The sequence below is a fragment of the Mercenaria mercenaria genome, chromosome 19 (genome assembly GCF_021730395.1).
Source record: "Mercenaria mercenaria strain notata chromosome 19, MADL_Memer_1, whole genome shotgun sequence".
NCBI classification, from domain to species: domain Eukaryota; kingdom Metazoa; phylum Mollusca; class Bivalvia; order Venerida; family Veneridae; genus Mercenaria; species Mercenaria mercenaria.
In genome coordinates this window covers 23,521,385-23,577,216 of record NC_069379.1, presented here as the reverse complement: position 1 = coordinate 23,577,216, position 55,832 = coordinate 23,521,385, and the positions used below count along the sequence as shown (strand labels likewise).

Here is a 55,832-nt window from a genome sequence, read left to right as displayed (position 1 = left end):
TAGAATGTGCTAGCTTTTCATATTTTTACGTAACGACTGAGAATTACCACAGAGAAGTAGCAGAAAGTTTAGTATACTTGCAGGACTAAATCCACATGATGGCATTTTAATTATTCATATTGAGCTAAAAGAAGGATCAAGAAAATACGACCACTTACTGCTTTTTTCACAATTTTTGGTTTATCTACAGTGGTACTGAGAGTCTTTCTTTCAGGTTTTATGATAGTACCGCTGATGCGACGACAGACGTACTCCCAGTATTGAATTTTCTATGTCCGCAGTCCCATTAGACGAGGGCGATATTGCATTATATCATCATATGAAGAGCGATATCAATATCGTGACTTCGTTGTTTCGCCATCTCGACTTGTGGATTGGCAAATGAAAACTTACAATTTGAAAATGGGAGGACATGATGCAATGACACGAGACATGAGAATATGATGTGAACGTGCGATCTTTCCCACCTTATACTCGCGTTCTCGCATCTTCGCAGTTTTTGTATCATTACGTCGGAGTGAACATACCATTTAGTTGGTGAAATAATGTTTATCTGAGAAGATGTAAGGGACGTCGCTTTAAAAAGAAATTACTTCATTTTATGTTGGGATGTCGCTTAAAAAAGAAATTACTTCATTTTATGTCGCTTAAAAAAGAATATACTTCATTTGATGTTGGGGATGTCGCTTAATAAAGAATATACTTCATTTGATGTTGGGGATGTCGCTTAAAGCTTAAAAAAGAAATAACTTCATTTGATGTTGGGGATGTCGCTTAACAAAGAAAACACTTCATTTGATGTTGGGGATGTCGCTTAACAAAGAAAATATTTCATTTGATGTTGGGGATGTCGCTTAAAAAAGAAATTACTTCATTTGATGTTGGGGATGTCGCTTAAAAAAGAAATTAATTCATTTTATGTTGGGGATGTCGCTTAAAAAAGAAAATACTTCATCTGATGTTAGGGATGTCGCTTAAAAAAGAATATACTTCTTTGATGTTGGGGATGTCGCTTAATAAAGGAAACACTTCATTTGATGTTGGGAATGTCGCTTAACAAAGAAAATATTTCATTTGATGTTGGGGATGTCGCTTAAAAAAGAAAATACTTCATTTGATGTTGGGGTGTCGCTTAAAAAAGAAAATACTTCATTTAATTTTCATTTTTTATTAAACACTTCGGAATCCATGAACATAAACACTGTAGACGAAACTAGCAACACTCAGCTTACCAACACTCAGCTTTCCTTCATCAATTGCACCGATATGTTTTATTTCAAATATTTATGAAATATACATGTGTGTGTAGTTACAGTGATATATACATGTCAATGAACAGGATGATTGATATGAAAGAATAGCTTGTTACAATCAAAACATATCATTAAATGTATTTGCTATGTGGTAGTAAACAGTGCTTATAAGACTAAGCAATTGTTGATCCAAGTTGGCGTTAATTTCCGTGTAGCAACTAACTGACCGTCGAAAGTTTCGCTCTACTTTAGGACCGCAGTTAGCCATAGCAACGATTAATAAAAAAGTATAAAACATGTTTCTATCTTTGCTTGATTCAATTTTTTTTCAGTTACCTTATGTCATTCAATAGTAGCTAGACAACCAATTATGTTCCGAAAATTTGAAAATATCGTAAGTTTCTTAGAACCATTAATGCTAAAGGAAATACGAATTTTTATTTCCTGGTTTGAACTAAAAAAAGTATTTACCTTGTCGTCAAATTAATACAAAGACGCATACCCATTAAAAGGTATTGGATTTGGGTAGCGTATGGTCAATAACCCTGAATATGGTATATTTTTCTTTTTCGTATCCCAGTCTTGAGCGAAACTTTTGAACGAAACATGAAATTCAATTTTTTGACGAAAAGTAAAAAGTAGGGACACTGTTTTGTTTTGAAATTTTAAAGATAAAAACGGGATAATCGACTAGCCCAAAAATCTAATCTCAACTCATGGTGGATGATGATCATCAGAGTTACTAAAAATAATCATTTCCGTTCTCTTCATGAAATATCATATTTATTGTAAGATGCTGAGATGACGAATAAAGTATATTTTAAAATGCAAATCCTGACAATTAATGATACAAACAAATAAATGAAAATCTGCTAGACGTGTTGACAGAAAACACCAGCCGTCAAGTCACTTTCTCAAACTTCCACCACTGATCCAAACGATAAAATCTAACTATTACACCTCACTTTGAAACCTCGCAATGTCTCTTGATTAAGACTGAAAATATGTTAATGTGGTAAACAACACACTTAAGCCGTCACTTTTGCAAGACTGATATTGGTAATTGGACAGGTAAAGTATTTTGTATTAATGAACAGACTCTATATGCTCGTATTATGTACCATAACTGAACCACTGCCCATACTTATATAACTATGCTATTAACAAAACATATTCAAAATGAGTATTGTTCCAGCATTATGCTTAATGTCGAAAATTGAAATTCTGATGTGTGACAACAGAAATATCCGAAATCGCCGAACAATTTCAGTTGAAATAAAGAAGTTACGAATTAAAATGAAGAAAACACCTACAACAAAACAAACGAGTTGCATGTTTGAATGAGAAACACAAAGCGTTTTATGTGATAATGTGTCGATTCATTCATTTTATGTTCCAAAATAAATTGCTTGGATTCTACAGGAAAATATAGCTGAATACTAAATATTCAGTAAAAGTTAGTACATAAAGTGTGATACATTTGAAAAGTTTTAGCATTTATGTTTTTATATCGCACTTTACTGGAGCTAGAAACAAAGACCGTTCTAGATTCTTTCAAAAAGAAATCTGTTAACGTAAATCATGCTTATTATATTTCTGTCTTATTACTTAACCTGTGTGTTGCAAATAAGTATTTAAGTGAAATATAAACTAAAATAATCGTTAAACAAAACGTTTACGAAGAATACATGCTTGATTTTAAAATGTAGAAATTTATCCTTTACAATCCAAGCATTTCCATTTGAGCATTTAATGCGCTTTGTTGACCTCCTGCCGCTCCACCCATTCCGCCACCGGCACCACCCATCGGTCCGCCACCAAATCCGCCTCCACCCCCAAATCCGGCACCTCCGCCCATTCCGGGTCCATGTGCAGGTCCTCTTCCTTGAGCCATTTGCCGCTCAATTGCAATTTGCTGAGCGTCTGTCATTTCCAGAGGGCGGCCTCTACCAGCCATTCCTCCGCCCATCGGTCCACCCGCAGCACCTCTACCACTTCTAGCACCTGGTCCGCGGTATCCTGGATCCCCTGGTTCTAATGGTTCAGGACCCAGACCTAACAGTCCCATCATTTCGTTCATCATTCGCTGTTGAAGCATGAACTCTCGCCTTGCAGATCCAGGCGTGTCAGGACCTCCCCTTCCTCTAATATTAAGTGGTTGAAAACCACTTGGTGGGGTTGCTGCTGCCGCTGCCCTGCCTCCTGGGCCTGGACGAACTGGTATTGGTTTTAACGAAATTCCAAGCGCCCTTTCTACAGCAGGAACAATTCTTGCGAGATCTCCACTATTAGCGATAAGAGGATTGACTCCAGATTTCATCAACATTTCTGGAGTCAGACCAATAAGAATAGATAAAGGGTCTACGCCTGGGGCCATATTATCAATAAACATGTTTCTTACAAACTCTCTAGTCTTTGGGTCAGGTCGGATAGGAATTTTTCTTCTTGGTTTCTGGGTAGTGGTAGGAGGGGCTTTTGTAGTGGGAGCAGTTGTTGGTTTATTCTGTTGTTGCTGAAGGTTTAATAGTTGCATGAGTGCTGCGGCATCAAGGCCAAGGCCTGCAAGTCCAGTTTGCGGTGTTGGAGGAGCTGGGGTCACCACTGGAATCTGCTGTGGTATCATCCCAGGGAACATACTCATCCAATTTGGATTCAAAATTTGCTGCTGTTGTTGTTGTTGTTGTTGCAACTGTTGTTGTGATATAAGTGAACTTGCATCAGCCGAACCACCACCAGCATTTATTTGGGCAGCTTTCACGACTGCTTGCCATGCTGCTATTGTAGCCGCATCTGCATCGGGTCCAGCACCACCAACAGAGCCGATAGGTGTGAAAGATGTTCCGTTTGCAGACTCTGAAGTATTAGTTTCCATGGAAACAACACTAGTTACCTGTGTTACTGAGCTATAATTGCTGCTGCTGCTGCTGCTGCAGCTGCTTCTGCTGCCGCTGCAGCTTCTGCTTTTGCTTTAGCTTCTGCTTCAGCTTTAGCTTTTGCTTCGATGAGAGCCTTTGCCCTTGCTTCTGCCTTTGCTCTCGCTTCTGCTTCTGCTCTTGCCCTAGCTTCCGCTTTTGCTTTTGCTTCAGATAGTGCTCTTGCTCTGGCTTCTGCTTCAGCTCTGACTTTTGCTATTCTTATTCTTTCGTGCTCAGCTGCTAAAGCACGTCTTCTTTTCTCAGCAGCAATTCGTATTCTTTCTCTTTCTGCGGCTTCAGCGGCTTCCTTCCTCCTGACTGCTTCAAGTCGTAACCTTTCCTTTTCTGCAGCTTGTTTTCTAGCCAGTTCAATTTCTTTTTGTTTTTGCTGTTCTAGGAGTATTCTCTTCCTTTCGGCTTCGGCAGCTTGCTGTTTTATTAGCTCAATTTCTTTTAATCTTTGACTCTCAATTCTTAATCTTTCTGCTTCTAGTTGCTTCTTTTGTTGCTGAATAAACTGTCTCTGCACTGTCTGTTCTTGGCGTAAAGCCTCTAATTCCATCTGCTGTCTTCTCAAAGCAAGTTGTTGTTTTTCATATTCAATTCGCTGCTTTTCTAAAGCCATTTTTTCTTGTTGTTTTCTGCGAAGTTCTTCCATTCGCCTAAGTTCACTCCTCTGTTGTTCCAATAAAAGTTGCAGTTCTTGTTGTTTCTTTCTTTCCTGCATAAACAAGTACTGCTCTCTTGCACTCGGTATACCAGTCGGCGGTGGCGGAGATTCTACTACTGGTGACAACGTTGTCGGATAGTCGATTTTCACTTTGTCTGATCCGGCTGTAGATACTGTTGGTGACCGGTCAACATTGAGAGTTGACGGATATGCTTTCTCCGTCATTAGTGCCGATGTATGTTCGCCAATTGGAATTAGGTCGGAAAGACTTGCCTTACCAATATCAGTCTGAATAACGCTCAAATTGCTTTTTGATGAAGATACAGATTTGTCCGCAGCCCCAGTTACCGTTGATGTAATATCAGTCTGTCCAGAAGATGATGTTACAGAAGAATCAGTCATGGTAACATCATTTGATGTCTTTCCGCTATATGAGGTACCAGTCTGTCCAGATGCTGTTGCAGAGGAATCAGTCATGATAATATCTTTTGAAGTCTGTCCGCTATATGAGGTACCAATCTGTCCAGATGCTGTTGCAGAGGGATCAGTCATGGTAACATCTTTTGATGTCTGTCCACTATATGAGGTACCAGTCTGTCCAGATGATGTTGCAGAGGAATCAGTCATGATAATATCCTTTGATGTCTGTCCGCTATATGGGGTACCAGTCTGTCCAGATGATGTTGCAGAGGAATCAGTCATGATAATATCTTTTGACGTCTGTCCGTTATATGAGGCATCGACTGTTCCAAGGGATCCATATACTGACACATCGTTTAGAGCCTGACTAGATGATGTGGTGTCCTTCTTGTTCGTTAATGAAGAAGTTCCTGAGGGCGACATGTTCTTAGTGCTTTGCCCTGTGGACCTTGTATCCGTGCTGCCAAATAAAGAAGACGATTCGAACATAGTTATATCACTTCCAGATGCAGACGCTGATGTGGTATCAATATTCCCTAAAATCGGTGACCCAAATGATGATGTGTCGGTTTTGCCTGAAACGTAGTTTGCCGAAGGGCCGGTTTGTGATGAAAGTGATAGACCGTGCATAGACATGTCTGTCGCTGATATATCAGTACCAGATTTAGAGATGTTTTGTTGAACAGTCTGACTCTGAGATAGTTGTTGGGATTGTTGGTACTGCTGACTTCCTGTTGATGTTTGGGACAATGCTGAGGTTGACCGAGTTCCTTCGGAGGCTTGTGAAGATGCTGGTGCTGTCCCTGTGGCTGAAACAGATGGCTGTACCCACTTCATCTGGACAGGGTCCCATATGAAATTAGGCTGTTCAGCTGGCTGTGAAGATACTTGGTCTGACGAAGCCCAGCTTAACTCTGAGCCTGCGCCGATCTGTCCAAGAGGTGTAAAACTTGCACCACTTTTCGATACTTCTGTTTTTGAATCTTGCACAGTGTTGATAGATAACTGGGCAACATCTGAGTTTTGTGATGGTTGTGTGTCGTATGCCGTAGGAGGAGGTTGGTTACTAGCAGCTGCAACGGAAGATGGTGTGAACCTGCCAGCGAGCAGATCAGCGAGACTTATTGTGTCGTTTGGATCTAAGGGTGCACCATTTGGATTTATTGCATTCATTATTGCATTAAGATCCGCCTCTGCTTGCTGATTTGTAGCGCTTGATGTAATCGTTTGGGCAGATGATGCTCCCTGATTTGCAGAGGAAGTGTCAAAAAGTGCAGGATTCAAAAATTGTTTTATTGTAGACATATCAGAATTAACTGTTTCGGCAGTGGCTGTGCTAGTACTGGTGGTACCTGATGTTTCTATAACTGACGTCTGTGACGTACTAGCTGTTGCGGTTTTATCGGCTGAAGATGAAGCTGTGTCTGATACTATAGATGTTATTGGTGCACCTGTGTTGGCGGGAACAGGTTCGTTAAGATATGGTTCTAGTGCTTGCATACCGCCATACATTTGAATCATTTGTTCCATTTCTGCCTGTGTCATAGTGGAAAAGTCAAAGGGTTCTGCTGGTGGCATATCTGCAAATTGCGCATTGATTTGTGTGCCTGCTGTCTGCTGGGAGAATGTTGCATCTACTGCTGATCCTGTTTGACTGCCAGTTGTATCAACAGATGTTAAAGCAGAAGAACCCGTAGATGTTGAGGTCAAATCTAAGCTCGTTGTATCTACTAACGATGTTGATACCCCACCTTTCGTCGTCTGGTTAATTTTTTGTACCGTTGGACCACCCGCATTAGTCGTTTCTAGCAACATAGTATCAAATGCACCTAGATTCATATCTGCGAGCATTTGATCTACACCAGCTACTGGCTTTTCATTAACAGAATTTGTTCCAATGGAATCATATGTCAGTAAGTCGGCGGAACTAGCTGTCTGCTGTCCCCCAGAGGCCAAAGAGGCTTCCAACATTTGCATATCCGGCATATTTCTAGGGTTAACAGTTCTGATTGAATTAGCATTGTTCTGTAATGTATTGTATATCTGTGTGTCGGTAATCTGGGTTTGTGAAGATCTAGAGCCAGTGTTTGTACTTGACAAACTGGAAGCATCATACTGTGATGATGAAGCATCTATGTTGGTACTTGACAAACTTGGAGCATCGTAGTTAGATGATGTTGCGCCAGTGTTTGTACTTGCCAAACTGGAAGCATCGTACTGAGATGATGTAGCGTCAGTGTTGGTAGCTGATAAACTGGAAGCATCATACTGTGATGATGTCTGTAAACTGGAAGCATCATACTGTGATGATGTCTGTAAAGAAGGTGAGGCATAATTTGTTTCAGCTACTGTAGATTGTTGACTTTGAGTTCCGGATGACGTGCCTGCTATATCAAGCATGGCTGCAGAGTCGAAGCCTGTACTTGCTACATTCAAATTTGTTCCTGTACCTGCCTGGATTCCAGTGGTTGACCGAGAATTTGGCTGATTATTCTGTGACGTACTTATCTGTTGTTCCATATTTAGAATTGCCATCATTTCTTCTATTGTCATACCGTTCATTCCCATGTCAATTAAATCTAGAGGACTCTGTGGTTGGCGTGCCCCAGAACCAACGTCTGTTTGTTGTGAGCCTACATATGTGGCATCAGAAGTTGATCCTGACTTACTTAAAGTTGAGGCAGTGTCAGTTACTGTCTGTTGTGTTTTCAGTGATGCTCCAGCAGATGATTCCAACATACTTTGTTTTGTGCCTGTTTGTTGAGTATGCATTGATGCTCGGGAAGGTTTTTCCATCATTCTCTGTTTTGAGTCAATTTGTTGTATCTGCAGTGATGCTTTAGAAGGTATTTCCAACATATTCTGTTGTAAGCCAGTGTGTTGTGCTTGCAGTGACTGTCCAGCGGATATATCCATTGCAGAATTATCAAACATACTGTTTTGTGAGCCTGATGTAGTTATAGTTTGCTGTGAAACACTGCCTGGAGCTTGGTTGGTCGGTGGGGCATACATATCTTGTAGGCCGGAGTCAACAGCTGCTTGCGATAAACTGGCAGTGTCAAATGATGTTCCATACATACTGTTTTCTAACTGAGAACCAGTATCAACAACTGTTTGCTTGCTTACACTTCCTCCTTGAGAAACAACGCCTGTTACTGTCTGCTTTGAAGCCTGACTAGTGGCGTCAATTAAAGTAGCAAAAAGATCTTTTTCCGAACCTTTATCGACAACAGTTTGTTTGGCGACTTTGCTTGTGGAATCCACAACTGGTCCAAACATACCTTGCATATCAATTCCTTTTGAACCAACAACCTGCTGATTTACAGTGGTCATACTTCCTGTTGTTCCAGCACCAAGAAACATTCCAGCGTCTATTACACCTCCTGACTGATTCATCTCGGGATCTACTAAGGCCTGATTTGTCTGTGTTTTAGCTATTGATTTCTGAGCGTTACTTCCAGTAGTGGAACTTCCGCTTACACTTAATTCACTCGTTACTGATACAGAGTGGCTGTTTGATTGTTTAGAGATACTTTTACCAGAACCAATCACTCCCATTGCTTCGCCAAGTTGTCGAATGAGGTCTTCTCTTGTCTTCTGTACAGCAGGGTCCAGTGAAGCGTCTGTTACCTTAGTCTGACCACCACCTGTAAAACATTATAGGAATCAATATTATCATTATTATGTTTCTGGTGAATAGTGAATTTTGTGTTATCTTTTTATATGTAACTGAACCCTGGGATTTTGTTTATATTAATCAGATATGTATGTACACTTTGAATGGAAATATTTTATATCATCGCGAAGCTATGGTAGAAGATGACAATAAAGCCACTATCAAAATACGTTTTTTATGGGATTTTTTTTACAAAACTTTTTCATATATTGACATTCGAATAACACTAGCTTTTCAATTGAAATAGTTTCATGTAATGAAATTTCAGCATTATAAATGCAATACTTACCAAGTATAGAACTGAGAATGCCTGGTACCGCGCTTGATGTGTCAGTAGGAGAAGGTCCCACAGGTTCCAGGTTTGTAGTATCTAAATTTTCTGTTGGATGGTGGATTCCAATGTTTCCAGATAGTACTTGTTCTGCTGTAGGCTGGTACCCAAATCGTGCAAGACTCATTGTAGCACTGCGTATCTCTGCCTGGGTATCAGCAGCTGTCTCTCCAATAGATGTACCTTCACAAAGAAAAATGCCAATAGATTTGTGTTGAGTTTTAACATATTTTTTTCTAGATTTCTAACGTTCAAAACGTTTATAAAAGTAACAAGGACGAGCTGTATTAACAATTACTATTAAATATATTACGCATATCATATCTCCATTCAAACTGGCCACATGAATATAAAAAAGTAGTAATTATATTTTTCTAAAACATTTATCTTAGACTTACTGTCTGGAAGTAATGCGAATCATATAAATTGAACACGTTTGTGACACAAAAGTTGTAAAAAGACTGATGTTCCTAAAAGAAACTTATCTTATCCGAACTGAGAAAGATATCTCCATCTTTGCAAGTGGTGGGCCCTGAGGTGTTGGTTAAAGGTATGACATTTACCTTCTAGCGTTCGGTCGAAGATTATCTTGTGTAAAAATTAACCACTGTATTGGCGATCAACTCATGTACTAATAACAAAGAATCACCTCTAGATCCTGCCAAGTATTCAACTTGTGTTCCTCCTCTTTTAGGTCCTGCCTCAACTGGAATAATCATCGTACCATGACGAGCAGCAGTGGAGGTCTCTGCTTGGTTGGACTGTCCCTCACTTAATTCTGAAAATAACCCATAATTATATACATTCTTCTAAATGGTGAAAAATGTTTTGGGATGTTTATCTTTTACAGTATCAGAATGTTAGAATCTTACTATTAATTAAAACAGTTTAATGTGCATGTCTGAAGAGGTCAGTATTTTAAACATTACTCAATGCTGAAACCTGCACGTTGTTACTCTGTCATATTTAGGATGTATTTTGAAAAGAAGGTTTATTAAGTGACATACCTGGAATATAACTGGCTCCTACAAGATCAGCAGGGTTCAAACTGAGGCTTGTGTCGGATACAGCAGATGTGAGGACAGGTGCACCTAACACACAGATAAATATTCTCAGTAGGTAATAAGTTTGGATAATGATGATTTATGATTTCAAAAATAATAGAATATCGAACTTTTAAATTAACTCGCAAAACTTGTTTTCTTAAAACAGATATAAATATGTATAGAATCTTATGACAGTTTCTTTACTTTTGTGAAGATTATCTGATACATAAACACCATTTACTCTTTTATGAAAAATCCATACATGTTTACGTTAAAATACGGAAACTGACGTCATGTCGACATATTATCTGGGGCCATACAGACGTCGAAAAATAATGCTACTACATTTGATCATTTCAGAATCAAAATATCACAGAATGATAACACTTAATTCACACAAACTGTATTCGTTGTTAGGCGTGCGAAATTACTCTTTTGACGTCTACGCACGTGTTACCTCCCATATACTACACGCTTACGCGTTGACGTCACGTCGACTTACTACTGTTCTTTAAGCAGATAGGAAAACTAGTCCCTCAAACCTGAAGCCATAATTGGAGAGACAAATAGGGAAACCGCTCCCTCGCTAACTTGATAATTGAAGAGACAAATAGGGAAACCGCTCCTTCGCTAACTTGTTGTTCTCTGATTCCTTTCAATATCCATATAAACCAAACATTCTTTGACAAACAAATGCCATTGTGTGGGCACGTACAGACAGACAGACCACTGGGCTCAAATATGTTTTCCCAAGATTGAAAACGCTTGTCTCCAGAATATATTACTTGCATTAAAGAATATTCGAATGAATTCTATTTGGTTCTTAAATATATAAAGCGCACTCACCGACAATAGCCATTTTAAGTTCAGCATTTGACTGTTTAGGTGGTCTTGGGATGCCAGGTTCAATGAAAGTAGAAGGACTAGCGTCTACAGGAGTATCCAGCGGTTGTACAGAGCCCCCTACCGCTACAGAGGCTGGGTCGGCGTACATAGACTCCATTAGGGTACCTATAAAATGAACCAGACATACAAAAATTGCTGTCTTGAGATATTAAAAACATAAATTAACAATGTTGTCGACTTAAGTATTTCCGTAATTATAAAAACCTATGTCAATTGAGTCAATAGATAAATAGGTACATATATAATTCCAGGAAATGTCGTGACATGGCTCAAGTCATAACTCGACGATGCGACATAAACAGTTTACAAGAAAGGACACATGTTTTCTGGACCAAGGTGATTGAGGCTAGTGAACATGTAAGACGCTAATTGTGTTATAACGTAATATGTTAACTTGCTTGATACTGGCCTACCTGTTTCTCGAGACCAATTCAATTCAATTCAATATTTATTTACTGTTATAATGTTTACTGACTAAATTATTAAAAAATAAAATTCAATTCAATTCAATACTCACCAAATCTTATTTATGTGTAAATATCTAAATATCGTAAAAGTTACTGTTTACCTTGGTTCATAGTTAGAGCTCCTATATTTGGCTCCATTGGACCAGGAGCCGTCTGCATAGGACCTGGAGCCAACATCATATCCGGCGGATAACCTTGCATATCTACGGCAACGGAGTTACTCTGGGAACCAGTGACGGAAGTGGCGGTCATTGCAGTCTCGCCTAATGCTTCAGTTGCCATTGGGTCGGCTGGTCCACCCACAGCACCTTGAATAAAGTAAGGTATAGAATAAACATTCTATGATAATAAAAAAAGAAAGAGTTACGTAACGCCTTACAGTATATCGATAATTAGTTTGTATTGGTAATAGTAACTGATATAAAAACTTTCTGTAAACATAAAATCTTTGACTCTGGGGTATCAGCGTCATCCCGTCAGCAAAACGTATTTGCTACAGTTTCTTACCTAGATAGGTTAGGAACACGCATGCCATTGTCTTGAAATGAAATTTCCACCGATTAAAGTTTACCAACACTTCTAAATATTAACACGAAATATTAATGAAAGGCAAAAAATGCCGAACCATAGCTATAAATATCTACTTGGAAATAGAAATAGGTGTGTAAAGATGTTACAAAAAAGAACAGTGTTCATTAGTGTTAATATGCATACCAAGACTTTGCTGGAAGTCTTGCTGAGTCATAAATGTATGTTGCGTTTTAGTCGAACCACGACTAAATGAATCACCGATCAAACCTCCGAAAGTGAAAGTAGTTGGCTGTGATGGAGCGACTGGTTTTGGTTTGCTTGGTGCTGGTGGATCAGATCCTGCAGGTGGAGGTGGGGGTGGGGGAACATTTGCTTGCCGGCGGCGACGGCGAAGTCTGCCAATTGGGCGATCAACTTCAAGACTTGTCTCCTTTCTGGAAAAGAGGCGATTTTGAACATGTTCTTTAACAAGTTTTGATAGGTTTCAGTCAATGAAATATCCTCGCTTTCATCTCATTAACAACAAACTCAGTTGTTCTCTACAGAAGACAGGTACACTCAGTTGTCCGTTATAGAACACTGATACACTCAATGGTTCGTTATAGAACACTGATACACACAGTTTTTCGCTGTAGAACACAAAACACTCAGTTTTCGTTATAGAACACTGATACACGCAGTTGTTTGTTTTAGAACACTGATACACACAGTTGTTCGTTATAGAACACTAATACACACAGTTGTTTGCTATAGAACACTGATACACTCAGTTGTTCGTTACAAAACACTGATACACACATTTGTTCGCTATATAATACACACAGTTGGTCGTTATAGAACACTGATACATACAGTTGTTCGTTATAGAACACTGATACACATAGTTGTTCGTTATAGAACACTGATACACACAGATGTTCGTTATAGGACACTCATACACACAGTTGGTCGTTATAGAACACTGATACACACAGTTGTTCGTTATAAAACACTGATACACACAGTTGGTCGTTATAGAACACTGATACACACAGTTGTTCGCTATAGAACACTGATACACTCAGTTGTTCGCCATAGAACACTGATGATACACACAGTTGTTCGTTATAGAACACTGATACACACAGTTGTTCGTTATAGAACACTGATACACACAGTTGTTCGTTATAGAACACTGATACACACAGTTGGTCGTTATAGAACACTGATACACACAGTTGTTCGTTATAGGACACTCATACACACTGTTGGTCGTTGTAGAACACTGATACACACAGTTGTTCGTTACAGAACACTGATACACACAGTTGGTCGTTATAGAACACTCATACACACAGTTGTTCGTTACAGAACACTGATACACACAGTTGGTCGTTACAGAACACTGATACACACAGTTGGTCGCTACAGAACACTGATACACACAGTTGGTCGTTACAGAACACTGATACACACAGTTGGTCGTTATAGAACACTCATACACACAGTTGTTCGTTACAGAACACTGATACACACAGTTGGTCGTTACAGAACACTGATACACACAGTTGGTCGCTACAGAACACTGATACACACAGTTGGTCGTTACAGAACACTGATACACACAGTTGGTCGCTATAGAACACTGATACACACAGGTGGTCGTTACAGAACACTGATACACACAGTTGGCCGTTACAGAACACTGATACACACAGCTGGTCGCTAGAACACTGATACGCAAAGTTTTTCGTTATACAACACCGATACACACAGTTGGTTGCTATAGAACACTGATACACACAGTTCGTCGTTACAGAACACTGAGACACACAGTTGGTCGCTATAGAACACTTATACACAGTTGGTCGTTATACAACACTTATAAACACAGTTGGTCGTTATAGAACACTGATACACACAGTTGGTCGTTGATACACACAATTGTTCGTTATAGAACACAGATACACACATAATCGTTATAGGACACTGATACACACAGTTGTTCGTTATAGCACACTGATACACATAGTTGTTCGTTATAGGACACTGATACTTTCAGTTGGTCGTTATAGAACACTGATACACACAGTTGTTCGCTACAGAACATACATAACAAAGAACATTAATTCACTCACTTGTTCGCGACAGAACATTGATTCACCCAGTTCTTCGCTACAGAACACTGGTATACACTGCTCTTCGCTACTGAACACTTATACACTCAGTTGTTCACTACAATCAGTTGTGCGCTACAGAATTTTCGAACATTGATTCACTCAGTTGTTCGCTACAGAACATTGATTCACTCAATTGTTCGCTACAGAACATTGATTCACTCAGTTGTTCGCTACAGAACAATGATATACACAGCTCTTCGCTATAAAACACTGATACATTCAGCTGTTTACTACTGAACATTGATACAATAAGTTGTTCGATACAGAACATTGATTTACCCAGTTATTCTCTACAGAACATACATAACAAAAAACACTAATTCACTCAGTCGTTCGCTACAGAACATTGATTCACCCAGTTATTCGCTACAGAACATAAATAACAAAGAACATTGATTCACCCAGTTGTTTGCTACAGAACATTGATATACACAGCTGTTCGCTACGAAACGCTGATACACTCAGTTGTTCACTACCGAACACTAATACAATCAGTTGTTCGGTACAGAACATTGATTCACCCAGTTTTTCGCTACAGAACATTGATTTACCCAGGTGTTTGCTACAGAACATTGATACACATAGCTGTTCGCTACAAAACAATGATACACTCAGCTGGTCACTACTGAACACTGATACAATCAGATGTGCGCTAAAGAACATTGATTCACCCAGTTGTTCGATACAGAACATTGATACACTCAGTTGTTCGCTACAGAACATTGATACTCTCAGCTGTTCGCTACAGAACATTGATACACTCAGCTGTTCGCTACAGAACATTGATTCACCCAGTTTTTCTCTACAGAACATTGATTCACCCAGTTGTTCACTACAGAACATTGATTAGTACATTGATACACTCAGTTGTTCGCTACAGAACATTGACACACTCAGTTGTTTGCCACAGAACATTGATTCACCCAGTTGTTCGCTACAGAACATTGTTACACTCAGTTGTTCGCTACACAACATTGATACACTCAGTTGTTCGCTATAGAAAACTAATACACTGGCTATATAATTTAAACTATTTTAAGAGAAACCGAATGTGTACCTCGTTGCTCTTAAGAGAGATGGAACTGGCGCTGGACGTTCAGTTGTTGTTGTTGTTTGACTGTTAATAGTTGTCTGGTCAACCTTTGCTGACGTTTGCTCAGAACTGGAGGATGTTTGTTTTGTATTTGTCACAGCTTCTTCAGCTACGGTCGATAATGTCGGCGCGGATGATCCTATATGCAAAAAAAAAAATTCTTTGTTGCAAATAGCATGATCTTTTTCGTTCATTTTAGAATACTGGACTGCTGAAAATTTGTCTGAGAAGACTGACAGCTTAAACCAGTTTTAAGAATCGATCAAGTGTAAAAGTTTTATTCAAATTTTCTGTTAAATATTATTTTTGATAAACTAAACAGTTCCTACGTCATATATATGCTTAAACTTAAAGACTATGATTTCTCAAATGAATGAATTCTTCTTCAGTGTTGTTATATTTTGTGGTCCTTTGGAATCATAGAGTCCATTCAAAATTCCGCTTAAGTCTGTGCTAGGCGGCGTTTTCTTTCAGATTATTTACTATGATTTAATGCCGCTTAAGCCGGTCCTGGTGGGGGGGGGGGGGGGGGGAAGAGGGGCTGTTGCACTGGCGTAGGAAGTAGCTTTTGAGGGGTACGAGATGCGGATGAGAGACGGGATTTTGGAGGGAATGTGAGAGATAGGATTGTAAGGAGTAATGGAATGTAAGATGGGGACGTGAGCAAGGAATTCAGAGGGGATGCGAGAAAGAGATGTGAGAAGTGGTATTAAAAGGGATGTGAGTCACTGATGTGCGGAGGGCTGTGAGAAGAGATTTTGGATGGGATGTGAGATGGTGATGTGAGAAGAGGTGTTAAAGGAGATCTGAGTTGAGGAACTGAGAAGGGTTTTTGGATGGGATGCGAGATTGCGAGATTGGTGTAGGTGTGTAGGGATGGGATGTAAGAAAGAGCTGTAAAAAAAGGAATGTAGGAAGGAGATGTGAGATGGGGAACTTATGGAAACGGAATATGTGACTGGGCAGTAAGGAGGAAGAATGCAAGATGAGAATGTGAGGACAGGTGAGAAGGGAATGAGAGGAAACATATAAGAAGGGAATGTGAGGACAGGTGAGAATGGAATGTGAGAAGGGAATGTGAGGAGACATGTAGAAAGGGAATGTGAGAATGACAGATGAGAAGGGAATATGAGAAGGACAGGTGAGAATATGAGAAGGACAGGTGAGAAGGGAATGTGAGGAGACATGTAGAAGACAATATGAGAAGGACAGGTGAGAAGGGAATGTGAGGAGACATATAGGAAGGGAATATGAGAAGGACAGGGGAGAAGGGAATGTGAGGAGACATAAAGGAAGGGAGTGTGAGAAGGACATATGAGAAGGGAATGAGAAGAGACATGTAGAAGGGAATGTGAGAAGGACAGGTGAGAAGGGAATGAGAGGAGACATGTAGAAGGGAATGTGAGGACAGATGAGAAGGGAATGAGAGAAGACATGTAGAAGGGAATGTGAGGACAGGTGAGAAGGTAATGAGAAGAGACATGTAGGAAGGGAATGTGAGAAGGACAGGTAGAATGGAATGAGGGGAGATATGTAGGAAGGTAATGTGAGAAGCCGGATTGGTGAGAAGGAAATGAGAGGTGATATGTAGGAAAGGAATGTGAGGACAGGTAGAAGGGAATGAGAGGAAACACGTAGGAAGGGAATGTGAGAAGGACAGGTGAGAAGGGAATGAGAGGAGACATGTAGGACAGGAATGTGAGAAGGACAGGTGAGAAGGGAATGAGAGGAGACATTTAGAAGGGAATGTGAGGACAGGTGAGAAGGGAATGAATGTCTCATGTAGGAAGGGAATGTGAGAAGAGCAGGTGCGGAACTTGTAGACAATTTGAGCAAGGCAAAATTATCAGATTTACCAGACTGTGTTTGTTCTGTGCTGACGGAAACGGGCGATTCCTTTGTTGGTAATACTGAAGTTGCTCCCATACCGACCTTGACAAGCATTCCGCCGGTAGAAAGGTCACTGATAGCTGCCAGTAAATAAGGACAACAGTTAAATCAGAACAAAGGCAAATACACAAGTACAATGTAACATACATCTAATGTTATGTTAAAGGTGTTCAGTCACATCTGAGCAACATCATATGACATTTTTTAGTTTTCACATATTTTGTCAGGATAAAAAAACATTCACCTATAGTGAGATCCCTATTACAAATACATGTACTAAGAATATATATTTTGCTACATTTTATGAAATTTTGCAATTACCTCCCTTTATTATAAGAGCATTATAAAGCGGACTAGTTCTTTTGACTTCTATATAATTTCTAGTTTTACATTTGCATTTGACAGATATTGGGATAATTCAACTATCTAAAACAAACAAAAAGAGAACAAGTTTTAAAACAGCGTATATCTTAGATATTCATATATTTTCAATCTATCTTGGTTGCGCAACCGAAATAGGCAAAGAAAGTTAATAATAATTTTAAAAACGTTCATTTCTAATAAATTTGGGCAAAATATGTATTTCTGAGTATAAATCTTTGACATGTTAAATAGAATAGTCCCTTTATTCATATCATTCTTAGGGCAAAATACTTATTTATGCTAAAATAACGCAATCTCGGTTTGGAAATCAGGACAGGAAAATCCAATTTTAAAATGATCAGATGTTAAAGTTTGGAACAAATTCAATTAGCTGACCAAAATCTGATTAACCACCTTTAATAGATGCCATCGTCTGAGGCTAGGAAGTCTCAGAGGCCGTAATACTTATCTCGTCGTCTATATATACTATCAAATATATGAACTTAAAAATAGTAAAGCGATAATTTAAAGTAAAATTCAAAATTCAGCCTTTAAAAAAATCTTGATCCAGCCTCGCATAACGGCACTATTTTCTACGCTTCGCGATTGCGAGTGATCATGTTTTATATCACCGAAACTCTAAATACTAGCGTACTAATTAGGCCATACGCATTTGATAAGGTCGGAAACGATCAATGGACGTGCATTGTCAACTTTGGAAAATTGAGTTTATAAATTTAAATTACAAAACGAAACCAGCTGAAACACTCCATAAAGTATTTACGACTATCGACTACACAGAAATGTTAACTGTACACCTTTTTCGTCAACTAAACCAATTCAATAAACTTACCAAAAGTTGGAATTGCAATTCCTCCTCTGTTGATTGCCTTTAGATCTTTGACGGAACTAGTTGTAGAGGCAGCCTCTGATACAAGCGTCGACTGGTCACCGGAAGTCACTATCCCCGCTTGACCTGTCTGTGTGCTTACCTTTTCTTTAATTGTGTTTTGCTGCGTTGATTCTGACGGTTGTTGTGTTGGCGTTGATTCTGATGGTTGTTGTGTGGGCGTTGATTCTGACGGTTGTTGTGTTGGTGTTGATACTGAAGGTTGCATTTCCGTTGTTAAAAGATTTGAGATAGTTATATCAGCGTTATTAACAGTGCCTGTATTGCCTACGTTTTCATATGTCAAAGCGTTATTTGTATCCACTGCTTGTGGCAATGTTGTGGTGTCTGACTTGTCTTTATTCCCATTAAACTTTAGTTCAACTACATTTTTACTATTTTTAACTTCAGCAGTTAGTGGGACAGTAGTTTCCTTTGGACTGTTTTCAACCGTTGTTGTTTGCTCAGGCGCGCTGGTCACAGACGGGTCGTAAAAATCAAATTTTGGCAAAACTGGTCCGAAATTTCCGGCTTTTAGCGCTTCTTGGGGTAAAAATGAAACTGGTACACCAGAAATAATGTTTCTGGTATCAAAAGGCGGATAACCGATTTCAAAATTAACCGGATAATTAGCTTCAATATTAGGCATCTCTGAACGAGCAGTGTTATCTCGTAATGTGTTAGTATTGTCAGTTCCATGTTCAATAGTGATGTCTGCACAGTTGTAATATTCTTCTTGGGGTCCACAACCAAGTCTAGATGTTCCGTCAGCACATCGGCCCCAGTCGTTTGCTGAAATAAACATAATAACCATTCATGAAACGACTATAACATAGAATCAAAGGAGATATTTCTCCATTACGGAATATTTGAGGTATCTTTTAATTTACCAGATTCATTGAGACGTCTATTTGAAGACTGTTCCAAGTACATATTCTCTGAGACTAGATACACTATGTCACACCTAACACATTCATCTTTTTAAACATCATTTGATATTTTGCACCGTACCCCCGTCAATAAATAACTACTTAAAGTAAATTTTAGAAGTGACAAATTTTCGATTTTTTTTTATCTAAACCAAGTTAAAGAAGTACTATTCACCAGAATGTAAGATTTCACTAATTAATGCATCATTTTCAGTAATTTGACAAATATTTGCAAATACCAACTGGTGCGTAAAAAGATTTTTAAGGGTATATTTTCGTCTTATTTAATATTTTTTGTCACAATATCGAAAAAAAGGGCCAAGATGGCCCTAGATCGCTCACCTGAGAAACACACCATAACAGTGTAAACCTGTTTGAGATAGTGATTTCATGGAAGCAAATATTCTGGCCATTTTTCATTAAGATTGGACCAAAAATGTGGTCTCTTGAGTTTAAACAAGTATTTTCTTAGATATGACCTAGTGACCTAGTTTTTGACCCCAGATGACCCATATCCAAGCTTGACCTAGATTCAATCAAGGCAATCATTCTGACAAAATTTCATAAGATCAATTGAAAATTACAGTCTCTATCGCATACACAAGGTTTTTCTTTGATTTGACCAAGTGACCTACTTTTTGACCCCAGATGACCCATATTCAAACTCGACCTAGATTTTATTAAGGCAATCATTCTGACCATATTTCATGAAGATCAATTGAAAAATACAGCCTCTATCGCATACACAATGTTTATCTTTGATTTGAACTAGTGACCTAGTTGTTTTAACCCAGATGGCCTATATTTGAACTTTACCTAGATTGTATCGAGGCAATCATTCTGACCCAAGTTCATGAAGATCAGTCAAAAAATGCAGCTTCTATACACAAGCGTTTTCTTTGATTTGACCTAGTGACCTAGTTTTTGATTCAAGCTGACCCATATTCAAGCTTGACCTAGATTCAATCAAGGCAATCATTCTGACTAAATTTCATGAAGATCAATTGAAAACTACAGCCTCTATCGAATACACTAGGTGTTTCTTTGATATGACCTAGTTACCTACTTTTTAGACCCCAGATGACCCATATTCAAACTCGACCTAGATTTTATTAAGGCAATCATTCTGACCAAATTTCATGAAAATCAATTGAAAAATACAGTCTCTATCGCATACACAAGATTTTTCTATAATTTGACCTGGTGACGTAGTTTTTTACCTCATAACCCATATTCTAACTCGACCTAGATTTTATCAAGGCAATCATTTTCACCGTATTTCATGAAGATCAAGTGAAAACTACAGCCTCTATCGCATACACAAGGTTTTTATTTTATTTGAACTAGTGGCCTAGTTTTTGACCCAAGATGACCCATTTTTGAATTTTGCCTAGATTTTATCAAGGTAATTATTCTGACAAAGTTTCATGAAGATCAGTTTAAAAATACAGCCTCTATCATATACACAAGGTTTTTCTTTTATTTGAACTAGTGGCCTAGTTTTTGAACCAAGATGACCCATTTTTGAATTTTGCCTAGATTTTATCAAGATAATTATTCTGACAAAGTTTCATGAAGATCAGTTTAAAAATACAGTCTCAATCATCTACACAAGGTTTTTCTTTGACTTGACCTAGTGACCTAGTTTTTGACCCAAGATGACCCATTTTCTAACTTGGCCTAGAATTTATCAAGGTTATTATTCTGACCAAAATTCATGAAGATCAATTGAAAAATACAGATTCTATCGCACACACAAGGTTTTTCTTTGATTTGACCTAGTGACCTAGTTTTTGACCAAAGATGACCCATTTTCGAACATGGTTTAGACTTTATCAAGATAACCATTCTGACAATATTTCATGAAGATCAGTTGAAAAATACAGCCTCTGTCGCATACACAAGCTAAATGTTGACAGACGACAGATAGACGACAGCCGGACAACGGACAGACAACAGACGCCGGACATCGAGCGATCACAAAAAACTCACTTGAGCGTTGCTCGGGTGAGCTAAAATGTTTACTGATAATATATTTTTCAATTATTTCACTGCGAAACTAGGATATACTGTTGAGTTTTTGCTATTTTATTCGTTTTCGACATCATAGGTGCCGAGATGATTGTTAAATACTGAACTAAACGTGTTGTTATCTAAATATTTATTTTTAATGTCAAAATTTGAATTGTTGCGATTAGCAGTTTAACCTCTATATCCTTGCCAGATAAGGAAGAACACACTAACTATTTAAAAGAACAATACTCTGACCGTACCAAGTAACAATACTCTGATTGTACCAATTTACCAAGTAACAATACTCTGATTGTACCAGTGTATCTAGGAACAATACTCTGATTGTACCAATTTACCAAGGAAAAATACTCTGATTGTACCAATTTACCAAGGAAAAATACTCCGAGTGTACCAATGTATCTAGGAACAACATTTTAACCGTAGCAAAGGTACAAAATTTTAAACGTAAAAAGGAAACAAAACTTAAACCTATAAAGGAGCAACATTTAACCGTAATTAGGACAATATTTTAACCGTATTTTTAAACGTTAAAATGAAACAGTACTTTTAACGTATGAAGGAACAAAACTCTAACCGTACCATGCAACAATACTTTAAACGTTAAAAGGAACAATACTTTAAACGTATGAATGAACAATACTCTGACCGTACCAAGGAATAATATTTAAACCATATGAAGGAACAATACCCTGATCGTACCGAGGAGCAATATTTAAACCATATCAAGGAACAATACCCTGATCGTACCGAGGAGCAATATTTAAACCATATCAAGGAACAATGCCCTGACCGTACCGAGGAACAATATTTTAACCGTATCAAGGAACAATACCCTGATCGTACCGAATAACAATATTTAAACCATATCAAGGAACAATACCCTGATCGTACCGAGGAATAATATTTTAACCGTATCAAGGAACAATACACTGGTCGTACCGAAGAACAATATTTAAACCGTATCAAGGAACAATACCCTGATCGTACCGAGGAACAATATTTTAACCGTATCAAGGAACAATACCCTGATGGTACCGAGGAACAATATTTAAACCATATCAAGGAACAATACCCTGACCGTACCGAGGAATAATATTTTAACCATAAAGGAAAATTACCCTGATCGTACCGACGAACAAAATTTTAACTATATCAAGGAACAATACCCTGATCGTACCAAGGAACAATATTTTAACCGTATAAAGGAACAATATTTTAGCCGTATAAAGGAACAATAAATTAACCGTATATAAGAACAATACTCTGACCGTACCAAGGAACAATAAATTTATCGGACCTAGGGATAAATATGTTAACCGTACCAAGGAACAACATTTTAACCATCTGAAGGAATAATATTTTATTAAAACCGTATCAAGGAACAATATTTTAAACGTATAAGGAACAATACTTTAACTGTATCAAGGAACAATATTTTAACCGTATAAAGGAAAAATATTTTAACCGTATAATCAAGGACCAATAAGCTTACCGCGTCTTTCTGTAACAATATTCTTATCGTATCTGGCAGGCCCAACAGAATCATTTGAACAAACTTGAGAGAGGACTTAACAAAAATACTACAGATTAAGTTTGGTGAGGATCTATATAGCGGTTCATGAGAAGAAGACATTAAAATGTTTTTCTTTCTATTTTGTAGCTGTGGCTGCATCTAAAACCAGTCAAGCGGAAGGTTTGAACAAATACAAGGATACTCAGACCAAATTTGGTGTTGATCTATCAAGCAGTTCAGGAGACGAAGTCGTTTAAATGTTTTTTTCTTCTTCTATTTTTAGCTCTGTCGGCCCCTAACATCAGTCTAGCAGAATAATTTGAAAAAAAGAGAGATGACCTTACGAGAATGTTACAGATTAAGTTTGGTGATGATCGATAAAGCGATTCATGAGTTCAGCTCTGGCGGCCCCTAAAATTAGTCAAACAGAACCTTTTGAACAAACTTCAGAGCACCTTGTTTTACAATGATGCTACAAACCAGTTTTGACGTTAATCTATCAAACGGTTCATAAGAAGAAGTTGTTAAAAACAAAAAGCTTACGCCAGACGGGCTCATCAAAATGGTTCACTCTGAACCTCTGGTTGAGTTGAGCTAAAAACCTATGGGCTTCATTTCAATCAGATGTGCATTTTATGCCATGTTAGAATTGTATATTTCGTATTATGTGTGGCCGCGCATGGAGGAAAGTATTCCCAAACGACTTATCGTTCAGTGTGTTTGTCCAAATAAAGACGGTACATATTATATAAATATTGCATTCCTGAGAGGGTGATATGAAAAATGTTCACCGCGAGATATATGAATATCGACCGAGGCGCCAGCCGAGGTCTATATTCATATTTCGAGGGGTGAACATTTTTCATATCACCCTCTCAGGAATGCAATATTTATTTTATTATACCGAAAGATTATAAGGGTCAAAACATTTACTGGAAAATCAACATAATTTATTTAACATTAAAAAGTAATTACTAACCAAATAATGAAGACAGAATTAAAGAGTATTTACTTGTTATGGCGACTTTGCTGTGTAATAAGACTTTTTTGATAGATTAAGTTGAGACGTTTACATATCGCTGACCCCTACAGTATACTTATTCTAATATTTCAACATTGCGTCAATCAGTAACATTCGAAAAACGGCGATAACTTTCTGTTTTTCTAAACAAAACATATTAGTGTGAGCACTCATTTTCTTAGTTAGATCATTTCCAATCTCATGGTGGTAGTTTCGATTCAATATTAGATGAAAAGTTGTTTTCCAAATATTTTGCACGTAGCATAAAAACGAAAATTCGGCCGGATTCGTGCATGCAAGAGCACCAGAAAAGGGTAGTTTAATCCTAAAGTATAACTATATAAGCGCCTCGTCTGAAAATTGATCGACTCAGTCTTTTAATCAATGCGTAAGTATCAATCTCTCAACGGGTGATATGAAAAAATAATATCACATGCGCAGAAAAACAAAATAACGCTGTTGCGCATGTGATATGAAATTATGGATCATATCACCTCCGCAGAAATTGAAAATAACGATTTTGCGCATGTGATATAAAATCACTGGGGAATATGATATATTATTCAAGTTAAACTAATGGGAAATTTGCATTGGACATTTATGTAAGGTATAATGATATGTATTCTACCTAAAGGAACTACTGTTTAGATATGAAAATAATGACTGATGTTATATGTCGTGTAAATATTGACTTCGTGCCTTTGTGATTTATGGTACATTTATTGCAGTGCACCTTGGCCAGATAATTACGTTTTATCGTGAAATATATACATATATATCAATATATACTCCGGTCATTAACCCTTGCATGTATATATATAAAATTGCAACAGGTATGACTGTGAAAATACTTTTAAATGTGTCTAAAGCAAAGCTATTACGATAACTAAAAGTTACAATAACTCAAGTGATCATTTTCTAGAGGCAATTACACTAACCCGAAACTTGCATTATCTAGAAGACATGATAATAAATCTAGATCTAAATATAAATCATACATCATTCTAAAAGTATGATATCTTTCACTTTTAAGATATTTTACTGGATGCCATAAGCTGCCAACCACTCAATCCACATGCCACTGTCACACCTCTTCCTATGGTGAAAAAATGCCGACGCTACAGTCACATCCTTTCTAACGGTGAACAAGATACCGACCACTAAGTTAACATGCCACAGTCACGCCTCTTCCAATAGTGAACAAGATGCCTACCACTAAGTTCGCATACCACAATCACACCCCTTCTAATTGTGAACAAGATGCCGACCATTAAGTTCGCATGCCACAGTCACGCCTCTTCCAATAGTGAACAAGATGCCGACCATTAAGTTCGCATGCCACTGTCACGCCTCTTCCAATAGTGAACAAGATGCCGACCATTAAGTTCGCATGCCACAGTCACGCCTCTTCCAATAGTGAACAAGATGCCGACCATTAAGTTCGCATGCCACAGTCACGCCTCTTCCAATAGTGAACAAGATGCCGACCATTAAGTTCGCATGCCACAGTCACGCCTCTTCGAATAGTGAACAAGATGCCGACCATTAAATTCGCATGCCACAGTCACGCCTCTTCAACAAGATGCCGGCCACTGAATCCGCACGCCACAGTTGCATCCTTCCTATGCTAATCAAGATGCCGCCGTTTAAGTTTTCATGCCGCATTCACGCCTCTTCCAATAGTGCAAAAGATGCCGACCATTAAGTTCGAATGCCACAGTCACGCCTCTTCAACAAGATGCCGGCCACTAAATCAGCACGCCACAGTCGCATTATTCCTATGCTAATCAAGATGCCGCCGTTTAAGTTTTCATGCCGCATTCACGCCTCTTCCAATAGTGCAAAAGATGCCGACTATTAAGTTCGAATGCCACAGTCAGGCCTCTTCCTATGGTGAACAAGATGCCGACCATTAAGTTCGCATGCCACAGTCACGCCTCTTCCTATGGGGAACAAGATGCCGACCATTAAGTTCGAATGCCACAGTCACGCCTCTTCCTATGGTGAACAAGATGCCGACCATTAAGTTCGCATGCCACAGTCACGCCTCTTCCAATAGTGAACAAGATGCCGACCATTAAGTTCGCATGCCACAGTCACGCCTCTTCGAATAGTGAACAAGATGCCGACCATTAAGTTCGCATGCCACAGTCACGCCTCTTCCAATAGTGAACAAGATGCCGACCATTAAGTTCGAATGCCACAGTCACGCCTCTTCCTATGGTGAAGAAGATGCCGACCATTAAGTTCGCGTGCCACAGTCACGCCTCTTCCGATAGTGAACAAGATGCCGACCATTAAGTTCGCATGCCACAGTCACGCCTCTTCCTATGGTGAACAAGATGCCGACCATTAAGTTCGCATGCCACAGTCACGCCTCTTCCAATAGTGCAAAAGATGCCGACTATTAAGTTCGAATGCCACAGTCACACATCTTCCTATGGTGAAAAAGATGCCGACCATTAAGTTCGCATGCCACAGTCACGCCTCTTCCAATAGTGAACAAGATGCCGACCATTAAGTTCGTATGCCACAGTCACGCCTCTTCCGATATTGAACAAGATGCCGACCATTAAGTTCGCATGCCACAGTCACGCCTCTTCCAATAGTGAACAAGATGCCGACCATTAAATTCCATGCCACAGTCACGCCTCTTCCTATGGTGAACAAGATGCCGACCATTAAGTTCGCATGCCACAGTCACGCCTCTTCCAATAGTGAACAAGATGCCGACCATTAAGTTCGCGTGCCACAGTCACGACTCTTCCAATAGTGAACAAGATGCCGACCATCAGGTTTGCATGCCACAGTCACGCCTCTTCAAATAGTGAACAAGATGCCGACCATTAAGTTCGCATGCCACAGTCACGCCTCTTCAAATAGTGAACAAGATGCCGACCATTAAGTTCGCATGCCACAGTCACGCCTCTTCCTATGGTGAACAAGATGCCGACCATTAAGTTCGCATGCCACAGTCACGACTCTTCCTATGGTGACCAAGATGCGGACCATTAAGTTCGAATGCCACAGTCACGCCTCTTTCTATGGTGAACAAGATGCCGAGCATTAAGTTCGCATGCCACAGTCACGCCTCTTCCAATAGTGAACAAGATGCCGAGCATTAAGTTCGCATGCCACTGTCACGCCTCTTCCAATAGTGAACAAGATTCCGACCATTAAGTTCGCATGCCACAGTCACGCCTCTTCCTATGGTGAACACGATGCCGACCATTAAGTTCGCATGCCACAATCACGCCTCTTCCAATAGTGAACAAGATGCCGACCATTAAGTTCGAATGCCACAGTCACGCCTCTTCCTATGGTGAACAAGATGCCGACCATTAAGTTCGCATGCCACAGTCACGCCTCTTCCAATAGTGAACAAGATGCCGACCATTAAGTTCGCATGCCACAGTCACGCCTCTTCGAATAGTGAACAAGATGCCGACCATTAAGTTCGCATGCCACAGTCACGCCTCTTCCAATAGTGAACAAGATGCCGACCATTAAGTTCGAATGCCACAGTCACGCCTCTTCCTATGGTGAAGAAGATGCCGACCATTAAGTTCGCGTGCCACAGTCACGCCTCTTCCAATAGTGAACAAGATGCCGACCATTAAGTTCGCATGCCACAGTCACGCCTCTTCCTATGGTGAACAAGATGCCGACCATTAAGTTCGCATGCCACAGTCACGCCTCTTCCAATAGTGCAAAAGATGCCGACTATTAAGTTCGAATGCCACAGTCACGCCTCTTCCTATGGTGAAAAAGATGCCGACCATTAAGTTCGCATGCCACAGTCACGCCTCTTCCAATAGTGAACAAGATGCCGACCATTAAGTTCGTATGCCACAGTCACGCCTCTTCCGATAGTGAACAAGATGCCGACCATTAAGTTCGCATGCCACAGTCACGCCTCTTCCAATAGTGAACAAGATGCCGACCATTAAATTCCATGCCACAGTCACGCCTCTTCCTATGGTGAACAAGATGCCGACCATTAAGTTCGCATGCCACAGTGGCGCCTCTTCAAATAGTGAACAAGATGCCGACCATTAAGTTCGCATGCCACAGTCACGCCTCTTCCAATAGTGAACAAGATGCCGACCATTAAGTTCGCGTGCCACAGTCACGCCTCTTCCAATAGTGAACAAGATGCCGACCATCAGGTTTGCATGCCACAGTCACGCCTCTTCAAATAGTGAACAAGATGCCGACCATTAAGTTCGCATGCCACAGTCACGCCTCTTCCAGCAGTGAACAAGATGCCAACCATTAAGTTCGCATGCCACAGTCACGACTCTTCCTATGGTGACCAAGATGCCGACCATTAAGTTCGAATGCCACAGTCACGCCTCTTCCAATAGTGAACAAGATGCCGAGCATTAAGTTCGCATGCCACAGTCACGCCTCTTCCAATAGTGAACAAGATGCCGAGCATTAAGTTCGCATGCCACTGTCACGCCTCTTCCAATAGTGAACAAGATTCCGACCATTTAGTTCGCATGCCACAGTCACGCCTCTTCCAATAGTGAACACGATGCCGACCATTAAGTTCGCATGCCACAGTCACGCCTCTTCCTATGGTGAACAAGATGCCGACCATTAAGTTCGCATGCCACAGTCACGCCTCTTCCAATAGTGAACAAGATGCCGACCATTAAGTTCGCATGCCACAGTCACGCCTCTTCCAATAGTGAACAAGATGCCGACCATTAAGTTCGCATGCCACTGTCACGCCTCTTCCAATAGTGAACAAGATGCCGACCATTAAGTTCGAATGCCACAGTCACGTCTCTTCCAATAGTGAACAAGATGCCGACCATTAAGTTCCATGCCACAGTCACGCCTCTTCCTATGGTGAACTAGATGCCGAGCATTAAGTTCGCGTGCCACAGTCACGCCTCTTCGAATAGTGAACAAGATGCCGAGCATTAAGTTCGCGTGCCACAGTCACGCCTCTTCCAACAGTGAACAAGATGCCGAGCATTAAGTTCGCGTGCCACAGTCACGCCTCTTCCAATAGTGAACAAGATGCCGACCATTAAGTTCGCATGCCACAGTCACGCCTCTTCCAATAGTGAACAAGATGCCGACCATTAAGTTCGCATGCCACAGTCACGCCTCTTCCAATGGTGAACAAGATGCCGACCATTAAGTTTGCATGCAACAGTCACGCCTCTTCCAGTAGTGAACAAGATGCCGACCACTAAGTTCGCATGCCACAGTCACGCCTCTTCCAGTAGTGAACAAGATGCCGACCACTAAGTTCGCATGCCACAGTCACGCCTCTTCCGATAGTGAACAAGATGCCGACTATTAAGTTCGCATGCAACAGTCACGCCTCTTCCAATAGTGAACAAGATGCCGACCACTAAGTTCGCATGCCACAGTCACGCCTCTTCCAATAGTGAACAAGATGCCGACCATTAAGTTCGCATGCCACAGTCACGCCTCTTCCAGTAGTGAACAAGATGCCGACCATTAAGTTCGCATGCCACAGTCACGCCTCTTCAACAAGATGCCGGCCGCTAAATTCGCACACCACAATCGCGTCCTTCCTATGCTAATCAAGATACCGTCGTTTAAGTTCTCATGCCGCATTCACGCCTCTTCCAATAGTGCAAAAGATGCCGACTATTAAGTTCGAATGCCACAGTCACGCCTCTTCCTAAGTGAAGAAGATGCCGACCATTAAGTTTGAATGCCACAGTCACGCCTCTTCCTATGGTAAACAAGATGCCGACCATTAAGTTCGCATGCCACAGTCACGCCTCTTCCAATAGTGAACAAGATGCCGACCATTAAGTTCGCATGCCACAGTCACGCCTCTTCCGATAGTGAACAAGATGCCGACCATTAAGTTTGAATGCCACAGTCACGCCTCTTCCTATGGCGAACAAGATGACGACCATCAACTTCGCATGCCACAGTCACGCCTCTTCCAACAATGAACAAGATGCCGACCATTAAATTCGCATGCTATATCAGTCACGCCTCTTCCAATAGTGAACAAGATGTCGACCATTAAGTTCGCATGCAACAGTCAGGCCTCTTCAACAAGATGCCGACCACTCGATCCGCACGCCACAGTCGCACCTCTTCCCGTGGTAGATAAGATGCCGGCCATTCAATACACATGCCACAATCGCACATTTTCCCACGGCAGATAAGATGCCGACCACTAAATACGCAAGCCACAATCACAATCGCAGCTTTTCCATGGTAGATAAAATGCTAACCATTCAATATGCACGCCACAATCGCACCTCTTCCCACGGTAGATAAGATGCTGACCATTCGGTACGCATGCCACAATCGCATCTTTTTCCACGGTAAATAAGATGCCGACCACTCAATACACACGCCATAACCGCATCTCTTCCTAGGGTAGACAAGATGCCGACCAGTCAATATGCACGCCTCCTACGGTAGACAAGATGCAAGCCACAATTATACCCCTTCATACGGTAGACAAGATGCCGAACAATCAATCGCACCTCTTCGTCTTGTGGAAAATATGCCGGCCACTTAATACACACGTTAACATCGCAGCTCTTGATATTGAGGAAAAGATACCGGTTACTCTATATGCACGTCACGATTACACTTCTTCCTTTGGAGGATAAGATGCCGTTGGCTATTTCCGCATGTCATGACCGTACCATTTAATTTCCGCAGATTTTCTTATAAAGACCGCGTATCCTCTAAGAGGAGGCCAGACATTCAAAACGTAGGCGAAAATGGCACATCTTAGTATTGTATATAATATGTTGGCCAGTTTATCTTTAGGTAACTGTCACATCTCTTGTCTTTTGAGGATATATGTTGTCGGCCACTCTATTTGCTTGTCACGGCCAAAATGGTAAATACAAACCACTTAGGTCAGTGTTGCGCCTCTCTATGATCGCGCAACTTTCAAGTTTTAAAGATACCAGTCACTTTATCCGCAGGTCATGATCGCAACTCTACAATCGCTCATTTTTCTTTGGTGGATAGACTGCCGGTTACTGTATCCAATGATCAATGTTTGATAAGGCACCGGCCACTAAAGCCACGCAATCCATGGCATTGATCACATTTCTTCGTGATCGCTCATCTTTCTATAGCGGATAAGGTGCCACGCAATCTGCATGTCTTCATCTTACTTCTTTCTGCAGTGGATATGGTTCCAGCCACAAAATCACGATCGTGTCTATTTCTATGACTTTTTTTGGTTTCCAAGGATGTGGAAACAAACAAGCATAAACCATAGCTTATACATAAATGATACGACTTTTTTGTTATTACTACAATAAGTAAATGTTTTGAGCTTGTTTACCAACATTTAAAAATTCATAAAGGTTTAACAAAGTTTCGCGATGACCTTATACCATATACATTAAATAGTCATGAACGTCAAATAAGCCTACAAGAAACAATTGCTATTACGACATCGGCTGTTTTTATAAAGTTTAAACACGCTCATGTCTTTCACATAATGTTATCACTGTTCCTAATATTTAGAGCGGATATTTAAATATTTGCATTTTTTGCGTATTTATTACAATAAACGAAAGGTGACGAAGAGTGTCGCCTAGCCTCACACCGCAATAAAACCCTTATGTCAATGGTGTTATTGTCAGATGCAAAATTCATATGAAATTAAACAGTAACATTAAACCTTCATTTAACATCTGTCAATTTTATTATCCATGTACATTGTACATATTTTTTGCATATTTTCTACTGTCTTGTGGTTTTAAGCGGTTGTCTGTTTAATTCTTAGGTTTTATTCAGCTACAATTTATATAAAAGTCGTAAATTTTCTTGGTTCGGTACCGTTTATTACTGCTAATGCGGAATGTTCTTGGCTCGGTACCGTTTATTACTGTGAAGGCGTAATGTTAAAGCGTAAAAATGTAACGCAAGTCAGTTTCATGTGTTAATCATGCCGGTAAGCGTCACACTTGCTCACTGACCTAACCATCGCAACAATAAAATCTGTATAAGTATACTCAAGCATAAACGTATACAATAAATAAATAAACAATACAATGATCAATACCACTCCGGATCACGTTATTAGCCTAATGTATACAATCAAACAGAACATGTAAAATGCACAGGTACATGTACAATAACTAATACGATATTTCACTTTGCCAATGGCACACTTTTCATGTTTAACTTTTTCTTGGATCCACAAAAAGTGCACATGTGTATAAAATCGCACACTAAAAATTATCACTGTAAACATTGTGGAAGCACAACCTGACGCACAGAGTACCTGCAGGAAGCAAACTTTGCCTGCATATAGCACAATGTACCTGTAGTAAGCACAATGTACCTGTAGGAAGCATAGTGTACCTGTAGTAAGCACAGTGTACATGTAGTAAGAACAGTGTACCTGTAGTAAGCACAGTGTACCTGTAGTAAGCACAATGTACCTGTAGGAAGCACAGTGTACCTGCATGAAGCACAGTGTACCTGTAGTAAGCAAGGTGTACCTGCACGAAGCACAGTGTACCTGTACGAAGCACAGTGTACCTGCATGAAGCACAGTGTACCTGTACGAAGCATGGTGTACCTGTACGAAGCACGGTGTACCTGTAAGAAGCACGGTATACCTGCATGAAGTACAGTGTACCTGTGAGTAAGCAAAGTGTACCTGCATAAAGCACAGCGTACCTGTCCGAAGCACAGTGTATCTGCATGAAGCACAGTGTACCTGTACGAAGCATGGTGTACCTGTACGAAGCACGGTGTACATGTACGAGGCACAGTGTACCTGTACCAAGCACGGTGTACCTGCAAGAAGCACGGTGTACCTGTACGAAGCACGGTGTACCTGTACGAAGCATGGTGTACCTGCATGAAGCACAGTGTACCTGCATGCAGCACAGTGTACCTGTAGGAAGCACGGTGTACCAGTAGGAAGATTAGTGTACCTGTAGGAAGCACAGTGTACCTGCACGAAGCACAATGTACCTGTAGGAAGCAAAGTGTACCTGCATGAAACACCGTGTACCTGTAGGAAGCACGGTGTACCTGTACGAAGCACAGTGTACCTGTACGAAGCATGGTGTACATGTACGAAGCACGGTCTACCTGTACGAAACACAGTATACTTGCATGGAGCACAGTGTACCTGTTCGAAGCACGGTATACCTGTACGAAGCACAATGTACCTGTAGGAAGCACGGTGTACCTGTACGAAGCACAGTGTACCAGTAGGAAGCAAGGTGTACCTGCAGGAAGCACAGTGTACCTGCATGAAGCACAGTGTACCGGCATGAAGCACCGTGTACCTATATGAAGCACGGTGTACCTGTACGAAGCATGGTGAACATGTACGAAGCACGGTGTACCTGTACGAAACACGGTGTACCTGCTTGAAGCATAGTGTACCTGTACGAAGTACAATGTACCTGCATGAAGCACAGTGTACCTGTACGAAGCACGGTGTACCTGTACGAAGCACAGTGTACCTGTACTAAGCACGGTGTACCTGCAAGGAGCACGATGTACATGTACGAAGCACGGTGTACCTGTACGAAGCACGGTGTACCTGTACGAAGCACAGTGTACCTGTACGAAGCAGGTGTACCTGTACGAAGCACAGAGTACTGTACGAAGCTCAGTGTACCTGTACGAAGCACGGTGTACCTTTACGAAGCATGGTGTACCTGTACGAAGCACAGTGTACCTGTATGAAGCTCAGTGTACCTGTACGAAGCATGGTGTACCCGTATGGAGCACGGTGTACCTGTACGAAGCACAATGGACCTGTATGAAGCTCAGTGTACCTGTACGAAGCACAGTGTACCTGCCTGTATGAAGCTCAGTGGACCTGTATGAAGCTCAGTGTACCTGTACGAAGCACAGTGTACCTGTATGAAGCTCAGTGTACCAGTACGAAGCACGGTGTACCTGTATGAAGCACGGTGTACCTGTACAAAGCACAGTGTACCTGTACGAAGCATGGTGTACCTGTACGAAGCACGGTGTACATGGGACACAGAGTGCCTGGTAGCAAGATCGGTTACCGCAAGAATCCGGTTGTTTCTCATGTTCGCTACGCACGTTTTCACAATGGGCATATGGTATATTTCACCTTGTCATAAAATGTAACATATGTTTTAGATATGTTGTACTTATGCAAAACACGGTCTTTTCACTAGTAGTGAAGTTTACATACATGTTTACACACTGAAGCCTCTGGTACTCTTATTATGAATGGAAAGAATGTCCTGCATGTATGCCGATTTCCTGCTAGGAGATGTGCACATGTCATGCCTTGGGAATCTACCCAGACGCTGCAGCCAATCTTGTGGGTAATTCTATATAGGTTACCTGTTGAAAACAGTCCATTCGCATGGAGACGTTGACACTGTTACGAAACCGGTGATTATTATGCGGCTACGAAATCAAATGTACCACAGGAACTCGGTGCTAACACAATATGAGCTGTCACTGGTTGTATAAGTATTGCAGATTACCATGGATATTCCACGGTTCTCCCTGTAGGCACGAGTTACCTGCATGCAACGCCAACTCCGTGATGCTAACCTAATGATGAAGCCGTTATTACTAGCTTTGAATTCATGGTGAAAGCATTTCGAATGGGATAGCTGGATTCTTGTACCTGTACCCATAAATCTTTGTAGAACTGTTGAAGCAATAGGTGTACTTACGAATAAATGATCATGAAGCACGGTGTAGCTGTAGAAGCCGGTTCATACTGTAGAAGCACAGTGTTACCTGTACTAAGCACGGTGATACCTGCAAGGAGCACGTTGTACATGTTACGAAGCACGGTGTACCTGTACGAAGCACGGTGTACCTGTACGAAGCACAGTGTACCTGTACGAAGCAGGTGTACCTGTACGAAGCACAGAGTACTGTACGAAGCTCAGTGTACCTGTACGAAGCACGGTGTACCTTTACGAAGCATGGTGTACCTGTACGAAGCACAGTGTACCTGTATGAAGCTCAGTGTACCTGTACGAAGCATGGTGTACCCGTATGGAGCACGGTGTACCTGTACGAAGCACAATGGACCTGTATGAAGCTCAGTGTACCTGTACGAAGCACAGTGTACCTGCCTGTATGAAGCTCAGTGGACCTGTATGAAGCTCAGTGTACCTGTACGAAGCACAGTGTACCTGTATGAAGCTCAGTGTACCAGTACGAAGCACGGTGTACCTGTATGAAGCACGGTGTACCTGTACAAAGCACAGTGTACCTGTATGAAGCTCAGTGTACCTGTACGAAGCACGGTGTACAGGGACACAGAGATGCATTGGTAAGCAAAATGGACTACAACAACAGTAATCCGGTTGTTTCTTTCATTTCGGCTACCCACGTTTTCACCAAATGGGCACTAGATGTAATATTTTCACCATTGTCAAAAATGTAACATATGTTTTAGATATTTTGTACTTATTTGCAAAACAAACGGTACCTTTTCACTAAAAAAGCTAATAAGTGAAGTTTACCATACAATGTTTTACACTACTAGAAGCCTTCCTGGTCTCTTTTTATGAAATGGAAAAGAATTCTCTACCTGTATGCCATTTCCACTGCAGGACGCATTGTGCACATGTCATGCCCTTGGGAATTTCTACCCGCAGACGCTGCAAGCCAATTCCTTGTGGGTAATATCTATATTTAGGTTCCTTGTTGAAAACATCCCATACCCGCAATTGATGACGATTGAGACAATCTTGTTGTACAGAAACGTGTGGATTATTATGCGGGCAAATACGAAATTCAAAGTAACCACCCAGGTAACTCTGGATGTCAATAACAACCAATATTGAGCTGTCACTGGTTGTATAAGTATTTGCTATGATACCACTGGCATATTTTCCACCGGGTTCATTCTCATGTGGCATGACGTCATACCTGTCTCCGCAGACGCCACACTTTCCTTTGTTGATTCCATGCTGAACCTGAAATGATGAAGACCAGCATATAAATCTACTATGCTTTTGATTTACTTCATGGTCAAAAAGCAATTTCGACAATGGCATAGCTAGGCATTCTTCTGTACGCTTGTACCCACATAAAATTCTTTTTAGAACTGGAACAAGTTAAGGTTCTTAGCAATAAAAATCTCGGAAGACGGGATGGGGGTTAAGCAATAATATTGAGACTTCGTTCCCGGTTCAAAAATATCTGTAACATTAATAGAATTACTAAATTTGCTAGCTAAACACGTGCACAGATTTTTTTTTGTTGGATTTAACGTCGCACCGACACAGGATAGGTCATATGGCGACTTTCCAGCTTTAATGGTGGAGGAAGACCCCAGGTGCCCCTCCGTGCATTACTTCATCACGAGCCGGCACCTGGGTAGAACCACCGACCTTCCGTAAGCCAGCTGGATGGCTTCCTCACATGAAGAATTCAACGCCCCGAGTGAGGCTCGAACCCACATCGATGAGGGAAACACGTGCACAGATATCAGATATTATTCCTCTGATAAGTTCAGCAATTTTTTTCTAAGGAAGGCAAGAAATCCAACCAGTCGATAAACAATATATAATGCAACATTCTGAAACAACTGGCCCTAATACAACCCCTATTATAACATGACTCTATGTAAATGACCGTTTCCTAAAAGGAACTAAGAATTTTTGTGTGTTATTACGCAGACGACAAACATCAATATGACGAACTGACGGATTTGCGCAAGACTCTGGAGAGCGATTTTTAAAAAAGACGTTTTTACGACAGTATCATATTTTTCTAAAATTAATTTTGTAAACATATTAACGTGTTTGTCATTTCCTTAGTGATATCATTTTTCTTTCCATTCACAATAGTTTTGATGCGAAGTTTTTTTTTCTCCCACAATTATTTCTTCCCTTTCGTCTTGACTAATTCTGCACAACAACTGAGGAAAACCAAATTGTGCTGCTACCATTCTGCACAACAAACGGCTACTAGCTACAGAATTTGTAAATGGGGGAAAGAATTAATTGACGTCCGTGTCATCCGATTTAGTTAATAATAACTATGTATTCGAAATAAACACTCAAATGACAAAGTCAAACTTAAAATTATGAACACGATTATGTGTGCAAAACCTGAATGCGTGCTATATCTAATTTGACATTATTCGTGTTGCCTCCTGTCAGCACAAACATGCATAATACTTTGACAGTTTTCTCATTGATAAATTGGTATGTCATGACAGTATTATGCAAAACACTTCTACTTGGAAATACATCGTATGACACAGCAAAGACACAAGGTTTCAAGTACACTGAAACTTGATTAAACATCTGCGTATATTATTATTATTATTATTATTAATAATAATAATAATAATAATAATAATAATAACCAATTTATCTTAATAAGGTGACATGTGATACCTTTAATAACATTCAAAGAAAAAAAAGAACCAAAGAATATGTGTATTGTCCGTAAGTATTGACCTGGCACTCATTAATTCTTCACCGATATTTGCGGACGTTTTCATTATTTTACACGATATTTGTGTCCTGAAAATATTTACATAAATTAAAATAACCGATATAGTTAACCAATGAAACGTTTATGTAGTGATAAGCTCTCCCTCTTCAAAGCACGTTACGATGAGTTCGAATTCAGTTGAGACCATGTCCTTTTTCTTAATTGTAATTGTGTCTATAGTACTTTTATTCTTATGTTTTTAAGAAACATGTCATTTTTAGAGACACCAATTCCTTGCATTGTCCAGTGAATGAACGAACACTTGTCCGGTCCTGAAAATTTTAGTCGGCATTTTGTAGAATGGTTTGCTGACATGTAGGTAGAAGAATGTTGGTGCCAGGTCAATACTTACGGAAAAATACTAACCTATATAAATGTTTACTTTTGAGCAAAGCCATTAACCTTTAATTTTGAGAAACCAAATAAGTATAATTAATTAACGTTTTAAATTTTTACAGTACTGTATGGCTCTTTCTTGAAGCGAACATTTTTCTTGGAATGTATATCAATATATTATTATACCTCTTGTAAATGCTGAATTCTAATGCTAATTCCTCATTGGTTTAACTTTAAATATTACTTAGCAATTTAATATCGTATGCACAGAAGAGCTTTTTTGCTTTTCTACACATGTGACATAAGCATAAATTTTCTGTGCATTTTTCATATCTTCTGCTTCCCATTGAAACAATGATCAAGTTGACTAAGTGCTTACTGCTATTTGATTGTATATTTTTAGCGTTCAGAAAAGACATTCATATTTCTTGAGGTGAAGATTTTTTACATCAACCTCACAGGATTGCAATATTTAAATTAAAATAATAATGAGAATTAGACATGCAGATCAGGATCATATTGACACGGCCGGTACAGCAGTAATGTATTTCTACAATACGAAAAAGATAAAATAACACCCAGCATATATGCGAAACTTTACAATATACTCGTAATAAACAAATAATAACAGAATAGTAATAAAACAAACAAATTGTCAAATATGATCAAGAAATGGATTAATTTACAAATAAAATATACGTTTTAGTAATAGTATACCGCGCATGTTATTGATAACAATCAGTTTTATAAAATGCATTATTTAGAAATAAGATATCTGATGTTTACCTAAACGTACTTTGTAAACAAATTAGCATGTACAACATACGTAATTTATCATTATATTTTTGTAGTTCTGTCAAGTTTACAGACATGTCCATCCTAAAACATGAACGAGTATACAGTTTGTCAGTTTTATAGCAATATCTGTCAAGTGTACCTCTGTACTCAGTAATATAACGTTTTGATTAGTTGAGTATATATTCTATTTATTACCAGTAAAATTGTATATTGGTGACAGCGTAACATTTTGACTATTGACCGGCAAGCCATATATATTCAAATGTTTGACTTATTAGCCAAGTAAGCATGTGTTAAACGTAGTCCGGTCATATAGCTTAAACTGTGGACAAAGATTTATAAGGAGTCATGTGACAAAACTATTCATTTCTACAATAATAGTAAAATAATATACAAAACAAAAACGTTAAATATAAAACAATTTGACTATAGACTGTCTATTTTAATTCACTTTCCTTGGCTATTTTAAGGTAGAATCACTTCTAGCCCTAGAATAATGCTGTAAACACATTTTTCCGTGAGAAGTGATCACTAGATATATAACACAATTCAGTGAGTGTCCTTTAATATATTGAAAGTCTTTTTGAAATGAATTATTAAATGTGAGGTAAAACATTTTGCTCGGTGTATCTACATACATATTTATAACAATATTCATGAAAACATTTCTTAAAGAAATATGACATGCTAATTCCCTAAACCCGGTAGAAAAAAGTAATGATAAAATATTCCGCATGTCTCATTTCCAGTCTCTATATCAAATCTGGTGCATGTCTTATATCAAATCTGGTGCATGTCTCATATCAAATCTGGTGCATGTCTCATTTCCAGTCTCTATACCAAATCTGGTACATGCCTCATTTCCAGTCTCTATACCAAATCTGGTACATGCCTCATTTCCAGTCTCTATATCAAATCTGGTACATGCCTCATTTCCAGTCTCTAAGATTTGGTACATGCCTCATTTCCAGTCTCTATACCAAATCTGGTACATGCCTCATTTCCAGTCTCTATACCATATCTGGTACATGCCTCATTTCCAGTCTCTATATACCTCATTTCCAGTCTCTATACCAAATCTGGTACATACCTCATTTCCAGTCTCTATACCAAATCTGGTGCATGTCTCTATACCAAATCTGGTACATGCCTCATTCCCAGTCTCTATACCAAATCTGGTACATACCTCATTTCCAGTCTCTATACCAAATCTGGTACATGTCTCATTTCCAGTCTCTATACCAAATCTGGTACATGTCTCATTTCCAGTCTCTATACCAAATCTGGCACATGCCTCATTTCCAGTCTCTATACCAAATCGGTACATGCCTCATTTCCAGTCTCTATACCATATCTGATACATGCCTCATTTCCAGTCTCTATATCAAATCTGGTACATGCCTCATTTCCAGTCTCTATACCAAATCTGGTACATGTCTCATTCCCAGTCTCTATACCAAATCTGGTACATGTCTCATTTTCAGTCTCTATACCAAATCTGGTACATACCTCATTTCAAGTCTCTTATCAAATCTGGTACATGTCTCATTCACAGTTAACTGCCGAAAGTTCAATATTTTTATTACTTACCCATCGCCAATATTTATCATTTAGATTTAATGACATGTCACATTGGACATTTATTTTGCAATGTTGATATTAAATATTCTGATGTTAAGCATAATCAATGTCACAAGTTACTTAAACAATTGTGCAAATATGAAACTCACATATATTACGTTTAAGAAAAACAAACATTAATTTCGAACATATACGAGGTTCCGATCTCTTTTAATAGTGAAACTTTGTCATAAGTGTTTATAACATTTCATTCAAAATCTAGAAGAGCGATTGAAGCTGAAGTTGTTGGTAAATGCAACCTCGCTGTCTTGATTAGATACAGCCAGTCAGCTACAACAATTTTGAGACAGTTCACAAGTTTAATTGTATACCTTGGGAGCCTGGTTTATCTATTCTATTTTAAGTAAAAGCTCATGTTGTGATGCTATATATACAGAGTATACTTGTATTTCTTTGTATTCATTTTAGGGTGCTGGTATGTTTTGGTTTAGAATATTTCAAAGAAAGTTTAAGTCTGTTAACATCTAATTCTATACTGAACAACGATACGCCACCGATATATCGCACAACTAATGACACGTCTCCAATATATCGCATATACATATAGTAGAGAGAATTTATATGAACTAAATCACCACCACAATATACCAGACCAATTACGGCAAAGCGCCTAGCAGTTCAAACGAACACGAACATGCCACAGCAAGTCCACTAACCCAAAAAGATTAGTTTTAACACTGTTTTATATAGGAGCCCGATTTGTACTACACATTCGTACTGGTTCAACATTTGCATATATATACTCAAATCTCTGTTTTCATGTCTCACAAATCAGTAGTGACATTTTAGTTTTTTTAACTGATTGGGACCAGGGAAGCTATATTTTCTGTCTCTGAAAGTTAACTGGATCTCGAGGACACTTTGAATATATAGAGATAGTTTGCATAAAGGGATATAATTATATTCAGAACAGTTGACTAAACTGTCACTACTGATTTGTGACTAATGACAGGTCACCGATATATCGCACAACTAATGACGCGTCTCCGATACATCGCATATATATATATATATATATATATATATATATATATATATATATATATATATATATAAACTAATGACACGTCTCCGATACATCTCAAAACTAATGACACGTCTTCGATATATCTCAAAACTAATGACACGTCACTGATATATCGCACAACTAATGACACGTCTCTGATATACAGTATAAGCAATGACACGTCACCGATATACAGTATAAGCAACGACACGTCACCGATATACAGTATAAGCAATGACACGTCTCCGATATACAGTATAAGCAATGACACGTCACCGATATACAGTATAAGCAATGACACGTCTCCGATATCCAGTATAAGCAATGACACGTCACCGATATACACTATAAGCAATGACACGTCTCCGATATACACTATAAGCAATGACACGTCACCGATATACACTATAAGCAATGACACGTCTCCGATATACACTATAAGCAATGCCACGTCACCGATATACAGTATAAGCAATGACACGTCTCCGATATACAGTATAAGCAATGACACGTCACCGATATTCAGTATAAGCAATGACACGTCACCGATATACAGTATAAGCAATGATACGTCACCGATATACAGTATAAGCAACGAAACGTCACCGATATACAGTATAAGCAACGACACGTCACCGATATACAGTATAAGCAAGACACGTCACCGATATACAGTATAAGCAATGACACGTCTCCGATATCCAGTATAAGCAATGACACGTCACCGATATACAGTATAAGCAATGACACGTCATCGATATACAGTATAAGCAATGACACGTCACCGATATAAATTCACGCTTTTTCCCCAATCTGAGCCCCATTTGTTCCTGAATAAATTCATTAACAGGCCTTTTTGTTAATTATTTTGTTCACATAACTCACAACAGGTAATTTTGTTCTTAGTCAAATATGTGATACGTCTTTTTACCTTATATGTAATTCTAAAATGGAGATAATACTTCATTGGTCATAACTATGGAAGTATCATGGTTCTATAACTTACCCATCGTCCACCGCAGTTAAGTCCTGTATCGTCGTCATTTCTGGGAGAGACGAATCCTCGAGTCCATAAGCTGGATCTTTGCGCAGGCTCCATCATGCGACCTCTCGCAGCAACTTCCGGTGGTAATAATAATATATAACATAGGACGATAATTAAACTGAAAAGAAAACGAAAATATATGACAGTGTCTAAAATTCATAGTAGCCATAGCTCGTATAGACTCTGAGATAAATGTCATTATTCTTGAACAGAAAACCATATTTTAACGATGAAATTATCTCGAAGTTTTCGCGAAAATGAACTCGATATTATTTATCGTGTAGCTACGTGCATGTGCCAACACATTTTGTCATGGCAAATTAGTTTTTGTAGGGGGACAAATAATATAATAACGGAAAAAATATCCTCGTTAAATAAGTCACATGATACTGGCTGTGATGGTCTGTTATGACAGACGGTCGCGGAGTCATAAACACTGCTGGTTATCACGAATGTTTAAATTCATGAATCAAAACATAATAAAAAGCTATGTTTTGATGAATGTCCGTGTCAAAATGTTTATGTTTGTGAAATGCTTGAATAATTGAACAAGAGAGCCATGAACATTTTAAGTTGTTCACCTAGCCTTGACCTTTTTACTTTGAATTGTATGTCGTGACACACTGTATCATATAAAGCAGCTGTTTTGTTAAGTACGAAATACATGATCATAGATAAGGCACAGGTATGTGAGATGTAGTACAAGATTATGCAACCTTGTTTTGTGGGGATAATTTGTTAGGCAAGTTTTTCCCCCACTGGTTTTTGAAAAGGGACAGGGGCCTTCACAATTGGGAATAATGCGTCGTAAATCGTCTAAACTGGGATTTGTTAAAAGTCATACATTTTTTTTATCAAAATGTCACATTTAAGAAAAAAAAATGGTCATAAAGGCATTGAGTAAGCAAATTGTAATATCTTCTAAGTGTTTGAAAAAGTTGAAAAAAAAGTAAAAAAAAGTAACTTTGGGAATTTAAGCTTTGAAAATGGGGAAAAACATACTATTTGCCATTGGGATTGAGGTCCAATTTCGGCCCAAAAATTGGCCAGAAAAACACTGTATAATTCTCATGTAAAATGCTTGACCTTAATTGTACAATAGTCGGGTAGTGATACAAATAACTAAATTTTCCATAATCGTTTGTAACATTTATACGTCTCAAGTTAAAATGTGATCATTTATGTATCAAGTTTTTAATCTCTAGCACAAAAAGCACTAATCAGGCGGGAAATGTTAATTCTTACTTATTAATTTTAACTAAACACACATGGTAGAAGTGGTATATAGAAATTGCGAGTTTGGCACCAATACAGTTTGGAATGTATCAAATTACACATGATCAGTTTGGCATAATAAACAGAATGCTATGTTTTAATCTATATTTTGTAAATATTCGTTTCTTACAGGTCATTGGGTACTGTCTGTATATCTAACTGTTGTAACAAAGACTTAAGTAGTCCGCATAAAAATTGTTATATGCATATGTATGTATAAATTATTTACTAAAATAGACGTAACAATTGTCTTTGTATTAGGGAAGACTTTTGCAAGCGAAACTCATTACCGTTTCAGTGGAAAGAGGAAATCGTAATTGTCAAACTGTGCTGAAATGAAATGCGAATCGTGATGTACTTGGTACAAACCTGACATGTAAATTGAGTACTGTTTTATACACTGTTAAATGATCCATGAGAAGGAATAAGGGACAGTCAGTTTGCGTTTTGTTACTCCTGGATCACTTAAATCCATTATGTTTACGAATACTTTTTGACAAACAAATGTCACTTTATTATGACAGCGCAACTTACAACAATACTTATATTTGTATTGATTCAGCTTTTATGGCTAAAATGTGGGAATGTTTAGTAATATTCTAAATTTTGACGGTCATTCATTCCTCGTAAAATCTCCAGTTTTGATATATTTAAACAGACATCGATGATTTAGACCCCGATAGAATCAAAGACTGAAATCATATACCTTCTTGTCAGGTAATATACAAGTAAAATTTCACGACATGCAGGGGTTGTACACTTCCTACACTACTGTCATTAAGCGTGAGGAAATGTCAGTTATATTACATTGTTGTCATCAAGCGAGAGGAAAGTCAGCAATGTTACGCTATTATCGTAAGCTGTAAGGAAAGTCAGCCATGTAACGCTATTGTCGTAAGTTGTAAGGAAAGTCAGCCATGTAACGCTATTGTCATAAGTTGTAAGGAAAGTCAGCCATGTTAGGCTATTGTCGTAAGTTGTAAGGAAAGTCAGCCATGTTAGGCTATTGTCTAAGTTGTAAGGAAAGTCAGCCATGTAACGCTATTGTCGTAAGTTGTAAGGAAAGTCAGCCATGTAACGCTATTGTCGTAAGTTGTAAGGAAAGTCAGCCATGTTAGGCTATTGTCGTAAGTTGTAAGGAAAGTCAGCCATGTTACGCTATTGTCGTAAGTTGTAAGGAAAGTCAGCCATGTTAGGCTATTGTCGTAAGTTGTAAGGAAAGTCAGCCATGTAACGCTATTGTCATAAGTTGTAAGGAAAGTCAGCCATGTTAGGCTATTGTCATAAGTTGTAAGGAAAGTCAGCCATGTTAGGCTATTGTCGTAAGTTATAAGCAAAGTTAGCCATGTTACGCTATTGTCATAAGTTGTAAGGAAAGTCAGCCATGTTAGGCTATTGTCATAAGTTATAAGCAAAGTTAGCCATGTTACGCTATTGTCGTAAGTTGTAAGGAAAGTCAGCCATGTAACGCTATTGTCGTAAGTTGTAAGGAAAGTCAGTCATGTAACGTTATTGGCGTAAGTTGTAAGGAAAGTCAGCCATGTTACGCTATTGTCGTAAGTTGTAAGGAAAAGTCAGCCATGTTACGCATCAGTCGGGAGGAACAGTCAGCCATATGAAGCTGTTATCTTCAGTTGGAAGGAAAAGCTGTTGTCATTATGATGCAGTCGAAAGGAAAAGTCAGCTATAATTATGAAGCTGTTGTCATCATGATGCAGTCGAAAGGGAAAGTCAGCTTTATGAAGCTGTTGTCATCAGTCAAGAGGAAAAATCAGTTATATGAAGCTGTTGTCATCATGATTCAGTCGGAAGGAAAAGTCAGCCATATGAAGCTGTTGTCATCAGTCGGAGGGAAAAGTCAGCTATGTGAAGCTGTTGTCATCAGTCGGAGGAAAAGTCAGCGATGTGATGCTGTTGTCATCAGTCGGAAGAAAAGGAAAAGTCAGCGATGTGATGCTGTTGTCATCAGTCGGAAGAAGTCAGCGATGTGATGCTGTTGTCATCAGTCGGAAGGAAAAATCAGCGATGTGATGCTGTTGTCATCAGTCGGAAGGAAAAGTCAGCGATGTGATGCTGTTGTCATCAGTCGGAAGAAAAAGTCAGCGATGTGATGCTGTTGTCATCAGTATGTGATGCTGTTGTCATCAGTCGGAAGGAAAAGTCAGCGATGTGATGCTGTTGTCATCAGTCAGAAAAAGTCAGCGATGTGATCCTGTTGTCATCAGTCGGAAGAAAAAGTCAGCGATGTGATGCTGTTGTCATCAGTCGGAAGGTCAGTCGGAAGGAAAAGTCAGCGATGTGATGCTGTTGTCATCAGTCGGAAGGAAAAAGTCAGCGATGTGATGCTGTTGTTATCAGTCGGAAGAAAAAGTCAGCGATGTGATGCTGTTGTCATCAGTCGGAAGGAAAAAGTCAGCGATGTGATGCTGTTGTAACAGTCGGAAGAAAAAGTCAGCGATGTGATGTTGTTGTCATCAGTCGGAAGGAAAAGTCAGCGATGTGATGCTGTTGTCATAAGTAGAAAGCAAAGATCAGCTACGTTACATAGTTGTCATCAGTCGAAAAGTAAAGTCAACAATGTGAAGCTAAAGGAAAAGTCAGTATAACGCAGTTGTCATCAGAAGAGAGGGAAAGTCAGATACGTTGCGCTATTGTCATAAATCGAGAGGGAAAGGAAAATAAGCCTTGTTACGCTGTTGGCATGAGTCAAGAGAAAAAGTCAACAATATTACACTGTTTTCATCAGTTGAGTGGAAAAGTCAACAATATTACATTGTTTTTCATCAGTTGAGTGGTAAAGTCAACAATATTACACTGTTTTTCATCAGTTGAGTGGAAAAGTCAACAATATTACACTGTTTTTCATCAGAGGTAAAGTCAACAATATTACACTGTTTTTCATCAGCAGTTGAGTGGAAAAGTCAACAATATTACACTGTTTTTCATCAGCAGTTGAGTGGAAAAGTCAACAATATTACACTGTTTTTCATCAGTTGAGAGGTAAAGTCAACAATATTACACTGTTTTTCATCAGTTGAGTGGAAAAGTCAACAATATTACACTGTTTTTCATCAGTTGAGTGGAAAAGTCAACAATATTACACTGTTTTTCATCAGTTGAGAGGTAAAGTCAACAATATTACACTGTTTTCATCAGTTGAGTGGAAAAGTCACACATGTTACCCTGTGGTTACCTTACCTTCTTTTAAGTGTACCCGTTACGTAGACCGATGCCACTAACAGATTTACTAAAAAGTCCTCACAACTCCGCGATCCGTAGATCGGCGCTCTCCCTATTGAGCTAAGCGGGTGGGTCAGTATTATAAACGTCAAGTTTCACGTAATGCTTTTGTGAACAGCAGGGGCTGTACACCGCCTACACCACTGTCATTGAAACAGTAAGACATGTTACGTCATCAATCAGCAGGAAAAGTTGGTTGCTACACCGCTGTCACCAGAGAGTATGCCATGTTATGCTTTTGTCATCAATCTAGGGGAAGAGTATGCCATGCTACGCTTTTGTCATCAGTGTAGGAGAAGAGTATGCCATGTTATGCTTTTGTCATCAGTGTAGGGGAAGAGTATGCCATATTATGCTTTTGTCATCAGTGTAGGAGAAGAGTATGCCATGTTATGCTTTTGTCATCAGTGTAGGAGAAGAGTATGCCATGTTATGCTTTTGTCATCAGTGTAGGAGAAGAGTATGCCATGTTATGCTTTTGTCATCAGTGTAGGAGAAGAGTATGCCATGTTATGCTTTTGTCATCAGTGTAGGAGAAGAGTATGCCATGTTATGCTTTTGTCATCAGTGTAGGGGAAGAGTATCCCATGTTATGCTTTTGTCATCAGTCTAGGAGAAGAGTATGCCATGTTATGCTTTTGTCATCAGTCTAAAGGAAAAGTCAGCTTTCATCATTGTCATCAGTATAGAGTAAAGGTAACTCATGTCACACTGTTGTCCTCATTCGAAAGGAAAAAGTCAGCCATGTTACAATTGTTGTCATCGGGTGAAAGGAAAAAGTCAGCCATGTTACACTATTGTCATTATTCGTGAGGAAAAGTCAGCCATGTAGCATCGTTATCAAATAGACCTTGTGTTGACACGTAATTATATTCGTGTACAGATATAGTTATTTTCATGTATTTGATTGACATGTTTATTGTTATATGTCTAAAACAAAGGAAACTTTTACATGATCTTTTTGAAGCATTACTCCATTTAAGGGTGTGGAGATTCTATATCAGACCTTAACGAGATTTCTTTAAACAAACGTTATTCAACAATACGATTGATTGGACGTATACTGAGTTAAGATACCGTTAAAAATTGTGAAATGTCAGCCCCGAATAATTTGAGAAATGATAAGTAAATGGGCAGTTTATGTGGTTAAAAGCGATTTTCCTTTTAGTAAGAGTAGGAAAGAGCGTTATGTTAGGATCCATTTTATTTCCTAAAGTATGATCACGTTACGATGTAAAATGTTAGTATTATAATAAAAGCGTGTGACCTCACAAATTACTAAATTTGCTAATCAAATAGTTGTATAACTTCTACAAGTTTGCTCGAAATCCGTTAGAAAGTTAAAGTGTAATCAACAGGAGATCAAACACACTTACGGTATGGCAGCCATCTTATACACGGCACCCATGAATCTTAAATGTATTTCCTGACAAGTTAAGTTCCTGACATTTGTAATTAATCAACAAATGGTATTTGAACTTTTCCCCCTAAGTGCTACTCTTGCAAAGAAATTGCACAACAATTGACATTTGTGCAGTTAGTGTCATACATCATTCTCAATGACACTTGATTAATGACATGTTAATTAGTTTTTCCTTCTGTAAAATGTAAGGTGTCACAGAACGTTTCTTTGATGCTAGTTAATATTAGCTTCTTGGTCTCTGTTAAAGATGGCTTCTTGATCTTCATATGAATGTTTCTGCGAGTCTAGTTTACATTAACTGCTTGATATTCAAATGACTGTTTCTGCGAGTCTAGTTTACATTAACTGCTTGATATTCATATGACTGTTTCTCCGAGTCTAGTTTACATTAACTTCTTGGTATTCACATGACTGTTTCGGCGAGTCTAGTTTACATGAACTGCTTGGTATTCATATGACTGTTTCTGCGAGTCTAGTTTACATGAACTGCTTGATATTCATATGACTGTTTCTGCGAGTCTAGTTTACATTAACTGCTTGATATTCATATGACTGTTTCGGCGAGTCTAGTTTACATTAACTGCTTGATATTCATATGACTGTTTCGGCGAGTCTAGTTTACATTAACTTCTTGATATTCATATGACTGTTTCTGCGAGTCTAGTTTACATTAACTGCTTGATATTCATATGACTGTTTCTGCGAGTCTAGTTTACATTACCTCGTTGATATTCACATGACTGTTTCCGCGAGTCTAGTTTACATTAACTTCTTGATATTCACATGACTGTTTCCGCGAGTCTAGTTTACATTAACTTCTTGATATTCATATGACTGTTTCTGCGAGTCTAGTTTACATTAACTTCTTGATATTCATATGACTGTTTCTGCGAGTCTAGTTTACATTACCTCGTTGATATTCACATGACTGTTTCGGCGAGTCTAGTTTACATTAACTTCTTGATATTCACATGACTGTTTCTGCGAGTCTAGTTTACATTAACTGCTTGATCTTCACATGACTGTTTCTGCGAGTCTAGTTTACATTAACTTCTTGATATTCATATGACTGTTTCTCCGAGTCTAGTTTACATTAACTGCTTGATATTCATATGACTGTTTCGGCGAGTCTAGTTTACATTAACTGCTTGATATTCATATGACTGTTTCTGCGAGTCTAGTTTACATGAACTGCTTGGTATTCATATGACTGTTTCGGCGAGTCTAGTTTACATTAACTGCTTGATATTCATATGACTGTTTCCGCGAGTCTAGTTTACATTAACTGCTTGATATTCATATGACTGTTTCGGCGAGTCTAGTTTACATTAACTGCTTGGTATTCATATGACTGTTTCTGCGAGTCTAGTTTACATGAACTGCTTGGTATCATATGACTGTTTCGCGATCAGTTTACATGAACTGCTGGTATTCATAGACTGTTCGGCGAGTCTAGTTTACATTAATGTCTACATGACTGTTGCAGTATTACTTCTTGAACATGACTGTTTCGCGAGTAGTTACATGAACTGCTTGATATTCACATGACTGTTTCTGCGAGTCTAGTTTACATTACTCTTGATATTCATATGATGTTTCTGCGAGTCTAGTTTACATAACTCTTGGTATTCAATGACTGTTTCTGCGAGTCTAGTTTACATAACTGCTTGTATTCATATTGTTTCGCGAGTCTAGTTTACATTGAACTGCTTTGGTATTACATATCTTGTATACATGTGTTTCTGCGAGTCTAGTTTACATGAACTGCTTGATCTTCACATGACTGTTTCTGCGAGTCTAGTTTACATTAACATGACTGTTTCTGCGAGTGTAGTTAACATTAACTTCTTGATATTCACATGACTGTTTCTGCGAGTCTAGTTTACATTAACTTCTTGATATTCACATGATTGTTTCTGTTTCCGCGAGTCTAGTTTACATTAACTGCTTGATATTCAAATGACTGTTTCTGCGAGTCTAGTTTACATGAACTGCTTGGTATTCATATGATTGTTTCTGCGAGTCTAGTTTACATTAACTGCTTGATATTCACATGACTGTTTCCGCGAGTCTAGTTTACATTAACTGCTTGATATTCACATGACTGTTTCCGCGAGTCTAGTTTACATGAACTGCTTGGTATTCATATGACTGTTTCCGCGAGTCTAGTTTACATTAACTGCTTGATATTCAAATGACTGTTTCTGCGAGTCTAGTTTACATGAACTGCTTGGTATTCATATGATTGTTTCTGCGAGTCTAGTTTACATTAACTTCTTGATATTCACATGACTGTTTCTGCGAGTCTAGTTTACATTACCTCGTTGATATTCACATGATTGTTTCTGCGAGTCTAGTTTACATTAACTGCTTGATATTCATATGCTTGAAAGATATGTCTTTATTCCACTAGCGACAGACACGCTACCTAACTAAGTCCCGGTACTTGCGTTCTGGAAAACATATCTAGATGACGTATATGCTGAACCGCCTTAATAAAGCAACTCTACGTATTTCGGTTACACATATGGCGTATAAAGCTGAAATCATGCATGCGTTAAAAGAAATAATTTAACATAATTTTCCGGTATGTGATCAATTTGATGTAATTATGAGGTCAAATATAAAGAAAATCTTTTCTCCAGGGACTCTTGAACCGGAAAAAACTTCATTTGATAAATTTACAATATATGGGTGTAACAGGCCTGACCGGGAATCGAACCCGGGACCTCTCACACCTAAGGTGAACACTACCACGTCGTTATAAGTAGCTTAATAGCAAGGAAGTATAAACGCACCCTTACACTCTGCCTACTACATACACCCCATCCATTTTAGAATTCTCGCTTGAATTCCAGGAGTTTGAACCTCTGTGAGACATTCCAAGGTGTCCATTCATATCTACTCGTGAGTTATTTACGTCGGGCGGCAAATGTCAAAGGCTAAAATACTTTAGGCCTGCCCGGGAATCAAACCCGGAACCTCTCACACCTAAGACGGACACTCTACCACGTCGCTATAAAAGCTACCACAATAGCAAGGAAGTATAAGTGCACCCTTATACTCTACCCTACTACATGAGTGTCGGAATTTTTCATCTGACACTTTTAAAGCAGTTGTTGAAATTTCGAGGTACAACGTTCAAATTAAAAGAGCTGATTTTGATTCACATTCTGAATACTGTAGAGATTCTAGTAAACGCATTACAACTAAGACCAATAAAGGTAATATTTTTTAAAATTGATAAAGCTACTTCATAAATTGGACTTTTTATAAAGAGAAATATCATTGGACTTTTTTAAAGAGAAATATCATTGTGACAAGTCCAAAAAAAGTCCAATTTTACTAGGAAAACTTTCACATCATGCGATAATTATGGTTAGCATCTTTTTCGGTAGCGCAATGCACCAAAAACAAAATGTTTTAGCTTAAGCCTTAACATCAGAAAAGAAAGTAGTGAAAAAAGTAAATTTTGTTTTATAACAGCCATCAAGTTTATGATGAAAAATCAACATAATGCGATAAAAAATTACCTTAATATACGAAGATTAAATCCATTTTTAAAATTCCTACCCCACGAAGGGGTCTCCGTTAATTCCATATTTAAGTTCCTATCAGTCACCGGAAGTTTTGGATGAAAATGCCGCAGAAAAAAATGTCGTCTGCCGAAGCGTTGACGAACTGCCGTACGTTGACAGACGACAGGCAAATGACAGTCGACTAATTGAGAAACGAAAATACCTGCATATGGAACTTAAAATAAAGGGACGATGGTAAAATGAGGCCTGGGCATGGACTATGCTACTATTACGATGCTACCTGAAGATATTATAGTACGTTATTTGTTGTTTAGTTTTTTAATATAACCCAGAACTGTTTTTGTTTCATTTTCATTTTTTCTTTCTTTTGTTGTAGCGAAAATTTAGAAAATTTGAGATTCATTCTTGAATGTTCATTGTCCATTTCATTGAGCATGCGGGGTGTCAACATTCGCAGCTTTTGGCCGAAAACATTTAAGATATCCTAAAATCTTTAAGTTATTGGACAAAGGTTTCTTCCTTTATCATTACTTACACGGATTTATGCGTACACGTACACATATTGAAACCCAACTCCTCAATTATTTTGGTTTAAAAATAAGCAGTACAAAATAATAGCAGCGGGACTTAGTGACAAAAATGCAGCGTAAGCCGCCACTGCAAATTAATTACGAATGATTTCAGACAAATTCCCGATTAAAATATTCATTTCAGCTGACCATTTCCATGTATTGTCTTCTATTCTACCTACTGAGCTAAACGGATGGGATTATAATTTGTTCGCGTACGTGTAACCAAATAATAGACACAAATAACACAAACACAATGCATATGAAACAGTACACAACAAATGCACTAGGTTATGACATTAGACCAAGTTGATCTATTTCAAAAACCGCTATTGGAATAAGTAGATCTATCTAAAAAAATTGCTATTGGACTAAGTAGATCTGCCTCAAAAACAGCTATTTGATTAAGTTGATCTGTCTCAAAAACCGTTATTCGACTAAGGTGAGCTATTGGACAAAGTTGATCTATCTAAAAAAAACAGTTGTTGGACTAAGTAGATCTGCCTCAGAAACAGCTATTGGATTAAGTTAATCAGTCTCAAAAACCGCTATTGGGCTAAGTTGATCTGTCTCAAGAACTGCTATTGGAATAAGTTGATCTGCCTCAGAAACAGCTATCGGACTAAGTTGATTTATCACAAAACAGCTATTGGACTATGTTCATCTGTCTCTAAAACCGCTACTGGACTATGTTGATCTGCCTCAGAAACAGCTATCGGACTAAGTTGATTTATCTGTGAAACAACTGTTGGACTGAATTGGGTTGTCTCAGAAAAAGCTTAAGTAAATTTAACTCCCTCAGAAACTGCTATTGAACTAAATTGAAAAATAAAGTTGCTCAGTTTAAATTTGAGAGTTGTGTAACAAAAGTACACACACTTTTACATATCATTTATACGAAGTGAAAATGTTTAAACGTGTACAACAACATTGTTGTTGATTATTGCTGTTCATAAAACAACAATTGTCATTAAATGACACAAAAAAAAACATTTCGGGGAAAAATAATCCTTAAACGAGCCTAATACACGTACGGCGGAAAACGAAGGTTGCCTACTCTTCTGACTCAGTACGGGCCTCTTCATTTTGCAGGTAAGTTACGGTATAATGTGACACATAGAGTCATTACCTGTCACTCAAAAATTATCGTGAGCCTGCGTCAAAGTTCGGGCATTTTCGTACATTTACGACATAATTTGTAATCGGAATGTGACCAGTTTGTTTTCATGATTTTACTTATTAAAATATATGATTTAATGACGAAAAGAATATCATTATTTTCTCATTATGACGTGTGACAGGTGTATTAATCATTGACACTGGTAATGGTTGTTGCCATAATTCTTTTCTGATGTGGTGTATGGAAGAAAACTACCGATAATTAAAAAAACAGCTACATTTTAGCGCGTTCTTATAAAAGAAAATATCTTAAAGTGCGCCAGATAGAACCATTTATGCGGTTTGTTTATACGTATATAAAAAGCAAAGGTGAAAAACAAGATACATTACCTGCGGCTCATATCGATGCTAAAGGTTCACTTTCTGTGGATCATATCAATGTTTAAGGTTCACATGATCCATTGCACTTCCTGTGGATCATATCAATACTTAAGGTTCACATGATCCATTACGCTTCCCGCGGGTCATATCAATGCTAAAGGTTCACTTTCTGCGGGTCATATCAATGCTTAAGATTCACACCATCCTTTACACTTCCTGTGGATCATATCAATGCTTTTTTTGAGGTCCAGATGGTATCCCCGTTTATTATCACCGTAAAATGGTATAATAGGGATCGGAAAGCCATCCACCTATTAACCTTACAATATATATGAATACAATATGAAATTATGAGATTATATAATACAACAATATATATTTTGAACCATCATATCAATGCTTAAGGTTCACACGATCCATTACGCTTCCTGCGGGTCATATCAATGTTAAAAGTTCACTTTCTGCGAGTCATATCAATGTTTAAGGTTCACATGACCCATTACGCTTCCCGCGGGTCATATCAATAACGTTCGCACGATCCATTACGCTTCCCGCGGGTCATATCAATGCTAAAGGTTCACTTTCTGCAGGTCATATCAATGTTCAAGGTTCACACCATCCTTTACTCTTCCTGTGGATCATATCAATGCTTAAAGTTCACATGATTCATTACACTTCCTGTGGGTCATATCAATGCTTAAGGTTCACATGATCCTTTACACCTCTCGTGGATCATATCAATGCTTAAAGTTTACATGATCCATTACACTTCCTGTGGGTCATATCAATGCTTAAAGTCCACATGATCCATTACACTTCCTGTGGGTCATATCAATGCTTAAGGTTCACACCATCCTTTACACTTCCTGTGGATCATATCAATGCTTAAAGTTCACATGATCCATTACACTTCCTGTGGGTCATATCAATGCTTAAATTCTTGTTTAGTAGCATGACGCCGAATATAAGTCTTTTAAGGCCCAGCTCATAACAATTAAACATGGATTTAATTTAAGCAATTCTGTTTGCAAGTATGTAAATGACTGTTCATTTTGAAATTGGCAGTTCGTCTATTGTCCCTTAAAAAGATGGAAAGAACGTCGATTAGATCCAATTAAAATTACGCATGTTATTTTGTAGTATTTGCCTCGCAAGTCATTTGAAAAAATAACGGACCATAATTTTGGATATCTAATATGCTTTGCTATCTTACCTTATCCTTCTTTTTATTTTCACTAAAAGTTTAATCTAAGCAGAGCCTGATCATCTGAGGCAAAGGGAGGAGTAATTATTCTCTTTATTTTTTCTTATATCTGCATTTGTATATTTACAAGTAAAATGAAATAATGTTTAAGAAAAACAGAAAGAAAAAGTTTTGCGTGTGATTGATGGAGTGTGATGTTTAAACAGAAGCGAGGTGCTGTTATTACATACTAATTGTTTTACCATATTTTGGTGTTTGTGCGTGTGATAAAGTCATTATTTGAAAGGAAAACTACAAGCAGAAGTGACTGCCGCTGAACGGTGCTGGGAGCACGTGTTATAACCAGAATGTCCTTATTCAAAATTATTAGCCATGTGTTGATGGACGGTTAAAACTAGCATAACTAAGTACATTTGTTGGAGAAAAACTGTGCGTTTGGGTTAATGAAGTTTAGCTGTGCTGCTAACACGTGTAATTGAAAGTTTCTGACGTTAAAACCAGATTAAAGAGAATTCATATAGTTTTTTTCCTTTCATAGAATTTTTTTAAATTCACATATATGATATGAAATTTTGTGCTGAAAACAATGAACAAATAAAAACAATAGTTCACCAGGCTCGTTTTTGTGAAAAATTGTTTTGAGCACACCCACTGTTGCTGAAACTGCCAGCGATTTTTCAACA

The 55,832-nt window shown here is 38.7% G+C and overlaps 3 protein-coding genes across 3 annotated transcripts; 1 reads left to right on the top strand and 2 right to left on the bottom strand.

Annotated features, from left to right (window-relative positions):
* Nucleotides 1-2,973: 2,973 nt before the first annotated feature.
* Nucleotides 2,974-4,125, bottom strand: LOC123541925 (translation initiation factor IF-2-like). The gene has a single exon (XM_045327547.2). It carries the CDS (start codon nt 4,123-4,125, stop codon nt 2,974-2,976), a length of 1,152 nt encoding a protein of 383 aa, XP_045183482.2.
* Nucleotides 4,126-4,148: 23 nt separating this feature from the next.
* LOC123542650 (pneumococcal serine-rich repeat protein-like) lies at nt 4,149-52,059 on the bottom strand. Its single transcript, XM_045328589.2, has 13 exons — nt 51,871-52,059; nt 42,361-42,517; nt 35,655-36,042; nt 18,574-19,401; nt 17,324-17,437; nt 15,432-15,606; nt 12,399-12,649; nt 11,786-11,992; nt 11,158-11,322; nt 10,273-10,356; nt 9,915-10,043; nt 9,224-9,448; nt 4,149-8,905 (listed from the first exon to the last, which is right to left on the bottom strand). Exons 1-13 carry the CDS (start codon nt 51,936-51,938, stop codon nt 4,149-4,151), a joined length of 7,548 nt encoding a protein of 2,515 aa, XP_045184524.2. The 5' UTR covers nt 51,939-52,059.
* Nucleotides 38,912-40,226, top strand: LOC123542651 (anti-sigma-I factor RsgI2-like). Its single transcript, XM_045328590.2, has one exon. It carries the CDS (start codon nt 39,442-39,444, stop codon nt 40,063-40,065), a length of 624 nt encoding a protein of 207 aa, XP_045184525.2. The 5' UTR covers nt 38,912-39,441; the 3' UTR covers nt 40,066-40,226.
* Nucleotides 52,060-55,832: the final 3,773 nt, after the last annotated feature.

Bases quoted from the DNA above. Each gene is read 5' to 3' on its own strand.
- LOC123542651 (XM_045328590.2), top strand. From the start codon at position 39,442: ATGTCTCATTTCCAGTCTCTATATCAAATCTGGTGCATGTCTTATATC.
- LOC123542650 (XM_045328589.2), bottom strand. From the start codon at position 51,938: ATGGAATTAACGGAGACCCCTTCGTGGGGTAGGAATTTTAAAAATGGA. The intron at 10,357-11,157 runs GTGAGTGCGCTT...TCTGTGTGTTAG, and splicing joins ACTTAAAATGGCTATTGTCG to GTGCACCTGTCCTCACATCT. The intron at 10,044-10,272 runs GTATGTCACTTA...GGTTATTTTCAG, and splicing joins AGGAGCCAGTTATATTCCAG to AATTAAGTGAGGGACAGTCC.
- LOC123541925 (XM_045327547.2), bottom strand. From the start codon at position 4,125: ATGGAAACTAATACTTCAGAGTCTGCAAACGGAACATCTTTCACACCT.